The sequence below is a fragment of the Conger conger genome, chromosome 16 (assembly GCF_963514075.1).
Source record: "Conger conger chromosome 16, fConCon1.1, whole genome shotgun sequence".
NCBI lineage: Eukaryota > Metazoa > Chordata > Actinopteri > Anguilliformes > Congridae > Conger > Conger conger.
The window spans coordinates 14,513,675-14,582,040 of NC_083775.1; the positions used below are offsets into that span (position 1 = coordinate 14,513,675).

Genomic DNA, 68,366 nt, shown 5'->3' on the forward strand with positions numbered 1-68,366 from the left:
TGATGAGGACCACTTGGTTTCCAGTAACACCTGGACTGGCTCAATCTGCTGACCAATGGGAGCACAATTTACCCTTCTTGTACCTGGATCCTGGCCAGATAGCACCAAACAACATTAGATACTGAGAACAAGAAATACAAAATACAGATCAAATACAATTATATGAATTCAAAACAATGATGTATTTGCTTTACTGAGCTTGTCTGGTGTATTGGAACATATGAAAAAAAAAGTCCAAACCCTGCCTTCTGGTCCTCTTGGTTTGCTCAATTATACCAGGCAAGATCAATTGAGCACAGAAAAGTATTTGAATCTAAAACAATTACGTATTTGAACCAGGTCTGGCTCACAGACACATACACACCTAGGATAGGGGGTTCTTAAAGTAACAGTGTACCTAATCCATTCACCTGAACTTTCAGCAGAAAAGCAGCAGAAAAATTGGAATTGTGGCAGGTACCCAGAGATGACAAAGGTGAACACACACGACACCAAAAGCACATTAGTAGGACAGTGCCTCTGCCCTGCACAGATCGGGGAATTTACACAGCACGCCTTCAAACCATTCAATGGGTTAAAAGCACAACGCCTGTTTACTTTCCGAGGGGAAATGAATTCGAGTAGCACAAAGACATTTGCATGATTACTTCTGAATCTAATTTTAAGAAAGCAGACCGTGAAGACTCCAACATTGCAATTACGAAAATGTAAAAAAAAAAAAAAATTATAATTATAACAATAATAATAATAATAATAATAATAATAATAACGCACTGAGGCACAAGGAATTTATGGTATTGACAATTATTATCCTTCCAAACCAAAAATGTAAAGCTTAAGAGCAAAGGGGCTATTGACGCTTTATCGGGAATATCGCTTCACAATGCACGTGCAATTGTGATGTTAAATTGCCTGTTTCTCAAATAGAAAGCTATTGCATACGTAAAGTGTGAAGACAAAAGTTCTGGCTCTCGGTGGACCTTAAATGGCTGTCCACTTAGCACGTCCAAACAAAACACCTTGCCAGGAATCTGCTTCAGCTCCGGTTGTCCAAGTCCCTTGTAAAACCAATGCCGTTTCTGGTCTAATTATGCGGAAGCGCCGAAAACGGTGCATCCGAATCAAGACTTGGACGCAATAAGTCACGAGAACGCGCTCTGGCCAATTAAAAACGGAAGCGCGATCTAATGAACCGCACCGACTTACTCCAAAAGAACGCGGTGTTCTGCAGTCTCCTTGAACAGCTGAACAGATTTCAGATGGTTTTTTAATACATTTAGGGTACTTGAAACGGGACGCGTGGAGCATCCCTATCGTACCAAGTTCAACATTTAAAACGTAACGCCACCATATAAAACTATTCTGAAAAGTAAAACTACTTTTTCCACGCTGGAACAAAATGTGTACAACAGTAGCGCATGACTCCCAAAGAAACCAAGCGGCGTGAACGTCAGAATTAAAATCCATCCATTGCAATCATTCCTGTCTCAGCCAATGAAGCCAATGCATTTAAATGAATAAAGACAAATACGTGATCACACCGACACACGTAGGCGGGCACGCACGTACGCACAGCTAATGTGGCTAAGGTTAGGCGCTTTTATTCGATTTTAATACACCTACGGTCATGCATTTTAACCATTTTTTTTTAAATGCAGTCATTATAGTACGATGGTTACTGTGCTTCGAACATTACAATAGGTTCAGGAATATTTGCGTTCATTCTGAGATTTAGGTACGCTCGCGCGCATTGGAAAACAAAGGTCTCAAGAGAACCCCGCACACGGGGAGGCAGGTTTTCCTCTTGAAAGGGAAAATCCTAACTGCAGGAGAACGGATGAGTTCGCCGCTGACACACAGGCGAAAAGAATACCAGAGTGAGCAAGAAGGTCACCCAAGTTTATGCACCACTAAACTGCATCGTCAAATTGCATCTCACGCCAACAATAAAAATTAATCAAAAGATCAACGGAGACACCCTCACAGTCGGCGATACCCGACCATCTACTTTCGATATAATTTTTTAGTTAAATTCTATTACTTTGTAGGCCTGTTTAAATGCAGATATTGTGTTTACACCAAAACATAAGTAAATATATATATTTAAAATACACACATATACATATGCATAGGGCTTCAGCCAAACTTAACTGATAAATACATTTGCGATGCATCTCAATATAGGTTATGTAGTTCTACCTGCTGTTGACATCTCATTTCCTGGTTCAAGGTGTTTACTGTAATGTGCCATATCTAACATAAGTCTTATTAAACAATATAACCTTAGCTTGCTAACTTTTTTACTTAATCAAAAACAATATCGCAGTAGATTTTACTAAGCATGCATTTGCCAGCAAAAGGGTATTTGCCAGAAAACTGGTTTATACTGCAATCCTCTTTTCCGGACCAGATCTAACCAATTAGCAGTCATTAAAATACAATATTAAAACTATACAATTAAATAGCAAACCTGAAATGTAGTAATTAAGAGCGGCTAAGTATCTCTCTTGAGCCGCGTTTATTTGGAGCAGCCAGCAGACAAGCTGGAAGGCGATCGTGGTGGCAGGCTAGCCGTGCCCGCCGTGTGCCAGTCTATCTGCCCGGTAGGAGCGCTCCAATGGCACGGGCCGGGGGGCGACAGCAGAACGCAAAAAATAAAGTATCACTCGGTCTTCGCTTTCGATGCCGCGTCTCCTAACTGCAATTTAAAATCGAACCGATTTTCCTCCTTAAATGTTTGTCAAAATCACAAAAATAAATTATTTAGTGTAGTCCACATCCGCCGCTGAAGCTCCGTCGTGCCACATTGATTGCGATGTCGGATTCTGTTAGCTAGCTGGCTACATCCTCGGGCCTACAGAAACTGGATCTGTCTCAGACTGTACTGGCTAGCTAGCTCAAAAAAAAATTTGGTTCGCCCAATACATTCATACGCATTATCACTCACAGACAACAGCAATCTATATCAACCTAGCTAACGAGCTGTCGATTATTATAGTTCTTATAAACGTACGGAGTATTACGAAATTGTTAATCTGATCGTAAATTGGCTAGCTATATATCCGTTTGAATAATTTTTATTTAAATATTTTGGGATGGGGGCGGGGGTGTCGCTCCCCCTACATACTCCATCTTTAACGTTACAGACATCAACAGGTCATCCCGGGACAAACGCAGCAACTGGGGGCGAGCCAGACGAAACCAGCGCCGAGAGAGAAGAGGGGGGTTACAAGTCGCTAGACAAGACACTAATTTAACCACTTCTCTCCAAAACGTACGGAACACCACTCGGATCTTAAATTACAATTCTACAAATCTACAATTAGCATGAAGCAAATTTCATCCGTGCGACTATAACATCGGTTTCAAACACTGAAGATAAAAAGTTACACAACTGACGATGGTACTGGAGGTGCAGCCAGCTTTCAGCAATGGCTAGGAAGCCATTGAAGTGGTTAAAGTTTTGTTGGTGCCGTTCCTACGGACCCATCCCCCATCGCACACCTTCCCCAAAACAATACCCCCAAATAGCACACCGAACCGACCCGATTTCCGACCAAAGGATGTGCCACACTGGGGCAGCCGATTGTCCAGATCCCCCCACGGTTTTCCTCGGCCCTCTGCGACCCAGATTGACCGGCGCGATGCCGGGTAAAACTCACCCCTCACTGTAAGCTGTTGCAAAGTGTTTCAATGGAGGAGTCGGACGCGTTCTCTCTCTCTCTCTCTTGCTACAGGCAGCCATTCATTGTGAGCACAGGCGAGACGCTGAGCGCAGAGTTATCGAGGGCAAACACTTTCCCAGGGGATGCAGAGCGCAGAGTCACCGATCGCGCAGACAGACACGACCATCTTTCTTCCCCTCTTGTCGCGTCATTCAGTCGCATGCTCTAAGACGTACCCCCAATGTCAGGGGACGTATTGTTCCTTGTCGTGATATGCTATCCCACACCCTACCTTATGGGTGTGACAGACAGATGGATAAACTAATATTGTAGAAAGTAGGCTAGCTACCCCTGAGCGTCTAGACTCCGGCAGGTGAGCCCCCCTTGGGGTGTAGGTACAAGCGCGTGCAGAATATCAAGTACAGTCTGCATTAAAGAACAGGAAATTCTCACAGCCTATATAATGCCGTTTCGGAGCGTATGCGTTTTATACATTACGTGTTGATTGTTGCCGTTTGGAGTTTCAACATTTTTGCTGGACCACCAAATTCATGTCCAGCAGATATTCCTGAAATTACCCAAATTGCTGAAATTCTGAGTGGGTGACACTTCCTGAACACCCTCCAACATGAACAGACTTTCGATTTTGCCTGATGGATCTTTTGCTTAAATGTCTTCTTGTTATTACTTTTACTGTTTTCTGAACAAAGAATACTAAAAGTTGTTTGTTTTAAAATATGGAATGTCCTTGATTGATTTAGAACCACGAACGGTCAATTATGTGCAAGATGGTCTCGTGAGTAAATCATTGTTTCACAATGGCATGTACTCTTCAGTTTCTTTTTCACGCAGTTACTTCTTTCACATTAAGAATAAAATGTTACACCATGCACCCGTGAGAGAGAAGTGAATCTCTTACAAGAGTGGGATTATGCCTGATTAACATGCTCAGCTGAGCATTATTTAATCAGTATTTTGTAATTATAGGGCTGTGTTGCTTTTGAATGTTCTAATGCAGTCAAAATGATACACTCTAGTACACATACAAAATGGGAGTGCAGTTCATTATTTATTGTAGGAGACTCAAAATTGCCCAAGAGACAGAAATCAATGAAAATTAATATTACAGCTATCAGAGAAGTGGTGACTGATAGAGCGCGAGTAGTAAAAAGTAGCCCTTAGGGTAGCTTTCCTAAAGGAAGCTTATCTCCTTCCATCTGCAGAGCTTCATAAAATCAATCTGCTCACATATTGAACTGAATGGCCATTCACTCTCATTCAAGTGTCCTCTTATAGGCTTTTCAATATTTCCTCACAGTTTCTCTGTCACTGTCCAGTTTGTGGCTGATCTAGAGCAGCAGTGTAGCGTAATGGCGAGGGAACTGGTTCTGCGACTCCGAGGTTGTTTGTAGGCTTGATTCCCATGCCGGGTGCTGCCTTTGTACCTGTAAGCAAGGTACTTAATCTGCCTTGCTTCGGTAAATATCCAGTTGTGTTAAAGGATTGTGTGTAAAATGAATGTAAGCAGTGTACCTGACGTAAATGCCTAAAATGTAACTGTAATTGTAAATTATTTCCTGGTCTCCTCCCATCGAAGAGGTTCCTTGACGGACCTGACTTTGCAATCTATCCAGGGTGTGTGCTCAACATTCCCACCACTCAGATCATAATGTAATTTTTAGTCTTCCTTTTCAGAGACACGCTTTTCAATTATTTAATGAAAATGTAACAGAGCATCAAAAAATTATGCCACAGGACTGATCATATGTAGCCCCACGTAGCCTTGTCTGATCTTTAGATGGGTCAGATTAATATTGCCATTTTCCATACAATGACTTTTGTGCCATTAGTATGATTGTTTTGTTGTTGGTAGATCCTTGATTAATTACAGTATTACATTATCACTGAGAGGTCTATTGTACTGTAATTTCTTAATGAATCGTGGATTTGGGAATCAGTATAATAATGATGATGATAATAATAATAATAATAATAATAATAATAATAATAATAATAATAATAACAATAATATCCTGTATAGTTGATTGGAACAATTACGAACCTGTAATAAAAAACAAAGAATACATGGGTTTTTTTTTTTTTTAAAGCTATAGAAGTTAAATGGGTTTCATAAATGCTTTCCCCCATGAATGCAGTAGATAGTATGACTGACCCTTTCCCAAGCGTGTCCTTACATTACCCCAGCGTAATACGGATCTCCAGTCGCGTTTGGAAAAAGGGCCGTGGTCGCTGACTAGCGGGCTTCCGTAGTTGCAGCTGAGGAATATCTAAACAGTGGGAGGAACATTCGAACGAGAGGTAAAATGTACTCAATACTGAGGCAATAACTAACAAGCAAAGGTACATCTTTTTTTATTTGTAATTTGGTTTTAGTGATGGACAATTAGGTAGTACAGATAGCCAGATATGAGATGAGAACGGACTATGCGCATTTGTAAGACCCCGTTGTTTGTAACCAGCTAGGAGTGTGTGGTAACTAGTAGAAAGTTATCCACATTGTGATGTTAGCCAGCAGGCACGTTATCTATAGCAGAACTACGAAATGTAACAATACCTAGGCTACTTTCGTGGCGAAAGCATAGATCTAGCCAGTTTTAGCTTGGGGGCTTCAGAAAAGACAGTTCCCCATAGGATACGCCGAATGTACAGCCAATCGCCACATTTCGAATGTAAGTTAAAACCTAAATTTATTAACGACAGATTCTCGAAGTCTTGCTTCAAAAAGTAGCCAAGGAAGATCGGGCATTCACAATTTCTTTGAAAACCGTCAATAACTTACTGTCACTCACTCAGCGCTTATTTTGTACGGATTTACAAAGTGCAATGACTAGAAAGAGACACGGCGGCATCTTTTGGTCATTTTGAGCAAGTGCAGGCACTGGTTGGATGACGTCACACCTGACATATTAACCTTTATATTGTCTATTTGTTCCATTTGAACTCTGAACCAAATCATTTTATCAGTAATTTGGTTCAGCTAGTAGACGTGCCCGTCGCCCTAATACACGATACACACTATCTAACCATCTGTAATCTGTATAATCTGAAATGTAATTGACCTGTCTCTTCAAGACTTTACCAATGGCTCCTGAATGTCTGTGAGCCCAGATTGGGCAGCTCTATTGCCAAGACATCATAGGTACAAGCATGGCATCTGTGACAGACCAGGCACCCATGGGCTTCCAAGTGTTGCCAGCCTGAGAAATGCAGATCGACAGATGAATTGGTCATTGCATTTATTTCACACTTTTCTAGATGCTCAAAGTGCACTGATGAGGGGGAACCTCTTGCTGCTATTTCGCACCAGAACACTCACCACACAGTGGAATGTTTTTGCCAATTAAAACAGGATGATTAGGTGGCAGGTTAAAAGACCCATGTTGGGAAATTAGCCAGGACACTGGGGAACCCCCTGTGATTCAGGACCTCAGTTTAGTCTCCTACAGCACAGTGTCCCCATCACTGCACTGGGGCGCTGGGGGTAATTTGACCTTCAGTAAGATTGCCCCCTACTGGCCCACGGACACCACTTCCAGCAGTTTTCGCAGGTCTCCCATCTAAGTACTTACCAAGCCCACGCCCACTTCAGCCATTTAACAGGAGCAGGGTGCATGTTGGTGCAGGTGCAGTAATGAACTGGATATACATTATACCAAACAAAAAGGAGTAATGACATGCATAAGAGATGGGGTAAGTAATGTAATGAAGAATGGAGATGTAATCATCATGGATGCATAATTGAGATGTACTGTTGGGGGTGAGCAATGTAATGGAGACCCGATGGGTCGGGATGAGTACAGTAATGCAGATGTAAAGGCTGGGCCAAAGTAATCTAGCCTAACGTCAGGAATTTATGCACCAGCTTGAGGTGACCACTGACAATTGGCTTAGTTTAGCTTGTAAGCATGTAAACATGAAAGCACTCAAGTGTTTTAATACCTGTTTTAATATCTTTTTTAATCAGCAGGGCTATTTAACACCTGTAAAGACAATTTAATAAACCTGCTGTTTAGAAATGACACTGGCAACTGTTTATTTTACAAGAACATTACAGTTGTAAAAGGTCTTTCTGTTTTACATGTGATTTCATCTAAATATGATAGAGGAAAGATGAAAGGAGAATAGTAGACCTATAGGTGTGGAATTTCTACTGCTTAAAAATACTGTTTGGTTTTGACTATTTTACATTATATTTATGATACATTTTATATTGTATATATTATTTTTATATTATTCCATTGCGTATTTGTGCTTTCTGGTTCTTATTTGAATTCAATGTTGAAAATTGTTTCTATTGCTTCATTCTTTGTAATATAGCATTTTAACATTGTGACAACCAACCCCATGTTGGAGTTGGTTGGCACAAGTGCTCAACATGAGCTTCCTCATTAATCACCTACTTTAACAAAACATTTTGGGACATTGCCATACATGTATTTATATAAGTTGCAAGACTTGCATCTTGCCATTTTACCCATCTCTAAAGTCATTGTCTCCGTTCTTCAGCCATGAGCAAATACATTGAAAGACAAACTGAAACTTACCTTAGCACCAGGTATTGAGGAGATAGCGCTCTTCCATTGAGGATCTTCAGGTGCGTTGTCACCCGTTTACTTGCAGAAGGAACTCGTACGCTGATGTGCGCCAGGAATGAAGCGGCTGCACCAAGTAACCGGAGGAGAAAGGTACGGGTTCACGGAACAGCGTAGCGCGAGCCGAAACGGAAAGAAGATTAAAATGAAATAATGGACAAAATGACAATGATGAGAGGGTCCCCGCAGTTCAGCTGCCTCACGCACCACGGTGTCTGAGCGATCCGTTCTCTCCGGACTCTTCTCTCACTCCAGACAGCCTCCTGTTCTCCCATTTCAGTTCACAGGCGAGGTGAGACTCAGAAACTGCCAGAGCTCATTTAATGCACAGGTTTACATTCATACATGCATACATGTGTGCATATATACATTCATACATAAATGCATAAATGCATACATAACCAGCCACATACATGCAAGCATGAACGCCAACATGCATACATACATACACATATACATACATGAATAAATGCATAGATAGGTGTGCATAAATATATGAATAAGTGCCTTCATGAATATAATGGATGAATAAATGCATATATAATGTACATGTATATACAAAAATGAACAAAGCCTGTCCCTCCCTAAATCTGCTTTTTATTTTTTTTATTTTAACTGAAGCAGTTATATGAGGATATAAATGTAAAATAATAATCAAATCATGGTGGAAAAACACCCAAAGACGGTCTCCCAATGCGTGTAACATAGAATTAATTTAGCCCAAATGTACACTTATTTGCAGATATCGATATTCATTTTTAGTTCTTTTGTAAGGGGTCGTGTCGACAGCAGTGAGTGAGGTTTGAAGTCCATTCTCATCAGCAGATTTACCCCCACAGCCCAGCGCTTTACCCCCACAGCCCAGCGCTTTACCCCCACAGCCCAGCGCTTTACCCTCACAGCCCAGCGCTTTACCCCCACAGCCCAGCGCTTTACCCCCACAGCCCAGCGATTTACCCCCACAGCCCAGCGCTTTACCCCCACAGCCCAGCGCTTTACCCCCACAGCCCAGCGATTTACCCCCACAGCCCAGCGCTTTACCCTCACAGCCCAGCGATTTACCCCCACAGCCCAGCGCTTTACCCCCACAGCCCAGCGCTTTACCCCCACAGCCCAGCGCTTTACCCCCACAGCCCAGCGCTCGTGCAGTGACACTGAGCGCTTCAGTCAACGTCACAATAAGTAAGAGCGAAGTCCAGGAGGTCTGGAGTGCAGACATTAGGATTCAGGCTCCCTCTCTCGGGCTCTCCCCTCTCATCCTGTCAGTTCCTGTATCCCTCTTCAACACATACTGCACTGTGCAGTCTGCTACAGTGGTAGGATTTCTGTTCTTTTGGGTCTACTCCAGCATATTGGATTTAAAAGGAAATTAATGTAAGGGATGAAATGAATGAGGTTTAAGTGCAGACTGTCACCTTTAATTTCTGGGTATGATCATCCATATCAGGTGTGTAGGAGGTACTACATCCCTTTTTATACATGGTCCCTCCATTTTAAAGGACCAAAACGTTATCGGACAGTTGGCTTTTCAGCTGTTTCCAATTAGTCCAGTGTATTCAATCTCTTCCTTAGTGCAGGTATACGAAAGATTTGAGTATCTAGTCTTGATTCTAGGCTTTTAATTGCCTTTGGAGTCTTTGTGTTGGTGTTGTCAACATGAGGACCACAATTGTGCCAATGACAGTCAAGGAAGTGATGATGAGACTGTCCGGACTGTCTCATCTCTCAGGCCAAGGAGTAGGCTCACTAAGCTAAACAGTTATGAACATTAAGAAGAAAGAAGAAAGAAGGCACTGGTGAGGTCAGTAATTCAAAGGGGCTGAGAGACCTCTACACTTGTTGACTGAAGAATTGGTAAATGGTTGACATTTATATAGCACTGTACAATTGATGCTTCTCATTCATCCATTCATTCATACACACCAACGACAATTGGCTGCCATGCAGGGCACCAAGCAATGCATCAGGAGCATTTGGGGGTTTGGTGTCTTGCTCAGGGACACTTCGACACAGGTTGGGATCGAACCGGTGACCCTCCGACTGCCAGACCACTGCTCTTACCACCTGAGCCAATGTCGCCCCCATTGAGAATTCTCACTATAGTGAAGATAAATCCCCAAACACCTGCCCAACAGATCAGATCAGATCTTCAGGAGGTAGGCGTAGATGTGTAAGTGACTACTGTCTGCAGAAGACTGCACAAACATGTCTACAGAGGCTACACTTCAAGCTGCAAACCACTACTTGGCTGCAAAAACAGGATATATTGAAAGGTCAAAATATAACCTCATCAAGGTTATATTTTGCTAAATAGTGTCTGAAAGAGCCTGCAAAATTCTGGGGAAAGGTCCTGTGGACAGATGAGACCAAGATTGACTTTGATGGCAGTGATGGCAAGTGCAAAGCGTGAAGGCTAAAAGGAACTGCCCAAGAATCAAAGCACACCGCCCCTCACCTGTAAAATGTGGTGGGGTTGTTATAGTTTGGGCATGTGTGGCTGCCACAGGTGCTGGCTCAATTGCCTTCATTGACAATAAAACTGCTGATCGAAGCAGGTGGGGACCCCTGCTTTCATCTGTCTATCACCCACAACTGTTGATTCAGCATCCTCTGAACATACATACATACAGTACTGTGTAAAAGTCTTAGGCACCTGTATAACATTCTGTACAGACAAGATTCTTTCAAAAATAATTCAATGAAAGGTCCTAAATAAACATACATTTTACATTACTTTTGAGTAATTTGGCAGAATAGTTAAAAACTGAATCAAATCAATATTTTTTGTGACCACCGTTTGACATTAAAACTCCATCACTTCCATCACAGATAGCCAACGCTGTCCTGCAGTTCTATAAGACAATCAGCAAGGAGGTTGTTCCAAGCATGTTGGAGAACTTTCCACAGTTCTTCTGCAGACTTTGGTTGGCTCCTTGCTTCTGATCTCAGACAGCCTTGATCAAGTTTTTATGTAAAAAGTAGTCAATTGCTTAAAGTAATATGATACTTTTTAAAATCACATACACAAATGTCTCTGTAAAATTAAATCTTTTGGAAAATGAATATTTGGAAATCTCAAATGTGTTCTTTTATACTAACAAACGTAAAAAAAAAAAACATGTATAATAAAGTCTATGGTGCCTAAGACTTCTGCTCAGTAGTTTACATACATTAATAAATACATATAAATCTGTGCATAAATACAGTTTCTGATCCTCTAAAATGGGGGCACTATGTATAAAAATGACTGCAATTCCTATATGATTCACCTGATAGATTCATGGTTTCATTTCAAATCCAATCTTCTACAGCACAGAACCAAAAGAACAAACATTGTTTCACTGCAAATGCATGCAGAATATACAGTATGGCAATGCACTGTAGATGAAGAAGTCCATGGCTACATACACACTTGCATATGAATAAATACACCTGTTTAATACCTGGCAGGGCTCCCTTTCCTCCAGAACAGCCTGCATTCTTCATGGCTTGGATTCAACAAAGTGCTGGAAACATTCCTTATGGATTTTGGTCCACACTGTCTCAATAGCATGAGAGATCTTTTGGCCACACAGTCATGCATTGAACCTCCTGTTCCACCTCATCCCAAAGGTACTTTTCTGGATTGAGATCTGGGGACTGTGCAGGCCATTGGAGTAAATTATGTCACTGTCGCGGAACTAGTCTGAAATGAGGTGTGCTTTGTGACGTGGCACATTATCCTGCTGGAAGTTTCCACTTGTGGCCATAAAGGGATGCACATGTCAGCAACAGTGGTTTGATATGCCGTGGCACTCAAATGATGGTCAATTTATATTAAGGGGCCACGTTAAAACGGTGTTTTTGCCCACAGAACTGCTGCTCGCTGGATGTTTTTTACTGCACCGTTCTCTGTAAACTCTGGAGACGGTATAGTGCAATAGTGCATGACAGTCTCTAGCCACCAACAATCCCTGGTAAAAGTCGCTTAGATGCTGCTGGCCCATTCTAATGTTGGTTCGAGCAACAACTAAACTAAACCTCTTCACCATGTCCGCATGCTTTATATTTTGCTGCCACATAATCCACTGTTTGGAGAAGCGGGCTATTTGCGTAAATGAGCAGGTGTACCTTATAAAGTGCTTCTGCCCCAAGGTACTGGTGTCCCAGTATTTTGCTGCAGAGGTTTACACTGCGTGTAGTTCTCAACGCCACTGTTACATTGTATCAAATTGAGGTTTGTGTGTTGGTGACGTCAACTCTCCTGTGAGATTTATTTATCCACGCCTGGTATTAATGCAGAGGGAATCTTGACATGGTCCACCCTCTGTGGCCTAAAATAAAAACTGCGAGTAAAACTCCTAAATTCCCTGATTAAATCCCCACTAGATTCCCTTCACTTTTCCTGGTCCGTTCTGGCCTTACGGTGAACTTATTAACACTTATTAATGAAAAATTGGAAATGATGGATTCAACGTTTCCAACGTTTGTGCCATACGTATACTGCATATATAAAATATGTATACTGGATATGAACGATTACAATTCAAGTCGTCTATTTTACTAATTTCAAAGTACAAGTTAACGTAATGTAACAAACTATTCGCACGTGTGTAACGTAAAACAACGCCTGTACCCGGAAATACCTTTCTTCCTGTTCCAAATGCAGGTGACCACAATTGAAAACGTCCGGAACGGGGAATCAGCCATTTATTTCTGTGCGTGACGAGGTAAGATACTGAAAGTGCCGCTGTTAAACAAACACTGACATCAATTAGCAAACGCCGTGCTGACATCAGGCAATTTAACGAAACTTTACCTGAACGCAAAATAGGTTGTATCCACGGAGATATTGTACCAGAAGATTTTCGGATTTCAGGAGAAACGCATACGCGCCGCTAAAATCTGTTCTTTACACTGACGATGAAGATAAATGTAAGTGGGTTAAATAGTAATGAACTCCTGCAACTTTGCCTCTTATCATTTTCGATGCGACGAAAAGCGCTATCCGATAAGAAAGTGCAGTGACTTGGTCCGTGGTCTGTATGTTTGCTCTAGAATAATTTGTGTCGTTTGACGTTATTTTTCATCCGTTTCAAAGAAGTAGGTTACTGAAAAACTATGCGTTTTTGCTGCTTCAAGTCAGCTAATATTCCGCATTAAATATAATGTTAAATTCTAAATGCTTTAGTAGGTTTTTGTGCTTTGAACCCCGGACCAATGATTGTTAACGTCACATTGCTCGTTATTTTGTGATCCACCCTGTTTTTTCTGTAAAATAAGACGACGCCTTTTGCAAATTATATCCCCATTGACACGGTAACCTCACGACCGTGTACATTTTCAGTGATGGTGACTGACATTTTATACGGTGTAATCAATCAAGGACGTCGCCGCGTTAATTGTGTTTATCTTATGATAAAATATTGCATTGCCCCGTTTCTTGTGCCAACCGTGTCAAATTGGCTGCAAAGTTATTCTTTAAACCAGGGGTCGGCAACCCTGGTCCTGGAGAGCCGCAGGGTGTACTGGCTTTCGTCTCCACCTTAAAATAAGCAACCAATTCAGACCCAAGAAACCAGGTGAGGTGAGTTAACTGTGCAATCAACGGCTTTCATTGATCAATTAATGCCAAGTAACAACGAAAGCCAGCACACCCTGCGGCTCTCCAGGACCAGGGTTGCCGACCCCTGCTTTAAACGGTCATTCTTTACGCCGTTTGCCAATTGCCCACGATCTGAGAAATTACGTGGGTGTTCACCTGTTCGTGATTATGGCGTTTTGTATTTAACAGGTGTGTTGGTCTAATTGCGCAATTACTGGTCACAGCCTGCTGGGACTGGAACGTTTTTGGCCTTTTTGTTCATTTTATCTTATTTTATTTTTTGCGGTACTCGGGCATTTTCAGTACGTAAGTTATAAATAAGGATGTTTTACTATAAGTAGGCTTCCGTTAAGTTATGACAATAACAGGGCTGACTGACCTGTATTCCTGGCATTTTATCTCTCTAATAGTCTAAAGTAAATTAGATTTTCACTCCACCTGTTCCCCTGTTTTTTTGGTTTTGTTTTTTTCCAAAGAGCACCTTACTATTACAAGCCTGTTAACGTATGCATATGAGCACCCACCCTTTAATCCGGTCAATGTAAGATCTTTATTAAATTTCAATTTGAATAAAAATTGATAAGGGGCAATATAGCTTTTTGCATGGCTTAAATAAAGAGGGGAAAAAGGAAAAAAAGATGTTTGCAACAGGGTAATCTTGGCCCCTGTTTAAATGATTGAGGATTCTAGATCAGTCCATGAATGGTTGAAATGGTAAATGGACTGTTTTTATATAGCGCCTTCATCCAAAGTGCTTTACAAGTAATTCCGCTCGTTCTCACACGCCCCAAAAAAGTTGTAAGATGGAGGAGCAGCAGCAGGAGGTCATTACCAGGCTGCAGAGGGCGTTCCGCTCCAGGGTCACGCGCCCGGTGCAGTTTCGCCTGGCTCAACTGGAGGCTCTTCACAGGCTTGTGGCCGAGAGCGAGGATCAGATCGTGGCAGCGCTGCACCAGGACTTGGGCAAGGTAGGTAACTGCCTCACCCTGTGCCACACGTGCCACATAACCCACCTGGGCTGCTCTGAGAAGAAGCTTTCTTTACATACTTATCAGGTTCAGGGTTACGATGCTTAACATTTCTGGGCACCAATGTGGCATATCCAAACACTTCCTGTTTTTTTTTGTTTAAAAATTTTAAGCTCAGTAATGCCCCCCCCCCCCCTCCTTTGTTCTTTAGCCTAAGTTTGAGGCGGTGCTGTCTGATATCGAAATGGTGAATAATGAGATCGTCTTCGCCATAAATAACCTCCAGAGCTGGTTGCAGCCCGAATACGTGGAAAAAAACCTGGTGAGACATCTCTGCATTCTCTATGCACCTTGAGTTTATCCCATAAGCTTTACAATTAACTACAGGTTACAACAGACAGTTTATTTTTCTCTCCCTCTTTCTCACACATACACACACACATACACACACAGACAGACACACACACACACACAAACTGCCCAAACTGCTCTGTCAAGAACATTGCTCATTATCAACTGACTATTCTGGAGACATTCCAACTCTGGTAACTGATGCTAAGGTCCTGGCACATATCTCAATTTGTGTATCTGTTCTTTAGTACAGAATGCATTCCCCTAGACTATTATGTCCCTCTTTCTCAGGCTACAAAGCTGGATGATTGTTTTGTTCGGAGAGAGCCCCTGGGTGTGGTTTTGATTATTGGGGCATGGAATTACCCTATCCAAGTCACCTTGTCGCCCCTGGTTGCGGCAATAGCTGCAGGTAAGCATTTGTGCGGGCGCCATTTTGTGACACCACCTGAATTAATGACCACAAGATTCCAACATGCTGCGCTGTCATTGACCAGGAAACTGTGCAATTCTCAAGCCATCCGAAGTCAGCCAGGCAACAGAGAAGCTTTTGGCCAAGCTCATCCCAAAGTACCTGTCTCAGGTGTGTGTATGTATGTACTCTGCATTCTGTCATTTGGTATGTCCTCAGGTATGCGGCACTGAAACCGGTTTCTGCATCACTTCCTGTATGACCCCTGTAATTAATTTGACCCTCAGGATAGGGCCTCTGAGGTAACAGTGCTTGTTTGCTGTTGCAGGAATGCTACGCTGTGTTGTGCGGGGGAGCTGAGGAAACCAAGAAACTGCTGGAGAATCAATTCGATCACATCTTCTACACAGGTATGAAGAGTTCTTGTGAATCCTCAGTTACAGATTGTTAATTTTGGGTTAACAACCTCATCTCCTCAACCTTCCTGTCCCTTGTTTTATGCATTTTCCTCACCATCCTCTTCTCTCCCTCCTTTACTCTATCCTTCCCTCCCTCCACTCGCCCCCTTCAACGGTTGTCTACCATCCTCCCTCAGGATCCCAGCCAGTAGCTCGTAGTATCCTGCAGGCTGCAGCAGTGCACCTGACCCCGGTCACTCTGGAGCTGGGGGGAAAGTGCCCCTGCCTCATCTACGGGAACCTGGACATCACGGCTGCTGCCAAGCGGCTGGCCTGGTCCAAGTTCTTCAACGTGGGTCAGAGCTGCGTGGCGCCCGACTACGTCCTCTGCACCACCCAGATGCGGGACGACCTGCTCCCCGCCCTGCGGGACGCCCTGGAGGCCTTCTACACCTCGGAGCCCCAGAAGTCCCCCGACATGGGCCGCATCGTGACCGGCCGGCACTGGAAGAGGCTGATCGACATGCTGAAGAAGTCAGCCGGGAAGGTGGTGATCGGGGGCCAGAGCGACGAACAGGAGAGATACATCGGTGAGCATGAAATTACATGCATATACAGTACTGTACAAAAGTTTTAGGCAGGTGTGGGGAAAAAATGCTGTAAAGCAGGGGTCTCCAATCTTATCCTAAAAGGGCCGGCGTGGGTGCAGGTTTTTGTTTTAACCCAGCAGTAACACCTGATTATACTAATGAACTAATCGTGGTCTTTAATGAAGACCTAGATGAGTAGAATCAGCTGTCTTAGTCCTGTGCTAAAACAACAACCTGCACACACACCGGCCCTTTCTGGATAAGATTGGAGACCCCTGCTGTAAAGTAAGGATGTTTTCAAAAATAGAAATAATAAGAAAAAGAATGAATAGTTTATCAATTAACAAAATGCAACGTGAGTGAACAGAAGACAATCTATATTTGGTGTGACCACCCTTTGCCTTCAAACCAGCATCAATTCTTCTTGGTACACTTGCCCAAAGTCAGGGATTTTGTCAGCATATAGTCAGGTATGTGATTAACCAATTCTACCAAACAGGAGCTAATGATCATCAATTTAATGTGTAGGTTTAAACACAAACATTAACTGGAACAGAAACGGTATACAGCCAATGTCATTAAGAACTATCTTCTGCGTCCTGGAAGTGATGGTATGGCCCCCGCAGAGCCTTGATCTCAACATCAAGTCTGTCTGGGATTACATGGAGACAGACGCATTTGAGGCTGCCTAAATCCACAGAAGAACTGTGGCTAGGGTGGGTGATTGCTGTGGAATGGGGAGTCTGTCTAGGGCAGATGTCCTGTACCTTGCCTGGTTGTATTCGACAGCTCCTACGGTGCTGGTGGACGTCCCAGAGGACGATGTGCTTATGGACGGGGAGATCTTCGGACCCATCCTGCCTATCCTCACCATCCAGACCCTGGAAGAGGGGATCGATTTCATGAACCGCAGAGAGAAGCCTCTGGCCCTGTACGTCTTCTCCGACGAGTCAAAGGCAAGCACCCTCCCCTCCTGCACCGGAACGGAGCCATTGGCTCCAGTCACTTTATTTTATGTCATTTAAAAATTAAGAAATGAAACTTAATTTCTTAATTGCCATGTCTCCTTATTTATTCATAAAAGGCAGTGTTGGGTAAAGGCAGGTTGATTGGCCTGCCAGATGTTGAGGGTAAACCCACAGGATTGGCCCTCCTGTTACTGGGGTCGCTGCACCGTTTATGCCCAGAATACGCAGTGGAGTTAAACCACCAATGTGGAGAAAATCCATGCGCAAATCACATTCTGCCCCGAGTGCACCTGGCGGTCGAGCTGCACGTTCACGCCTGTTTTCCGTTCTGGTTCCTCAGTGGTGGCATGACTTCCCCCCCCCCTATTTCGACGCAGACTCAAAACCCACCTTTTCAAACTCTACCTTAGTCCTCCCTCCTGATTTCCCCTACCCCTCCTTTCTGATATCCCTATCCTTGTCTAACCCCCCCCCCCCCCTAAAATAAATAAATAATGCACTTATGACAACTATGTTTAGAACAGCATTTCATGTGTGTTTTGCTAGTTTCTGGATGTGATGCTTTGACTTATGGTAGAACCTATGCACTTGTAAGTCGCTTTGGATTAAAAGCGTCTGCCAAATGACAAAAATGTAAATGTAAAATGAGTGAGGTGTGTGGGGCACAGCACTTGAATTGCATGTCGGTACCGAATTCTGAAATTGCAACAAAAGATGTGTGATCAGGGATAATGTATTGCTTTACACAGTGCAATTGCTGAAATGTTTCTGGAATGCACACCGTTTTCCAAGCTACTTCGGCTAGCCTATTGCATCGTACTTTTTTAATGTCAATATGCACCTGTTCCTTCTGTCAAATAAATGCTAGCTATGGTAGGTATGTTTTCTACAGTAATCACCTTTTTTATTTTTATTTTTTATTTTTTATTTTTAGAAATTGGCCAGAGCAACAAGGGTTAATCTTGATTGGGTGGAATGTTGCATGACCGGACAGTCAGCGAATGAAATGCAGTATGAACAAAACATTTTTATTTGAAACAATACGGGGAACAGCGGGTCACGAGGCTAAAAGGTATGGTGAAGGCCAAAGACAAGGAGAGTTTCCCCTCCCTTAAGTGCGTCCGGCCAGACTTCTAAAAGGAGCACCCTCGAGGTGTAACCAGTCACCCTATAAAGGGAGAGGGAACACTGCAGGGCATCCCCCGGCAGAGCGGGGGACACAGCAGGGCGTAACGGCCACTCCAGCATACCATGTCTTGACTTCCCTTGACCGGGCCTGTGAATGAGGGTGACCGGGCCTGAGAAGGGATTTCCCTCCAGGACCAAGGCTGCGGACCGCCTGGGATAAGATGTGCTCAGAACACGCAAATGGCCAGTCACAGGCCAGTTCGTCTTCAGCCGGCGGACCTGGAAAGGCGTGGCATATTCCAATAGCCGGTGAAATCGCTTACCCTCGAGTGCCCCAAGCCGTTCCTGGCACGCCTGATGCAACTAATGAAGCCCTTGATTAGTTGCATCAGCTGTCTTTGAGGTGGAACACAAGAAATGTGTGGACCCTCAGGTCATGGAAGGAGGTTTGGGAACCACTGCCGTAGTTAGGATTATGCTAACAGTAATCTGAAATGGTCACACAAAAAGCCTACAGTACAAGGGAATGAAAGGGGTGACATTTGCCAGAATATTAGGCTTTTTGTGTGACCATTTCATTATATATATATATATATTTCTTTATTTTATTTTATTTATTTATTTTTCAGGTGGTTCAGACTGTTTTGGAGCACACGAGTAGTGGGGGATTCTGCTCAAATGATGGCATAGTCCACATGGCCCTTCAGGGCCTGCCCTTCGGTGGAGTAGGTGAGCGTGCGTGTGTGCGTCATGTAGGGAACCTCTTTTTGTACATTTGCAAATGAACAGTATCCATGTTTGTCTGCTGACAACTTTAAGGCTCATGGCTTCTGAAATCTGTATGAACCTCCCATCCTGTTCCATCATATCTCTCTCCATCATTCAGTATTACTTCAGTTGGGTTATCCAAGCTGAGCCAAATATCCCAACTGACGTTATCATAACATGTTTTTTATGGAAATGTTATAACTGGCGTTCAGATCTGAGACAAAAAAAAAAAAATCCAAGAAGGACCAAAGTGGACTGATTCCAAAAAAAATAAAATAATAATAATAATAATAAAGTAAAAACGTCCGTTTCCTGTCCAATGGATTCAAGCTTGAGCATAAGATCAGGTCTCTTCTCTGCCCTCTTCTGTCTTTAGTGTGCTCTAACACTTTTTCCTTGGATCATTCCACTTTGGCAGAACAATCTAAGAGACTTCCACAGTTGCTGAGCACCCCTCCTTTTCTTTCTTACCGTTTGCTGTAGTGCATAGATCTAGAGCAGGGATGACCGACCCTGTTCCTGGAGATCCACTGTCCTGAAGGTTTTCGCTTCCATCTGAAGCCGTTGAATGAGGTGTGCCGTGTCAGGGTTCGGAGCGAAAACCTACAGGACGGTAGATCTCCAGGAACAGGGTCGGTGACCACCGATCGAGAGAATGCTCACCGATTTAACCGTACTCCGTGCCTCTCCATGGCGCAGGGACCAGCGGGATGGGCAGCTACCACGGACGCTGGGGCTTCGAGACTTTCAGCCACAGACGGGGGTGCATGATGCGGAGCTGGCTGCTGGAGCCCATCAACGTGCTGCGCTACCCCCCGTACCAGGACCGCAGCCTGGGCTGGCTGCGCTGGGCCACCACCGTCCGGAAGAAAGGGTGGGGGAGCTGCACCGTCATGTGATCACCTCCCGTATCCCAGCATGCACCTCCCCGTAGCCTTCCGCGCTCCCACTATCCGGCTGTAATGAGGTTTCAGGCCACATGCTCTCGCTCACTACGGCAGGAGGATTTCTCATTTAATCCTGAGGGTTAATTGTGCCTGAATATACCGGTTGTTTTTTTTGTTTAGTTTTTTTCCTTTGGGAAGTGGGATTTTTTTTTTTTTTCTCTGATCAATGTAACTGCCAAGTGATTTAACTATTTCCTACCTCTTTGTGTGCAAGGGTCACACAACCAGTTTTTTTAGACCCCTGAATGCTTAGCGTGAAGACTTCCTCAGTCCGTCTGTTCAGTCTGCTGCTACTAAAAGGGCTGTTTCATTGGACGACGCACTCCGCATCTGCCTCTGATTAGCCCTTGCATAGGCTGCACACTGAAGTGTTAAGGGTGAGGAAGATAACTTGCCTGTCAAGCCAGGGGTTTAAATGGTGGAAAACTGTTACACTAGTTTAAAATGCATATCTCTCTTAACCAAACTCCTATGTTTCTGAGTCTCACTGGCACGCCTTGGTGTCTGGACTGCCTTTATGGCTTACAAATCTTTTTACTTGTGGACCACCAAGAAAATACTGAAACGGTTTAAGAGACGAAGGCTCTGAACTTTAATACCGTGTGACAATGCTTTGTAGTGCTGTGTTCGTTACATTGGCCGTGCCAGTCGTAGTTCAGTGTTTGAGCTGCAAATCTCCAGAATGAATGGTGTGTACAGCAGCGCGTCCAGGTCCAGCGAGCTTCACGCCACGCGTCCATACATGGCTGAGTGACACTGCTACCGACGCCAATTCCTACAATAACTCGCGTGTTTGTTACCGCTTTTGCATTTTGTCTTTTGTAAAGAAAATATAATTTTAACTAATAAAAAAAATGTACTATTGATCAATACGTTGGTGTATATCGCTTGCTTTTCTACACACAAATGTGCCTAGAGCCCCAGTAGAATGGCAGATTACTGCTGTGCGGAGTTACTCGTGATCTTGAGTCTCATTCATTTGAACCTCGTTTTCCCTCTGGTTTGGAGTGCCAAATAAAGGTTTGTGCTTTTAGGTCTATAGATGAATCTTGACAGTTTTTGTGTACTTAATTATTATTTTCCGAGTAAGTTTCCAACCAGTCAAATTTGTAATCATTCCAAAAAGCGGTTTGTAGTGTTTCCAGAGATTGTACCCAACAGAGATTGTACCCCCCCACCCCACCACAATTAACATCCACTACATAAAATGAACAGTACTGGTTCTTTCCTTCTTGTGGATGTTGTGCAAGGGCTTCCCACCCAATGATATGAGTAGTCATGGTGATCTATTGCACATGTTCTTCAGTGCAGTGGCCTCCAGTAACCTGCACCATGAGAAATGGTACAAACCAAAAATATGAAACCGTTTTGAAAAATGGGATAATGTACACGTACAACCTCGAACCACAGGCTGCATGACCTTACTTCTTGAGACCTCAAGTACTCATATACCAGCAGAGATGGAGAAACGTCGCACATAACTCGCAGTTTCTTTTAGCTTGAAAGGGTTTGCTGAAACATCAGGCTCGGAACTGGATCATCTCTGAGAAAGGCAAGTTGTTGTGTTAAACATTTTCTTTACATGGTGGATACTCATTTGAAACATTGAAAGCACACATTCATGCAGTCATTTGCTACTTATTTCCCTTTTGTAGTCTGTGTGAGCAACAACATCAGGGATTGCATGATGCAGTCTCCCTGACCCCACTAAGTGCACCATTGGCCAGAGGAGGCGCTCTTATACTGACAGGTGGGGACAACTTACAGCTAAAAGCTTCACAGGATATTTCCCAGACCAATGCATCATCAGTGACACTGTCAGCATTCTATTCTTTTGTTCAGTTTTAAAGCAGGTTCTTTCATAGTTTTTTTTTTTTAACCTCTCAGTTGGCAAACTCAAAGCTTGGCACTCCTATGGACTGGTGTCTTACCAGCAGCTTCCTGGTCTATGTGCATGTCTACCGTTTGTTCTGCACCTGTGATGGCCACTACCCGATCCGGCTGGGAAACGAGCAACTGAATTAAGATGGGGCCATGGTTTCAAACCAGGACCTAACCAACACGCGTGAAAGAAAAATGCCAGAAATCTGATCAGGTGAATCTTTTAATTCCATTTCCCCCATTTAAAGTTAGTCACAAATTGATTACAACTTTGCTGTGGAAATCGATGCACACATGACATATGTGCCCCTTCCTTTCTGTGTGGATCATGGAAGGATGACATATTGCAATATGCAATGCTAGTCATCTGCTAAAAACTGCCTTTGGCTGCTCCTTTACAATCCAAAATGACCAAGTTAGACTTTGAGGGGTACGACAGTTTGCTGGACAGCGTGTAAAAATGCTAACGTAAAAACGAGGGTCGCCGATCCCATTTTGGAACCAACCCTTTGAGCATTGTTGAGCACAAGTATGAAAACGGAATACTAGTGTCAAGTAGATGGTTAAGGTTATGCTCACATCAGACCAATGACAAAAAAAAGGATTTCTCTGAATGACGGAGGCGTTGTTCCCAGACGGTCGTGTCTGCGCCATCGGGAGGCATCTAGGACCGGTTCAGGGTTCGGGCCTGTGGGAAGACGGGGGATTGGCTCTTGGGGATCCCGGTTCAGGGGTCAGGGGGTCAGAGGTGGGAGAGGGGCTGGTGGCCACGGGAGGGTCTTTCTGCACAAGTTCGGGCTCGTCCTGGCCCGCCTGGGGAGGGTGAACCAACACCCGATCGATGATGCCAAAGTCCTGGGCTTCCATGGGGCTCATGTAGCGATCTCGTTCCATTACACCCTCTGGTGAACGGGATAGTGCAGGCAAAAAAACAACTTAATTACAAACTGCCGGACTTGTGCTTCAACACTGATTGATAATGCTTTACAACATGAACAGGCATCAACAAATAGTTGTTAACTAGCAAAACTGTACTGATTAACTTTAGTAGTGCATCACTAATTCATAATAGCCTTGCCAACGAGAACAGATCAAACAGGTGTAGACATTTTTTTTCACAGCTAAAATACCCAACAAATATCAGTGCGCGCAACACACACTATGCAATGCATTTCTAATTCATGCAAGTAGTCCAGTTATCGCCCACCTGATGACAAAATGTCGGAAAGATGACCATGGGCGATGTTTCAAACATAATGTAACCAAGCATTTTAAATTAGGCTGTAATAATAACATAACTTACAACACGTGGGTGAGGAGGAGAGAATATCAGACTTTTAGGCTACTGGCTGTGCCGCAAATGCAGAATAGCCTATACTTACACAGAACTCCCTGAGAGGCTAAAATATATTCAGTACACTGATATTCTCCGTAAACTACATATTGTGTGAAGTCCATAATAATTTTATATTTTCGGAAATGATGGCATTTGTGATGCATTAGCCGCAGCAGAATGGCCAAACAGAAAATAACTCTGTGGGCCATTGCCGTTTTTGCAGGACTGGCTGCAAGAACGAGACAAGCCAGCTGATTGTGACAGTTACAGTAACCTACTGTAAAATTCAACAACATACTGAGGTTTTTCTAAGCTTAAGTTCAAAATGGGAAGGGCCAGCCATACTCTGTTCAGTTGCATGGCACTGAAGTCTGTAAATACAGCGTCAAATTTCTATAAATTGCTTGCCATTATTTTTTGAGCTAACATATTTCCGTTTGCCGATTGTGAGATAGTAAATATTTGTTAATGGTTAACAAATAAATATCCTATGCTTTGCTAATGTACAAATATCCATGCAACTCATACATTAGAAAGATTAAGTCCATTAATGGAAAGATTATTTCATGCCTGATTAATGCATCTGTACATCATTAATTTATGTTGACTACATGCCAATTCATGTAACATTTACATTTCTTATTGTAAAGTGTAGCCCACTACTTTTACATTTGGTTTCCATTTTACCAGCTCTCAGGAACAGTCATGCATTACAAACCACCTCCCTGGTTACATTACAAACAACCTCCCTGCTGAATTACCTATAGTTTCAAGGGGCTGGCCGGTGTGCTTGCTGTAGATGTTGTTTATCTGCCTCTTCAGTTTCAGGATCTCCTCCGCTTGAATAGCGATGTCTGTGGCTTGACCCTGAATGCAATACACAAAGTTTGAACGATTTACCTTTTTTCCCCACAGCTCTTAGCATTGCTAACTGAAGACGCACCTCTTCAAACAGCACCTCTCCCCGTCCCTCCCTACCTCCCTGTGAACCTTAATTGTTGTAATTCTGTGATTTACTTTGTGTATCGGTATTTTTAGTTGTCTAGGTAAGCAGTGTTTGGATAGTTAAGTTTGGTCACTTTTGCTTTGTCGTTTATTTGTTTGTTTAAAATATATATATATATATATATACATATATACAGTGGTGTGAAAAAGTCCGTTTTGGGTTTGGATTTTTTTTCTCCCTTAATAATAAAAACCTTCATTTAAAAACTGCATTTTGTGTTTACTTGTGTTGTCTTTGACTAATATTTAAATTTGTTTGATCTGAAACATTTAAGTGTGACAAACATGCAAAAAAATTAAATTAATAAATCAGGAAGGGGGAAAACACTTCTTCACACCACTGTGTGTGTGTGTGTGTGTGTGTGTGTGTGTGTGTGTGTGTGTGTGTGTGTGTGTGTGTGTGTGTGTGTGTGTGTATATATATATTTATTTATTTCAAATATGCCCTGGTCCTTATCTTTGTTAGCAGGTAGCAGTTGAAATTGTACCTCTCGGGTCTTTCAGCGCACTTATCCCTGGTTATGGGTATGCACTTTGTTGTACGTCGCTCTGGATAAGAGCGTCTGCCCAATGCCATTAATGTAATGTAATGTAAATGTGTCAATAAATACCCTTATTGGCACAAGATGATTCACTAGGAATTCAGAGCCACTATGAGTCACAAATGCATTCATAGCAGACCAGTTATGGGTGATTCTAATCAGTGAATCAGTGCGATTTATGGCAACTTACAACTCAATTTCCTCTCACACCCTCTGTACCCAACGATACAAGCTCTCTCAATCTCAACCCCCCGCCCCCTGGTTTCCTCACCCTGGCCCCCCCGGAGGGCTGGTGGACCATGATCCTGGCGTTGGGCAGGGAGTGCCTCATGCCACTGGTGCCTGCAGCCAGCAGCAGGCTGCCCATGCTGGCCGCCTGGCCCACGCACCAGGTGGAGATGGGATTGAGGATGTACTGCATGGTGTCGTAGATGGCCAAGCCTGCCGTCACCACACCCCCTAGGGCAGCGGGCGAGACAACATTAAGAATGCTCCCACCACAAGGCAGACGTATTGTGCTGATGCACAGAAATTAGCCTACCAATACCATGCTCCCCTCCCCTACGTGCAAAATGTTTATTTGTTATCCACTGCCCCCCATCTTTTTTTTCTTCTTTTTTTTACTTTTTCTTTTTTTAAACTAGATAAATCCAGCTGAAACGTCATTGTCAATGAGGATGTACCAAGATCATTTCATTCCAAAAGATCCAAAATCTTGAGGGTGTTCCACACACTCCTACCCTTGTCTCACCTGGGCTGTTGATGTACATGTGAATCGGTTTATTGTTGCTCTCTGATTGTAGGAAAAGCAGTTGAGCTATAACCAGACTGGCAACAGAGTCATCGATCTGAGAAAAAGAAACAGGAAGCAAAAGAGAGGCAATAGACAAAGACCTTTAAATATCACCTCACCAACCGAAACTCAATCACAGCTGGGTAATACATCGTAAGTAAACCAGAGAGAAACACAGAGAAAAAGCAGCTTCTCCACTTCCTGTTCCACTGCTCTCCACAGGGGTAAAACCAATACTTTACAGACTTTGCAGGGGTCACTAAATTTTACAAAACACAGACACCAACTGCCCACCAATAACTGGGAAAGTGTAGGCCTACATTGCAACAATCCACCCCCAGCTCTCTGGATCCTACACTCCTTCAGCTGCCACTCAAAGGCCTGTGTCACTGATGTATCCTGAATAGGCATGTCTCCGCTGCATAAATCGGCAGGAGGACCACCAGATCTGCATCACACCCAGGGGCACCAGCCGGGAGTTTGGGCCCCATGACAAGACCTCACATTGGACCCCAGGAAATCCTACATTCTAATATTTTTGAGGACCCAGGGCTACCAGATTTTCCAATTATGTGTGCATGCCCAGGACAAGTAATTGATGGGTGAAATTTACCGTTAGCTGTTAGTTTGTAATTAAGTTACTTGTCAGTGGTCCCCTGGTCTGATGTCAGTTCAGCCAGGGCCCTTTAAATCATCCTAACCCCCACTTTGGAATTCTTGTCTATGGTACATTGTTTAAAAACATTTTTGAAGCAATCGCTCCGTTATATGCCATAGATACAAAAACAGACTTACTGGTCCCATTACACAAATGATCCTTTCCCTTAGCAACCTGGAGTATATGTCATACGCTCTCTCCCCCCGGCCCTGGAAACAGAGAAAGAGAAAAAGCTCACGCGAATACACGTTCATACAATACGGAATAGGCTGCTGTGGAATTCTGCGAAACAATTTTGACTATGAAACGGCATATTCTCAGTAACTGCTGTGGTAGTAGAACATGCTCTCAGCCCTAATAAGCAAAACTCACTGGATCGAACAATACCAGCAGTCTCCTGCGCATTTAAATGGATAGGCTTTCTTTCTACTGGAAATGCTGTCAAGCAATCATTCAAATAGACATTTTTAAATATTAATACATCAATATTTCAACATAAAATGTGAATAATAGCCAATTTGTTAAACTGTAAAACATTACAGACCTGAATAGGATCCGTTCAGCACCACTTACCGTCTGTTCTACAACTATGGGGATCAGGGGGCTTCGCCATGGCGCGCTGAGGTGCACGGACCGTGTTCCCTTCAGCACCGATACCCCACACTGTAACACCCGCTGAAAAACACAACGAGAAGGTCAGGAGTAAGCAGCGGTATGAATCGGGGACATGCCGTGGTGGGGAGTATTGTAATTATTCTCCTTAGAATAATAGCACACCAACTGACACGACATCCTATGTTTTCAGTACAAGTCCAATAAGGGTTCAAGTACGAACGTTACATCACGTCAATTGGTGGACCCCACGCCATTGTACATGTATTAGGAAAACCCTACGGCTTTACCCAAGCCGGATAGACGTTTTGACAACTACACTTCTTCGACTGCTACATTTTAAGCAGCGTATAAAAACTATAGATTCACTAGTAAATACATAAAGAACAACAGTGAATTAATTAGAAAGCAACTGTTAGTCGCTTATGACAAACGACTGTCTTGCAAGGTGAAGCATGCTAGTTAAAGGATTCGCCTACGTTACACAAGCATAGCTGTTTAACTAAACTGTTACGAAAAACAAGTACGCACATCACTGTGATAAAGTATTCGAACAGTATGTTCTCCACTTATTTTACCAGTTAGCGATCTATGGGATTTAGAAGATATTTTGAAACTTAAGGCGCCTTGGGTTTTTGTATATGAAAGACAAGGTTGTCAGTAATACTCACTCGTATAAGCATTGCAAATCTATCTGAACGGCGGCAGGATCACCTTTAACCTCATATCACCCGGAATTTATCGTCATGACCTTCCGAAATGCATTCAAAGACAGAGGATGGGTTAACAAGATACACGTGTTGTACTTAAACTCAATAGAGACCGGTGTCCGGAAAATGTTGTGAGATTGTAATCTTTCAAATATTATGCATTAGTGTGTCTGATAAATTCCTCAGTTTTGACGGGCAAATCATATCATGTAAAATGATGACGTTTGAGCCCACCATAAACCGCAGAGGAGCGGACAGAAAATGCTGCGACTTGCTAATCTCATTGGTTGTTCAAAAATCTTCATTGTCATGTGACAAGTTGACGCAAGCCAAATACAATTTTCTTTTCTGTACACTAGATGGGAGGAGTGCGCCAACCGCATATGAATCATGGACTCGGATTCGTAGTAAGTCGATGTGCTTTCATCATCGACTTATTCGTTTTAATTGAATTGATATACTTACTTGTGTATACCATGCGTGTAAGATTTCCCATAATCATATCATAAAGTCGACATTTGACTGAAATGGTTTTTTTTGTCGATGGTAAAAGATTATGCTACATCTAAACAGTGCCCCAAACAAGAATCTATTTAGGAATGCAATGCATAAAACCTCGTGACATTTTCACAGGGTTCCTATAAATAGACAAATAAATGAAATAGAAAGCCACATGATCCGGCTAAATGAAAGGCGCGAGGTGATGGTTAAATTATAACCCAAGACTCACACTTGAGCAGACAGCGGGGTCTCAAACATTAACTGGATGTGTGGTCTTGAATGAAGAATGGGAATATATTACCAAGGTAGCCTATATGCTGTATCCCATAGCTTAATTATCAAGGTGGAATCAGATTGACGCGCAGTATATGGGTTGCTTATATTCACTGTCACGGAATTGGAATTGGGAGTCGATTTCCACCACTTCCGGCAATGTTACAACATTTCCACTGAATCTTGTCTTTAAGCCTTTACTGTAACTTTTGCAACGACAGCCAGAACAAGACTTGACCCATTTTAAGCCAAATACATAATACCACCTGGAGTCCAGTGTAGGTGTAACCAAATATGGCTTTAGAATTTTAAGCAAACACACCCTTAAATATGACTGTATCTACAGAACCAGTTGGCTACAGGCAATTATAATATTGTGCATTAACTGGCATGAATAACTGTTGAAGTTCTACGTTTGCATTGCGTTCTACCCTGATTAAGCAATGTAATAAGGTATTCTCTGATTTTACTTAGCATTGGGGTTTTCTATTTTCAAAGTGCACCTGTTCCTTTGATAGGGATTTGGCCGAGCTGGGGCAAGGAGGCGTCTTCAAATTGCAGCGAATTGCCTAACTCTTCTCAAAATCCTGATTCGTGAATATATTCATATTACCGTCTGCGAGTAATGTGGTGGAAAATGTGACTTATCTGCCAGTATCCAATTAAAAGAAGTTGTTTCGGAAAAGTGAATGCTGCTGTCTTTTCGGGTAGGGAAAGAAAGGGGGAGTGCGTGAGTCACTGCGAGTCCCACGGAAACTTTGGTTATCAGTGCACGGAGTGACACTTTTCCCTTCGCCGACATGTCCAACAACAGCGCGATTAACAGTAACCTAGTAATCGCACAAAAAGCCGTTAAACAGCTGCGCCTTGAAGCAAGTGTCCGCAGAATCAAGGTAAAAAAACTTTAGCTTGGAAAACACTGGAAAATATGTTGGAACAGGGTGTGACTGTTGCGGACTTGCCTGATACGTCCATTTGTAAGCAGCCCATGGCGAACAAGTATAGCCTAATCTTATCTTTACTGTCGTCATAATTTAGCGAAATCTAAAGATTTGAGTAGCCAAAATGGTTTCTTGTGTGTTTCATTTGCTTCCCTGTGTCAACTAGTTTTCACTGGGACTTGTTATGGCATTGTATAATCGCTGCACAGAACTGCGCTTCAGATGGCTTACTTGAATGGCGCACACAATGACATTTGTAGAATGATGTTGTTGTTGTGTAGTTGGCTACTTTCCTCGTATTCGCGATGTGCATTACTCGTTTTAGCTATGTGACTTGGTACGGTATTCGAACACTTGGCAACAAAAGTTAAAGAATTCTGTGGAAACTTTGTTTGGCCTAACATTTTTATCCAAAAGAAGGCTAAATGCTTGGTGAGTACATTTGTACCTGTATGACAGTGACAGTAGCCTAATGTGGCAGTATTTTGGGTGTCATGCGCTATATATGTGTGTGTATAGGATATATATATATATATATATATATATATATATATATATATATATATATATATATATATCCTATACACACACTATATATATATCCTATACACACAAAAATGACGTTACTAGCTATTGCTGTCACTGTATATAATGCTGTCATTGTGTATTATGTTTGCGTGCCGTTGTGGTTGGGGATGTACTTTAATCCCTTTCTCTGTGTATTTTCCTGGTAGGTAGGCTACTGGTCTACTGTAAACCACGGCTGTTTCCGCGCGACAGCAAACAGTAGGGCTCTTTGTTGATTGTGTAGTTTGTAGACTATGTGACAGTGGCCGATTGTAGCCTGGGTATTTCCCCCTAAACTGCGGAGGAAATCCAGATTAAAGAACGTCGAATAGGCTACCCACCAAAGTGTAGCCAGGAGTAATTTCTGGGATGTATGTACTAAACGACCATCATATAGAGCTTTGTGGTTGAAACGAGAAGTAGCGATGGCATAACGTTGGCCTTTGTAATCTGCGTTAACATGAATGAGGAAACATTACGTGGTGCGCTTTGCCTTGATTTGGTTATATTTGCATCCGCATCCACGTTACAGTAAAGCGTGATATTGTTGTTTTTTTCTTGATCAAACAGCGTTGTTTGGAAGTGCGACCGTTCAATGTCGTTAAACTCGCAATGGCTTTGTAGATTTAGCTTTCAAGGACTGGAAACTTGTTATCTTGAGAGCTTATTGTATCCCAGATCTGGCATATACTCTGCTTGTAATCTGTGTATCACTAACATGTGACAAGATCCTTTTTAATTCAATATTTAGTGCTACACTGACGTAGAATGAGTTGGATGCAGCATTATATGTGATCGTCAAATAGATGCATTAAAACTGTTTCAAATATGTAGTATAGTGATTAGGAGTCTGGATTTGTATGGCATATGTTGCAGGTTTGATTCCCAGCTGGGGTACTGTACCACGGAGATTGTAGACAACTTAACCAGGCCTGCTTCAGTGAGAATATATATATATAGATAAGTAGATTGTATATAAAATGATCATTTTGATCCAGGTGTGCCAAGTTGTAGGGATTCCTATGGCACACAGAGACTTTTGGGGCTGAAGATATCCTCTTGGGGAAACATCATTTTACCAGAGTCTGTTAGAAAAGCAGGCATCAGAGAGCAGATAATGACTGTGAAAGTATGGTGCGAAAGTGGCATTTTAAATGTAAATTAAATTTCAGAGTTCAGCAGATACCCTCATCTGGCGCAATTTACACTGATTACTTTCCTTTTTTACATCCAGTCCATGTATATAGTTGGATATTTCATTAGAGCAATTGAAGCTAAGTGCCTTGCTCGAGGTTAAAAGAGTAGCATCCCAGATGGGAATCAGACCCACAACCTTTGAGTTAGAAGCCCAGTTTGCTCATCTTTATGCTACACTGCCACCTAATTAGTATTAAAATTACAATTGGTATGTTTAGACACTAGCCTCCAAGGCACTAAGAGATTAGAAATAACTGGACCAAAACACATTTCATTTTGCCTTTTGCGAATGCTTAAATAAAGTTTCCTTCTGATTCTAATGTCATCAGCTTTCTACTTTTATAACTGGTGAAAGTATAAAAGGCCAGTAGCCCAATATGTGGTTTTGAATTTTTTGTGCATTTCACTTGTTAGTTTTTAGCACTGTAAATATAATTTGAGGCTGCTTCTTACTTCAGTCAAAATTAGATTTTCACGTTTTTATTTAATATTTAATGTAATTTAACCTTTATTTATACAGGGCAAGTTGACCGAGCACACATTTACAGCAACGCCCTGTTAAAGCCCCCATTCCCCCCGGTAGACTAACCTGCATGTCTTTGGGTATCCAAATACCCAAAGGAAGTGAGGAGGCCGAGCACGGAAATAAAAAAAATGACTGTGGACATTTGTGCTGTGTACTCTATAAAACATGCCTACGCAGTGAGACTGAGGAGGCTTGCACATATGTTGCAGATGTGTGTTGAGTAAAGCCATATGTGTTTCCAGATCTCAGCAGGGAGGCTATTTCAATCTGTGGCTTGTCCCTTCTCATCGAACACACACGTTGAAACTGAACACAACTCTACACTGTACTCATACTGAACACAACTCAACACTATACTGAGACTGAACGCAACTCAACTCTGTACTCATACTGAACACAACTCAACACTGTTCTGAGACTGAACGCAACTCAACTCTGTACTCATACTGAACACCACTGAACACTGTACTCATACTGAACACAACTCAACACTACTCATGCTGAACACAACTCAACACTGTACTCATGCTGAACACAACTCAACACTGTACTGAGACTGAAGGGAGGAGCCACATAGATGCGGTCAGCATCTCCACCTCACCGTCTGTGTTTAAATGTGTGTTTTAAAGGTGTCCCAAGCCGCGGCAGATCTGAAGACCTACTGTCTGCAGAACGCACACAAGGACCCGCTGCTAATGGGGGTTCCTTCTAGTGATAATCCCTTCCGGCCGCCAAAATCCTGCTCCCTCTTCTGACATGCAGGTGATGGTATAACTTCTGTGCTGAAGTCTCCCTCTCCCATACGGGTCCATCCGTATGTTCAGCACGAAGACACCAATTTCTGTTTTAATGTGCATAATCGGATTCCTGAACACAACGTTCCATTTTTATGACGAGATCATAAGCAACTGCAGTGTCTTAGAAATGTTTGTATCCTGTAAATCTTTGATCTTTGCAAACATGTTGAACTTTACTCTGCCATATCTTATGAATGCTGTATTAAGCAGTTATGTTGTACTGAAAGAAAGTGCTACCTTATGCATGCTTTTCAAAGGACATTTACAGCCCAGCTAAAAGTGAAGTTTGACGAAACAGTTGTTGAACTCGTCTTTATGTCTTCTCCTTATCCACTCTTGCCGTTAGCTTCATGTTTTCTTTCACAAGTTAGGTTTTCTTTAGGCTGTCCTAGTAGAAATTAGTGCACACACTCAGCCTAATTCTGCTTCTGAAAAAATACATCTCATTGCTTTTTCAGTAGTACGTTTCTTAAATGGCAACTCCATGAAGAGATACACTGCGATGAAAATGTAATCCCTGTTAACAGTAGAATGCATTTCACAGATGTTTCACCTTGTGGCAGTTGTGTAATGAAGCCATGCATCTCTGTGGCACCCAGGCTGCCGCAGAGCCCCTTTCTCCCTGGTTACCACGTGCAGCGCACTGATGCTGGCTCTCTGCTTCTCTTTCGGCAGGTGAAGCTGGTGGAACCCTGGGAGACCCAGGGCTCAAAGCCTTTTCCCTTCCTGTCCCAACTCCTCTTCTGTCCCTGTGGGCCTGTCGCTCTCCTCCCCTTCAAGGTGTTTCCCTAGTGGAACCCGTCTCTCCACAACGTGCCCGAAAGTCCCTGGACTTCGCAGTGATCCCCTCACAAATTAGCACTCCTGACCCCTGACAGAAAAAAAAAAAAAAAAGAAAAAAAATATTATGAAATATATAGTGTCACAATGGATTATAGTATATTCTAAGTAATTGCAAATTCTTTAGGAGAATAAGTCTATCTTTTGCGCACAGTATTTTACAGACCCCTGACACTTGTTTTTGTTTCCTGTGCACTGTACTGTATTTTTCATGGGTCAGCACCATGTACAAACTGACCTGACCAGTAGTCGGCTTTTTCCCTTGGTCAGTGATGAAAACCGGAAGCTGTTACGAGGAAACCTAAAATGTCACCTTGCTCTGTTTGGAGCATAAGACCAGGTTCTTGTCAATGAAATATCAAAGTTGTACGCTTAATACGCAATACCCCATTGTTTCTTTTCTAACATAATCTTTGGCGTAATCCAAAATTGTCGAGATGAATGCAGCTTGTTCTCATGTCAAACAAACTTGAGCACCTCCATGAACGAGTGAATGATTATATCAGAGGGCACAGTAGCCCGGTGTGGACCCTATTATTTTATTTTCTTCAAATCTTTGCTGTTACACATATAAACTTTCAGATGACAAACATTATTTGTATGAAGAACACCATTTTCCATTGCTAATTAAAAATACGCATTTAACGGCAAAATACTCTGAGAAGCAGAAATGACAACCAAATAATGAAGGAGACCATTAAGCTCACGCTAATGAGAATTAGCAAGCTGTACACATCCTCCAAAAAACTTGAGTTAAAACTGATGTGCAATAAGATTTCTTAGACGATATAAACCACATTAAAAAATTTTCTTGCAGCTCATAAAAGTGGCATCTATGATAAATGACACCCAAGCCACTCAGCAGTGAAGATACTATCCTGCTATTTAACTATAAATTATGATTTAATTTAATTTTACTTCTTTCGATTAGACAGGAGAAGTAACAGAGGACATGGATGAGTTCTCACAGCGACAGAACGGTACGAAATCCACCTGAGCTGGAAATGTTCTTTGCTCGATAAGCAATTTGAAGCGCAAAAAAATGAAATAAAAACAATAAGCACGTATTTGTCTGAAGAGCTGCACTTTCTGCCTCCCCGCATTCACTGTGGTGGGACACAGGAAGCTACATTACAGGCGCCCGAGGTTTCAGCTGCACAGCGCATACCGAACGCAGATGGCCACCATGTGGGTACCTCGCTTAGAAGCTAGACATGCTGCATACCGTACAGTACATACCATAATGCGCATGCACGAGACTGTGTGGGCTTCTCACACTGAACGCCATCTCACCCATGAATGACACTGCGGTACTTACCATAGAAATTCAGAGATTATCCACAACATGCTGTAGGAGAACATGCCTGAGAATGCATACTATAAATGGTTGGAGACAACAGTTATCTGTGCCTGTACCTGCTTGTTGGGAATTTAGGTCGTTTGAAAGATTTTAACAGCCTGCTCTTACTTTGTTTTACCGTGAGTATCAGTGCTTTGTCCTGTCCCTCTAATGTCCCATTGCCTCCGGTTCCATAATTACTCAGGTGTCAATGAGTCCAGTTCTACTTTACAGTTTTTTTTTTGTTTTTTTCATTTTTAGTTTTGGTTCGTCATCAATCCTAAGCGCTGTTCAGGCCCTTTGAGGAGTCTCACACCTTCCCTCTTCTGTACACAAGCTTCCATCTACAACAGGATGTTGTCAATGTGTTTGCATACTGTCATGTGCCAATATTTGTATTACTTGAGAAATAATGAAAGGTTTTTGGTAAATATGTACAAGTATATATATTTTTTGTCCATGTACGGAAGATATTTAAGCAAATTCTATCCTTCTTTAATTATATTGGTTATACCTGGAGGTGTGGACAAAAACAGTGTGTAGTTACATGCCAGCAGTTAACCTTAAAGAAAATTATGGGATGTTGAAGGAGGAGAGGAAACCTGAAGCAAAACAGCAGATGGACTATGGCTCTGAAAATACTCTAAATCTTGCTGTCTACTACATTTATGATTTTTAAAATGTCCATGATGTTTTATAATCAGCCCTGTGTGTAAAAAGATTTCACACCCAAATGTTACCTTTATAAATGATGTAACACTGTTATTCTCCTGTGCCTTAACTCAAGTTTTTGTTATTGCCTGTATTGTAGATGTTAACATCTAGACGTTGCAGTTCAGTTGTGGCAATTATTAAAACCATTGTTGTTTCATGACTGAGGTACTGTCTGTGTCCATCATTACCATTGCTCGCACTATATTTGAACGATTTAATAAATATTGATTCTATTATATATTGGCATTACATATTTTATCCAGATATTGCATCATCCATGCCTAAAGGGAAGACTGCTGGCAAGACAAAACAACTTGTCTGTTACATTGCCATTATGGTGACCCAACAATTGGGAAACGTAGGCTATTTAAGCTGTTGAATGTTGGTATCTAGGCAGCGTATCACAAAAACCTCAACAGACTTGAGATAAATGGAAAAATATTAAAATGCACTTGAAATATTAACTCATGTTTAAAAGTGTAATTATACATAATTTTTCTTTGGGCCCCTCTTTGGGCCCCTCTTTGGGCCCCTCTTTGGGCGCATACTCGCTCCTTGGAGAAGGCTTGGCCAATACCCTATTCCACGTTGACAGGGCACACTCCTGAGGTCAGTGTGAGTGCGTGCCTTGCAGTTATATCGATTGGCCACAGCGTGGCAGTATGTAGTTAGCGCTCCGTTTTATGCGTGTGTGTGTGTGCGTGTTTGTGTGTTAATGCGTGAGCGCAAAAGAAAAGAGAGAGCGAGGGCGAACGCGTGTGTCCAGCGCCGTCTCTCCCCTCAACCGAAGATGGCGGTGTCCGTGTTCCCCGGCGTGCGACTCCTTTCTATCGGAGACGCCAATGGAGATATACAGCGACATTCGGAGCAGCAGCCTCTACGGCTGGAGGTGAAAACCACGCAGGATGCGGCCCTGGTTAACCTCACTAACGGTGAGTAGTTGGCGCACTGTTCTAGGTTTTTCTACCCGGCCCGCCTATAGCTCCCGAGTTGGGCGACGATTGCCACTCCGTCCCGCTGCTTCTCAGTGAATGCTATTTTCAAGAGCAGCAGTATTGTGTGCATAGCTTGCTCGCTAACTAGCTACATCTGATAATCTGAGTGAAATTTACAAAAGCGGGCCTACTTCCCTTTAGTAGCTACTCTGATTTAATTTAAAGTTGAGGGCTGACCAGCTCTCATAAAGCACGCTGAGACACACGAGTTCAGGGTCCGGAAATTCCGTTAATCATTTGACCACGTTTTATTTGAGCGTTTGTGTTTTCCTATTGAATGAGAATGTGCATTCAAGAGTTGGGAGGTAGACATGGGTAACTTTAACAGGTTTGCATTCGTCTTGCTACTTGGGTAGCTTTCTTTGTTGGCTTTAAGTTGAGCAGCTAACGTAATGCAGCGTGAAACCACCGGTGAATGTGCTGTTAAAGCCAAGTACTGAGCAATACCCATATTGCAGGAATAGCTAATGGATAAATTGTCTATTCCACGCTAACTTGATGCTAGCTAGCTGATAACTAGCTAACTGGCTTGTAACATTAGCTAGCTACTTCCACAACTCCTGTATCTAACGTCAGCTAGTCTCGCTAACGTTGGAGTGGCTGGGTGTATAACTGGCACACAGTAGCTAACTACAGCACTTAGATTTAAAATACGACCACGTAATATGAGTCATTTGATAAAGTGGATGATTAAGCTTATTTCTGGCCATTGATTTGTTAGTCAGTTAGCTCTTATGGTAGCTGGCTTAACGTCCACAACACGAGTACGAAACCAAGTAGCTAACGTTAGCTAGCTGGTTTCAGCCTTGCGCGCATCTCTGGCGCAGCAGATGTATGCACAGATGGCTGGCTAACTATCTGTCTTGGGACTATGATTAACCAACTAGCGGTAATGAAGTGTTTATTGTCTCAGGGTGATAAACCAGCACTAGTTGCTAGTTTTTAGTATGACCTGACTGGGCGTGTTAAATATGGCTAACTTTGAAACTAGATGAACATGCTGGAGGTGAGAGCTAACTGCTGAAGTTTTGTTCTCCCTGCTTTTGGCGAACAATAGTGTGTCCCCCGCCCCCTCTCTCCTGCGGTCGGCCTCCCGCTCACACTGGATACGGCTTTTGTTGCCCACGAATGGCTCGTTGATGTTTTATTGTAGCCCGTGTTAGCTGGCTAACCGACGAAGAAAGCCTTTTTGGGTTTCTTTGAGTGTGCTAACCTGGACTGTAATGCCATTATTTCTATGTCAGCTGTGCACTAACTAACAGCGGTGATTTTCTCGAGTGGCTTAGAAGTTTTCATGTATACTGTGTCAGGCCCTGCAGTTATAAGCAAAACCTTGAAAATGTTTTCCGATTTAACTTTTAATAAGCTGCCACAACTTTTGTCAGTGTCTGCAAACGTGTGGTCGCTACTGTGTATATTTTGCTCCACAATGTTGTACTAAAATGTTTTGTGCGCGCGTGTGTGTGTGTGTGTGTGTGTGTGTGTGTGTGTGTGTGTGTGTGTGTGTGTGTGTTTGTTTTCTAGGCCACATGATTTCAGTGTGCAGTGTCTAATGATGTCTGTCGCGGTGCGTTAAAGTATGTTCGATTGCTCCCCACAGCTGAGGAGACGTGTGTGTTCAAGTGCTCGGTGTCATCGGAGACAGAGTGCAGCCGCGTGGGAAAGCAGTCCTTCATCATCACCTTGGGCTGCAACAGCGTCCTGCTGCAGTTCTCCTCTCCTACAGGTACTGACGACTTCATCTTCGCCCTGTGTTTACATCAGTCTCTGTCCTACTGCACTTCTGTCTGAAATGTACAGCATCCTTGCTGTGCTGTTCCAGCATCTGTCTTTGCCTGCCTGTTTTGCCGCAGTTTTCCTGTCCTTATGTTGACTGTCATACTGGTTTGTCTTTGCTCCCCAACCCAAGGGCTTCTCCCTCTTATCCATTGCTGACCATCAACTTGCATCTCTCTCTCTCTCTCTCTCTCTCTCTCTCTCTCTCTCTCTCTCTCTCTCTCTCTGTGTGTCTTAACTCACACACTCTCCTTATCCCTGCGTTAATCGCTCACCTGTCGAGTCTGACTCTTGAGCTTAAGCTTGCCGAGCCGTGCCCTGCTCCTGTGGATAAGCCCGCTGCCCGCCTCCCCTCCCAGTCTGCAGTAACTCTGTCCTCACACAGATTTCTCCTCCTTCTACAACACCCTGAAGACCTGCCGGGGTCACAGTGCGGAGAGATCGGCCTTCAGCGAGCGGACAGAGGAGTCCTCTGCTGTGCAGTACTTCCAGGTGACGAACGCTGCTGCGAATCAATTGTATTTCTATGGCACTTTTCACTGAAAACGGTCTGCAAGATGCTTTACAGAGTAGCAGGGGAAGAGCAAAAACCAAATGGCAGTTGGAACAGAACATGCTGTTGTGACCACACATTTGCGGACACTAACATCCCATATGACTCCCCAATGAGGAGAAAAGCCCTCAAAACGGTTGTGAGAAAAAACTCCCCGATGGGAAGACATCTCTGGAGGAACCCAGCAATAGGGGGGGAGGGGGGAGGGGCAGACCTGGTGTAAAGTACTGTAGGGGTAGAATGGATGTAACCAAAACGAGATGAGGGATCAATCTCAGCAAATATAAAGGGTGGGTTGAGGAAGTTGAGGAAATAAACTAGCCAAATTGAAGTGCAAATAAAAGCTATTTGACTTCAAGCACATGTACACATTCTATTTGCAAAAATGAGACCTGCAGTACATGCTAGCACATATACTCACGTCAGACATATTATATACATAAATGAAACGCATTGGACACGCACACGCAAATATCGGTGTTTTGTTTCAACTACACACACCCGTATTTCCCACAGGATTTAATGGAACTGTGGTGCAGAGATTGTACACCCCCGAGGGGGGTCTGGGGGCGTGCCCCCCCCAGGGAAGGACATTTAAATGCATCAATCTGGTGTGCTTGGAGAGGGAGGTTAAAAGTCTAGGTCTGTTCAGAATTTAGTGCTTTTGTAAGCAGTCCAATCATAAAACCCATGTAGTCCTTCCAACATGTAAATTCATTGAGCTGACATTTTCCGAAAAAATGAAGTGAAACTGTTCTCTGGTTTATAGAATCTCCAAATAATACTGACTGACAAATCGAGTCCTGTTTGCTTTTATAACGGTCCAAGAGCAGTACTACTGTCTCCGGAAAGAGACGTTTTGTTCAGTCCCTGACGGACTAAATGTCATCAACTATCATTCCTGCCCGAAGCCAAGCTTCTTTATAAGTGAGACATTTTAAAGGACATTTTGTACATGTGTATTTGTCACTACAATGCTATTTATTTGGAAATTCTATTGGATGTATATACAGTCTAGGTGTTCCTCACTGTATACAGAAAAAGCATATTTTAAATGCCATGATATTTTCTTACAATAAATTTGAACTTGAACTTTTTGTTTGGAATCGCACTCCAGCCGTCAAATGAGACTACTGACTAGGCAGGGGGGCTACTGAAAGCCCACTCACCTCGCACCGTATTTTGGCTTCATTCTGAAGCTGCAGTGGGATGGACTAAACCATGACGGGCTGCCACAGCTAATTAATGGGAATCACTGCGCATAGATCAGTCACAGCACGCCCATCACAGATCACAGGGCCCGATGCAGGTCATTCTCCCCCAGTGATCGCTATCCTCCTGCTGCCCTTCCTCTCTCCAGTTCTACGGCTACCTCTCCCAGCAACAGAACATGATGCAGGACTACGTCCGGACCGGAACCTACCAGCGGGCCATCCTGCAGAACCACCTGGACTTCAAGGACAAGGTGCCCATCCCATGCCCGCAGCGCTTGTGGATCATACCTAATCTGTAATCTGTAATCCCGGTCAGAAGGCGCCGTCTCTCACTGTCCCTGTCTGTCCCTGTCTGTCCCTGTCTGTCCCTGTCTGTCCCTGTCTGTCCCTGGCAGGTGGTGCTGGATGTGGGCTGCGGGTCTGGGATCCTCTCCTTCTTTGCGGCACAAGCAGGGGCACGGAAGGTGTACGCTGTGGAGGCCAGCACCATGGCCCAACATGCAGAGGTAGTGCATATGCACACGTGTAAACACGCACGCACAAATGTATGTGTACGCCACATTGAGTACAGGTACTCCAAGCCCAGGCATACACCTGCGCGTGTACCTGCACGCACATGCACACACACACACACACACACGCACATGCACACACACACACACACACAGAAATAAACCCACGCTGGTGGCACAGGTACACACTGCAGGGGTCTGTGAGCACGGTCGCCGTTCCCCACAGTCAAGACAGGTGAGGACATGCTCTCCCTCTGTGCCCCACAGGTCCTGGTGAACAGCAACGGGCTGACAGACCGCGTGGTGGTGATCCCTGGGAAGGTGGAGGAGGTGTCCCTGCCCGAGCAGGTCGACATCATCATCTCCGAGCCAATGGGCTACATGCTGTTTAACGAGCGCATGCTGGAGAGCTACCTGCATGCCAAGAAGTTCCTGAAGCCCAGCGGTACAGAGCCCTGCCATCCTTACACTGCTGCTGCGCTGATGCTCATGGCTAATAGCACTGATGCTTTAACCTTTTTTTTTATTATTATTGTTTTTATTCCTTAGTGTAAGTTTTGAAATTATTTTGATGAAGCTAGTTGAGCCTGTCACATCGGTTCAGTGTTTCATGGGCCAATGTATGAGGCTACATGCTACTACTTAGTCATTCATCACACACGGTTTCTTTCTCCAGCAAACCGAATAACCTCTGTGGTCCTTTTCTTAACTTACAATTTTTAGTCTTTAGTCAAATATGGGTTAATGGCAGTATGGCTGTGGAGCCGTGCGTTTGAACATGAAAGGTTGCGCGTTGCGTTCCCAGCTGAGACACTGCTGTCGTCCCTTTCAGCAACATGCTTAACCTTAAATATCCAGCTGTATTGATGGATGCTATATTAAAGAAATCTGGAAGCAGCTCTGGATATGACCATCTGTTAACTGTTAAATGCCAAATTTAATTTTAATCGTACGGTCTGGTGTGCTCTGCAGTTCTGAGGCGATTACATCATGCAGCCTTTGGAGGCTGCTGCTAGAACAGCCTTTTTTTTTTTTTTTTTAAATCACTTTTGTGTAGCCGTTTTTCATATTTGTTTTCAAGACTCCTATTTGGTCGGTAGGGGCATTAAGTAAAGTGTTCTTATCAGGGTAAACGGACTCGTTTAATACCCCACCCCACACCCCTCCCTCTATCCAGGTAACCTGTTCCCCACCATTGGGGATGTTCACCTGGCACCCTTCACTGACGAGCAGCTCTACATGGAGCAGTTTACCAAGGCCAACTTCTGGTAAGGAGCTCGAGCAGCACACAAACGGGAAGTAGAGTTGGGGCACTACTGAGAAACCGGAAGTAAAGGCTGGGATTTGACTGGTAAATGGGAAGAGGAAGTAGAGCCTGGTTGTGATTGGGTAATGGGAGTAAGAGCTGGGTTGTGATTGGGTAATGGGAGTAAGAGCTGGGGTGGGACTGGGAATCATTGTGAAATAGTTCAACACGGTTAACTGGCATATTGCGAATCAGTGGAGCCCTCTTAATTTCTCTCCCTTCTCCTGCTCGGGCAGGTATCAGCCCTCCTTCCACGGCGTGGACCTCTCTGCGCTCCGAGGAGCTGCTGTGGACGAGTATTTCCGCCAGCCAGTCGTGGTGAGGAGACCTGCGTGTGGCTGCGTGTGGCTGCGTGTGGCTGCGTGTGGCTGCGTGTGGCTGCGTGTGGCTGCGTGTGGCTGTTCTGGGGAGAACGATGGAACCCCCACAGGGGCTGTAAGCTGCCCCCTGCCCAGGCCTCACGCCAACCCTGCTTTAAATTCCTCCTCTCTTGTCCCCTCTTCTCTCTCGGTCTGTCCTTCTCTTGTTCTCTCGCTCTCGGTCCTTCTCTCTTGCTGTGGAACAGGACACCTTTGATATCCGGATCCTGATGGCCAAGTCAGTGAAGTACACCGTCAACTTCCTGGAGGCCAAAGAAGAGTCCCTGTACAGGTTTGTGTGCCTCTGTCCATGTGCTCAAGTGCCTTCCTAAAGGGCTCTACAGAACATTTTGCCTGTTTTCAGTCAGTACTTGTAACAGGAGAAATGTATGGTCCTTTAACATTTTAGCAACTCAAATGTAAATGGTTTAGATGTGATATCTCAGAAGGTATTCAAACTTCTGCAAAATGCGTCATTGTCGTTTTGGGTTCAGTAGTAATAAACTGGCCATGAAGATGGTTAACTCGTTCAAGACCTGTGTAGCTTGAAATCCCTCCCGCTCCATCTCTTTCAGGATAGAGATCCCGTTCAAGTTCCACATGCTGCAGTCCGGCCTGGTGCACGGTCTGGCCTTTTGGTTCGACGTTGCCTTCATCGGCTCAACGTGAGTCCCGCCGCGCACGGTCTGCCTCATCCGGTCGCTGTGACGATGCTCCGACCCAGTGCTGTAGCTGTGTTGGCCATGTTTGTGGTAGCCTTCTCTAATCCAGCCCTCATTAGGGTTCAAAACAGGGTTTAATTTCCGTTCTAGAGGGGGTTGTGTGTGTGTGTGTGTGTGTGTGTGCGTATTGAACTTGCCAACCTGGAGATAATTGACAATGAACAAATCTACTGGCCTGTGTCGTGGTTTAGCGTGAGGTTGATCAAACTTGCTGGACCGTTGCGCCCTGTGATTTACAGAGGTCTATCAAAACTGCTAGGCCATGGTCCGCTGAGCTCTGAGATGAAGGAAGCCCCCCTCATCGAACAGAAGGCTGTTGCTGTTTTATTGGAGGGCTTTTGGAAACGGTGCTTCAGTCCAACAAGGGCCTGACTGACTCCTGGAGCTTGGCGACCCGACCGTAACGGTGGCTTTAACGGGTGAAATGACTGAGGTCTATTGGGCATCTGAGCTAATGGCAATGCGGGATGCGTTACTGAGCGTGTGGAGAACTGTACGGTCCTCATCGCGTACCTTAGTGAGTAAATGCACTGGTGGCAGTTCGGCCTGTTGGAGCCGAGGGGAGGGGCCTGGCGCCAGACCTGTCTGTCCGGTCTGTCTTCATTTCTGACGGAAATCTGAACCGCTCTGTCCTTCTCTCTTACTTCCTCTGCGCCCTTAAACGTGTAAGTGCTCCTAAATCGTGATCTTAATGGGCCCCAGCCAAACGTGATCTTCTGACACTCGGGTCTTTGTTCAGTTTTCTGACAAAACTGCTGGAATGATATCCAGGATTGCAGTTTAGTGCAGATTAGTGTCGCCTGCATGCGTTTGTCCCGGATGCAGGTACCATGTATGTTATGTGATTTGAGCGCTGGCGTTCCCCTGGGATTATGTATAACTCCACTGTCGTTGCACTCTACTGCCCCCTGCAGGACGACCGTGTGGCTGTCCACAGCGCCCACGGAGCCCCTGACCCACTGGTACCAGGTGCGCTGTTTGCTGCAGTCGCCCCTCTTCGCCAAGGCAGGGGACACGCTGACTGGAACAGCCCTGCTCATCGCTAACAAGAGGTCAGTTTGGGGCTCCTGTCATTTTTCAGTGTCTCTTCTGTAATTGTTGTTGTGTGTGTAAGTGAGAATTCTGTACCAGTCTTTCTGTCTTTCCCTTTCAGGCAGAGCTATGATATCAGCCTTGTTGCTCAAGTTGACCAGACTGGTTCCAAGTCCACTAATCTCCTGGATCTGAAGAACCCATTTTTCAGGTGAGTTGGTACTTCCCGTTCAAATCTGCATGCGTGGAGGATTGGCCTATTCCATTCAGGGAGAAGGGGTGGTGGTGAGCAGCTGTGAGTGTTGTATGTCTGCTTGTGCGTGTTGCAGGTACACGGGGGCCACCCCGGCTCCGCCCCCTGGGTCACACTATACCTCCCCCTCTGAGAGCATGTGGAACACCGGGGGGTCTTACAACATGAATCAGCCTATGGCTGGGTCAGGTACGCTGTGTGGAGCAGAGGGTCCAGCTTAGCAATACAGACTCGCACACCTGCCCGTATATACACCCGCAGACACGCACACACGCTCAAACTCACACTCACACTGGCACAAACTATCATAAATGCGCGTGCACACAATACACTGTATGTGGTGAGACTTCTCTTCTCTTCTCTTCTCTCTCTCTCTCTCGCTCTCTCAGGGATGCCGACGGCTTATGACCTCAGCACAGTCATCGGCGGCGGTTCAGGGGGCTCTGCAGCGTCCCACAACAACCTCATCCCCCTTGGTGAGCACACACAGAGACGGTGTACAGATCAGCCACCACTAGCTGGACTACCTATGAGGAATATTAGGGCTCCAGGGTTATGGTGGCTCCTTCACAAATGGACACGGAGCGAAAGATCGTGTCACTTGTAACCGGTACTCGGGGGCCGAGACTAGCATTTTTCTCTGCAACTTCCACTTTAGATTAGTTTCTGTTTAGCCCATAACCACATTTTGAAAAATGCAGGACCGTGTGGAAAGGAAAATGTCTTTTTTAGATCAATATGAAGTAGCCTTTCCTAGTGACAGTTTGTAGAAGAAATGCAGTAGTTACAGGACCTTTTCTTTCTCTAGTGTGTGTTGCGTGTTTTGTGCGTGCATGTTTTGTGCGTGTGTTGTGTGTGCGTGTGTTGTGCGTGCGTTGTGTGTTTTGTGCGTGCGTGTGGGTTGTGTTTTTTGTGTGTGTGCATGTGCGTGCGGGAGAAACCGTGTGACTGATTGGGGCTCTCTCTTCCCCTTTCCAGCGAACACCGGGATTGTGAATCACACACCATCCAGAGTGGGCTCCATCATGAGCACAGGAATAGTCCAGGGTGAGCCATTGTAGGGAGTGCAGCCTCGGCAAAACTTGGAAGTAGGAAATTGTGGGGAGGGGGGGGGGGGGGGGGGGGATATAACCAGTAAATTGAAATTTGGGGGGGGGGTTCATTCATTAAAGGGATTAACAAAGTAAACTACAGGCGATTCTTCAGCGCAAATTCGGTTTGCAGAACAAGAGGGCTAAATTCTGCACAGAATTTCTGTGCTTCCTGTTAGGAAGTATTTTTTCACACAGTGTGGTCACTGCGTGGAATAGCTTGCCAAAACATGTTGTGGAGGCAGAAACACTGGGGGTTTCTAGGTTTGATACGGTGCTAGATATTATTTCAGTTTTAGGCAAACTAAGCGGTAGGTACACTTCAGTGGTAGGAAAAGGCGAGCTTTGCTGGACTGAATGGCCTGTTCTTGCCATTACATTGTTATATCAGCAATTATATCGTTGTATGGAGAGCCGGATTTAGCTCTGAAACCGTTTTAAGTCGGCTCTCTCTCTCTCTCTCTCTCTCTCTCTCTCTCTCTCTCTCTCTCTCTCTCTCTCCACCTACCTACAGGAGCTTCAGCTGGCCAATCTGGACACGGCGGCAGCAGCAGCACCTACTACCCTGCAAACAGCCAGTTCTCCATGGGGGGGCCCGCCTTCTCCATGGCCTCCCCAATGTCTGTGCCCAGCAACACCATGCACTACGGGAGCTAAGGCCACTCGCCCATCCCCCGTCAGAATGAGCAAACCAAAACCAGAACTGCCATTTTCACCCCTCCTATCCCTTTCTGCCCTGCTCTGACCCAACCCCCAACCCCCAACCCCCAACCCCCAACCCCCAACCCCTAAACCCTAAACCCCATTTCATCTGTCCAGTCCTCAATATTTTCATATTGCTGCAGTCTGTGCACCTCCTGTCCACTAGGTGGCAGCGCTGTTCAGCTAATTATGTTGACGGGCACTTTCTGCCACATGAACGTTTGCGCTTCTTGGACTGGGCTGGTTCACTTACGTCGTTTTTAAACGCTTTACACGCACGCACGCACACACACTAGATGCACCAAAAGGACTTTGACTCGCTGTAGACTTGGATAGAAGAAACTGCTGATTCCTCCTCACCCTGCATACACCCCCTCCTCTGCCATGAACTCTGCCCTTCCCCCTCACTGAAGTTATATCATCTGAGCATATCTTTCCAGCTCCACCTCTGGACTCGCCTTTCACACTGCTCAGCAGGGGTTCTTCTGGGTTTTACCTGTTTCTATCATGTTATTTTTTTTTGTTGTTTTCCATGCCAATTTTGGTTTATAAGCTCCTGCCGCCGTGACCGTAGAGATCCTTGGACTTTCCGAGTTGCAGCGCACCCGGCATGCTTGTGGCTGCCCTCTTGCGAGAACTGTACACGAGCAGCATCAGAGCTGGGTCAGCCCAAGCTGTGTCCAAATGGCCGATGCCGTCCCCCCCCCCACCCCCTCCCTTCCGGGCCTCTACCCTTGCCATAGGAACTGCCTGACCGCCCGACTGCTCAGCCAATGACCTTTGACTGTGGTTACAGTTGGACCCCTGAGCCAATTTCTCTGAAGGTGTGGAAGAAGGGCTGTGAAAGCCAACAGGAAGGGGCGGAGCTTTGACATGATACGCAGGTGGAAACTTCCATCTGTGAGCCGGGGAGCTGTTAGCATCAGCAGCAATTGTTTACACCCCCCCCCCCCCCTCCACCCAACACCCTCCCCACCCCCCTCACCCTGTGTCTCTAGGCATTTGGGATTGTGTGACTGGTGTGTGTTGACCCCGGATTGGAGAGGAGGGCCAGTGAACTCCCATCACCTAAAACCAGCCCCCTCCTCCCTCACCCCATTACATGCATAGAGTCATGAGGCCTGCTCCTCATCTCCTCTCCAAACAGGCTAATGTTGTTGCCCCAGCAACCGACAGACTGTGAAAAGGACCTGTGCGTCGTTCCAGTCACACATGCGGACTCCAAAATGCATTTTATTCGATTGAACAACTATCAAGATGGGGGGGGGGGGGGGGGGAAATGTTTCTCCTAGTTTGTAGAAGTAATCTGTCTTTCTTTTTTCCTTTCACAAGAAAAAAAAAAAAAAAAAAATAGGAGCAAATTAAATGTTGGTGGAGATTCCCCCAAATCCAGGGCCTCATGTTGACACTTGCGCAGGTACCCCACTGCATTATGGGTCCAAAAGATCACAAGTAATCCAGGATCAGTGTATGACTGCAGCTTCTTCTGCTGTAACACGCATGCACTCACCCCACCTTTTGGAAGGAAGCTGCCAAGGTTACTGAAATATCTATTACAGGTCCCCTGGGAAACCTAGATTACAGCAGTAAGAGCAAATATTGAGAGACGGGCTGTTCTCTCGGGCTGTCTCTACAGTGGCATTCGAGCAGGTGTCGCATAGAGAACTGGTCAGATTTAAGCGGTTCAAGATGTTGACTTGCCTATTATATTAATCTTCATCGGGCAGTTCACCAAAAAATGGAAGATGTTTCTACTTACCCTGAGTAGTGTCTGTCCATCCAGATAGTTCTGCTGAAATTTATTTTCTAAATGTTTGCTCTGGTGTTCACCCTGGTAAAGCTGCCCATGTAGACTGTTCATCCTGTGGCTTTCAATGCAGCAAAAATTGACATTAGAAAAGGTCAGCAGTAATGTATCTTTCCAATTCCAATCCTCCGATTAAGCCCAAACATCCACAGGAAAGTTTCCATTGAACTAGTTTGCTTCTACAAAGTACACCTCGAGTGACTGGACACGGTGGAATGTGACGACAACTTGTTTGCGACTTTCTTTATTAGAGCTCAATAAATTTGAACTTCATGGTTGAGATACTAACTGGGTGTAATTTATATAGTGGGAGTCACACCTGTTAATATCCCAACCATGAATTTTCGAAGCTGCCATGCACTTTTTAATAAAGTGCTACCACGTCCCATCATCACCACTGAAGTTTCATACTAGACTGACTGCCTGCAATGCAGTTGGCGTACTTCAGTAGAAGCAAAATGGTTTGATGGAACCTTGCAGAAAATAAATTTTGTTTGTGCTTAACCGCAGGATTATATTTGGAAAGAGACATCAATGTTGAATTTTTAGAATGTTTGGTGCTTTGAAAGCCATGGCACAAAGAACCTGTATGGTCTGCTTTACCAGGGTGAACCAACGTTACAGTAAATATTTAGAAAGCCCAACACATTTCAGCGAAACTAGCTGAATAGACAAGCTACTCACGGGAAGTGAAAACGTACCTTAAAGTGGCAGTTCCCCCCCAAAAATGAAATTGTTACAAACTGCTATAAAAGTATAATGATCTCTCATTCTTCATTGGGGTTATTGCCACTGAACAGGGCTTTGAGTTTTGCCTTGGTTGTGCACTATGTGATTCCCCAGATTCTTGAGTGGAGCATCGAGATCGATGACGATGAGCATTTCCATTGAGAGCTGAAGGTACAAATTGGCTTCAAGTGGCTGAACAGCCACCTGGGTGACCTGCACCAGTCAATCTCTCTGTCTCCCCCCTGACTTCTCCTGTACCTAACTGGTTTGGCCCTGTGTGGTCAGCTCTGCCAGTGTCCAGACCGTAGAGGGCACACTTTAATCAACCCACTAAAGTACCTCCACGCGCAAAGTCATTCAAATCCTTTATTGTTCTCAGAAATGATCAAAACAAACGTTCCAAGTATTAAGACAGAAACGCAGTACAAACTGGAGTAAGAAACCGTGATCAAATTAGCAGGAAGATAGACCCCAAGAACCCAGGCTAAACCCAAGTGTTTCTCGCATTGGGTCAAATGACATTTTGTAATACTTTCAATTCCGTGCCATTTTCTGGAGCAAACGTTCTGTCCACGTGTCGGGCTGTTCATCGTCGCCGAGGGTTGTGAGAGTTTGATGGAGACGTGGCGGCTTGTGGAAGTTTTGTGGCTTCACACTGGGGAGCATCTGGATTCCTCCTAACTGAAAGGTTTGTGGACTCCATCCTTACGGATACGAAACCTAGCCGAGACTCATGACAGTCCAGAAACAAAACAAGGGTTTTCAAAGGTGGGAAGCAACCTACACACAAAACAAAGGGGAGGAAAATAACTATCTGGAGTAAATAAATAATGACAATTATTTTCACATTTAATAGGTCATACTTTTAACAGGCTTTGTGTAAACATTAGGCGAGAAAAGTTACTGAAATTCAATATTCTCCAGGTCTGAAAGAGGAATAGATTTGAGGAGCATTCTGCGTCCCTTAAGTTGCTGCTTCAGTCCCAAATATACAAACATTCCACTGCCCACGTGCTCCTTCACTGTTACCAGAATATAAATCTTGATTTATTGCAATATACATGTGCAGAATTAGCAACGTAATCATCCTCTCTGATGTGAAGCCCCCAAGCCCCATCACCACCACCACCACCACCCCCACTCCTCCCCTGGATCCCTCCCTCGATCAGTCTCGGTCAGTGGGTCTTGGCAGCACTGGTCAGCACGGCCGTGTGGTTGGTGGGAGCAGGGGACGGGGGGTGTGGTGCAGACGCTTGTACGGTCTGGAAGAAGTACATCTGAGAAAAGAGAAAGGTGTTAAAGCCCATCACAGTCGAATGACATGGCTGCCCCCACCCCCCCACCAAAACAAAAAGGGGGGATGGGGGTTGCCATGTCTGAATTCATTGTCAAACGAGGTTGTATCTGCCTGCCCACAGAAGTTAAATTGGGCTGGACTTGGTTAGTGCATGAGTGGCAGACTTCTCCAGTGCCAGTGTTCAGCCAGCAGGAGTCCCTCTTCTCTCTTGTCCAACTAGAAACCAAACCTTCTGAACTCCTGAGGGGCTCAGTTGGTTTCTATCCTCGCCAGAACTGGTCCCAATGGCCTGCCAAGCCGACTATTAAATCCACAGGTTGGTATTCAATCAACATTTGGTCTTAACTTTGTCAAACAAATGCAAGAATTATTTTTTGTTAGTCTGTTTTTAACCTCAAAGAGTTGACAAATGAGTAAAAATGAACAAAGTGTACTGCTTGCATTTGAGTTGAGGGCAAATGTTGATGGAACTGAGCTCACGGTTGCCTTTGTACATCAGTGGCTGGGTGGGCTGAAGCCACCCAGACTGCCTCAGATTACTGCTCTGTGGCACCCCCTAGTTCTCTCACTAGGCATCTACAGGCTTCCAGTTGTGGGTGAGAAGTTAGCTTCGCATCCAGCTGGTGTTGGTTGTTATGTTAGCGTGCTGCGTGGCATTGCCACACAAGCAAGTCTGCTGGAGGTGCATGCAACACCGTCGCAGGCGGTATAAGGGCGATTCAGGTATTCTGATGAGGATTTAGACTCCTAAGAAACAGGTTCCACTTGATTTGGTCCAAGCTATCCCATAACCCCCTTTAGTTTGAGGTTATTACTCAATCTCTCCTCCTCCACCTCAGCTGTGTGGTGGAAATTATGGCACAAAATTGTTTCTGTGCATGCACGTGGGCACTGTAAATTGGTTGTGAGCCACCCTCCTACATCTCTCTGGAAAGCACTTTGAAATCTATGAAACAGGTTCCACTATGAAATGAAACCTGTTACTTTCAGATTAGGTAGTCTCGTGGATCAGTCATTCCAGTGATGCATGTGGATGTATTTTTAGTCATATTTTGCGCAGGGCCAGGGTGTACCTCACCTTACATCCGATGGCGAGCAGTGCGTGCAGCAGGACGATGGTGATCACGGTGGCAAACGCTGTCACCTTGGTGTCGTCTCGGACGGCCGGCCAGAACGTCACAATCAGCAAGGAGCCGGAGATCACCATGGCGACCAGAATCAGGAGCCACTGGAGCCACTGGAAGGGAATGATCCACAGCACCTGGGGGGGGGTGGGGGGTAGGTAGGTAGGTAGGTAGGTAGGTAGGACGGAGGTCACCTGGCTGTGGCCATGGCCAACCTGACCATGAGCTACTATGGCCCCTTGTTGCCAAGCCGGGACTCACCGAAGTGGGGATGTAGATGAACAGCGAGTAGCCGTATACGCACACCGTCTCCAGGAAGGTGTAGCCGCGGGTCTGCCTTTCCGCTCCCTTCCGCCACGTCAGGAAGCCCCACAAGCCCAGGGGCACTAGCCATGCATACAGGAACACCACCACCGCTGCTATCGTTACTGAGAGAGAGAGAGAGGGAGAGAGATACTATTAGGATGTATTGTCTAGGAAATGCAGCGTGGCACTGGTACTGCGAAGAGGGGGGGGCACACGGTGGATATAGTCACTATTGCTACACACAAAGCCCATTCCCACAGCTCTCTGCCCGCCAGCCCTGTACTCCTGGGGACAGAATAAGGGCTGTTTGGGTTTGTCATTCCTTGTTCTCGTCACCAAACGGCTCTACTGGTGTTATAGAAGGCCCTCTCACCCCTGTGGAACTGAGGTCTGTAGTGGTACTTGGGGTCTCCCATCTGACTCAGAAACGTGGAGAGGTTCCCACTGATGGCCACTGAGAACACCAGGGTGGCACAGATCCAGAAGGGCCCTGGAGAGATAGAGGTGACACCGTCATCCAAACAGGGACAGCCACGTGGAGGGGTGGTGCGCTCAAATCCTGCTGCTCCGAGATCTGGAATGTGAGCTTTTACGGTTCCCTGAAACGACTCCTTTTCATGCCAAGCTGCCCTGTGCAAGGGCATCGGCCATGAAAAGGACTAACACAAGGTAACCATTATGATGAAATGTATGCAGAAGAATCTGAAATCACAAAAAATGTGAAGGACATACTGCATATTGTGGAGCCTTTGGCTTTTAATTTATTTTATAGCTTCCTGCCCACAGCCCCGTTAATATATTCAATTTTGGATGCAACGCAAAATGACTTGCTGGTGTAAATTTCCTTACCGTACAAGTCAGGGTTGTTGCGGATGTGGAGTTTGACAAAGTTTCGGCCTGGCAGAGGCATCATAGAGCCTTTGATCCTGTCCAGCACCTGTGTCAGATGGCATACGGTCAACCAATCAGAAACCCTGCATGGCCACACACTGGCAATCTCCATAAGTGATTAGTTCATAATTTGTTATTATACCCAGTAAGTCTGGGTACAGCCTGAACAACACAACAGGCAGGGTTAAACACCTGAGCTGTTATTTCGATGCTACTCTTGGTCTCTAAAAAAGGGTAGCTTTTATTCAGGTGTGTGTGTGTGTGTGAGGCAGCTTCTTGTTGAAGCACACACTATACCTGCATTGTGTCCACATTGAAGAATGACTGGTAGTATTCAAATGTCCAGAAGCCCCCTGGCTGTTTCTCTCTTCCCAACAGCTGAAAGCCAGCATAAACAAGGGTTCATGGTTCATTAACCAAGCATCCACACAACATAAAACGGTTTCTGCTTATGAATAAGCACTATAACATTAATCATCATTTATAGAGCCTCTGGAATGGTTGCTGCTCAAGCTGCTTTGGAGTTGTAAGTGTAATTTTTACTCTTTTTTTTTATTTATTTTTTTACCACAAATCCCAGAATGCCTGTTACCTGCCATTGTAAAACAGAAACAAGCTCTAAATCTAAAATGTCATGGACTGCTCGTTTACCAAGAGGCCAAGAGAAAAATCAGGGAAAGTATGACAGACCTCTGAATTTTCCTCCTGGTCTTCCTCATCCTCGGACAGGTCGAGTTTGACCTCCCCCGTAGCAGGCGCTATGCTGGGGCTGGAGACACTGACTGTTGTGGCTCCACGGTCAGCAGACAGCAAGTCTTTCGCCTCCTCAAACTCTGCAGAGGAGAGGAGGGAGAGCGGCTTAACATTACGGGAAAGGGTGAAGGGGTGCCAAGAGATCTGACGCGATTACAACATGCACAGTTAAGATAAGAGTCGTGTCGAGAACTTGTGTAGAGAAAGTAACAAACTTTCTAAAGGTTTATTCGGTAAGCTTGTGGGCGTGTCACTCGCATGTGGAATGTATGGGAGCTACGAGCTAAGTGAGTCTCCCCACCTTGGAACTTCAGGTCGTCTGGAGACGCCATGGCCAGACCGGACAAACGTTTTCCTTACGCTGGCACTGTATGACAAAAACAAAACAAAAAACACAAGGTAAATGACGATGACATATTAATAAATTCATAGAAAATTAATATAAACAAAACATATAGCCGTAGTTATATGATGGTAATTACCAAACGATTTGAGGTTATAAAACAGTTGATACATGGTTACATTTAAAATGAGTTAACTACACGTCATTCCGGAGAGCTACTTAATATCCTGACTGAAGTTCACTGCAGCCGTATATAGATGCTTTCCCTAGAACATTTACACCAGTTAAGTTACATGTATACACATTATTGTCTCACCTTGTCTCCGTGTGGTTGCTGCTTAAGAGTAATTTATTCACTCGCTAACCTTATTGCGGGAAAAACCCCTCTGTATCCGCAATGAGGTAGTCAGCACTAGGCTGCCCAGGTAGACAGCGAGAAAACAGGCGATCTAGCTACACAGTAACTCAGCCGTTGTAGCTATTCTAGCTACGATCTCAAAATATCTAAGATTCCCTGACTTGTAAAGCTTTTCTAGCTGTAAGTGACATGGGCCGGTTAATTTCTTTTGATAAGATGCCGATGACCGCTAAATTCAACATATCTGTCTTGCTCCACGTCACCTATACCCCCACTCCTCTGTCAGCTATGATAATTCTCCCAGCTGTCATGTGACCGTAGCACAGCCGGGATACTGCTGGCTAACCGTAGCTGTTCTAGTGGAAAGAGTTATCTCATTTATAATGTTACATTTTCCAAAAGTTACTGTCACTTAATAGTAATGTATATTGTCATATATTTGAAACCAATATCATTTTGTCAAATTGGAATACCAATTTAACAGGGAATGACACGTCTAAATGGAACACACGGGCGGGTTTTGTTTCCTTGTCGGAACAATAACATCAAAGTCGCGAAGCCATTTTGGCTCAGAAAGTATCATTTCCGGGTTTAACTGCAATGCAAATAAGCCGCAGCTGCCGTTGGTCGCTAGAGCCAAAATGGTTGTTTTTTTATTCCGATTCTTCCGTTCGTCTTACCGTCAATTTCCTGTTCTGTAAAACGTCGCACAGTAAAAATGGCCGCTTCCTTAGTGCTGAAAAGATGGTGCAGCAATGCGGTTCAAAGCAAGGGCAGCCGGTTGGAGAGGTTGCGAAACAGTCGCGTGGGTGAGATGTAGTTATTAGCGCGTTGGCTTGATATGTATACATGTTTTTGTTTTGTTTTTCTTCATTCCTGCCGTAATAGCGCTTGTTTGCTAACTAGCCTTGTCCGACCTGACTGCATGCTGTCAGTCACATTGCTTGTAATCGCTTGCCAAGAAAGGCTGGATCGCTATTTTCGTTATAATTAGTTGCGATAGTATAAGCAATTGAACTATATGTCAGATATATATCTATGTACGAGTGTAATTTTGAATGAGAACTGGCTAGTTTTAGCTGTTGATAGCGGTACATTTGTAACTGTAATATGAACGGTCTAGGTTCTGAATGTATCATTACTAAAGTTTCTGGTCAGTAATGAAATCTAATCGAAATAAAGTCTTGCCCACTATTTGCCGGCACTTGTAGGCTCTTATTGAAAGTGTATGCATCTATAAATCCGTAAAGCTGTATATCAGTCTGTTTTCATTTCAACACTAGTACTGAGAACATTGATTCTTGATTGTGCACTTAATTTGTCATCTATCTTACTTGTGTAGTGGTTGAGTCTGATCAGCTAAGCAGCTTTTGGTGATTACTGTTTGGTGATGCCCAAAATGGTCAGTGTCTCTCAGTTCAACAAAGAAATGTATAATGACTTGGGACGAAACCTGTATTGTCATAACAGTGGGTTTATTTTGCCTGTAATTTGTTAACACGTCTCCTGTCACCCTGTTTGTTCTCCCCGGTAGGCGCATGGTGCCGCAGTTTGCTCGCTGACTACAAGGAGGCGTGCCGTGAAGTTGTCGTGGGCTCCTGGGAGCGGCCATTTAAAGCCTCTGTCTACCTCTCGCTCCTGGGCGGAGCCTGGGCCTGCTACCTCACCAACCCGGACGACGCCTCCTTCGAGACCTCCCTCCTGGAGTCGGCCAATCGGCTGGGGCTGCTGTCGCCGTGGATACGCAGCGGGACGTCGGACGGGCACGTGCAGGGCCTGGTGCGTCTGCGCAACGAGGGGCGGCTGCGCTACGCCAGCCTGGGCGTGGCCTCGCTGACCTACCGGGCGGACTACGACCCCACAGCCAGCCTGTACGAGGCGCGCTGCTCCTTCCTGTCCGTGCCCTGGGCGGAGCTGTGGGACCGCGTGCTGGACGTGGGCTTCGCCGGCCGCTGGTGGCTCCTGGACGCCCGGATGAAGGACCACGACGTCAACGAAGAGCAGTTCAGGCACCTGCCCCCGGCCATGGCGGCCACCTCGCCGCCCTCCGCCGCCGAGACGGAGAGGAACGAGAAGCTGCACGCCGACTCCTGGAAGCCGCTGGTTATGAGCCAGGAGGACGTGGAGCTGGAGGGGGGAGAGCAGGCCGCTGAGGAGAGCCGGACCACGGGACAAGAGGCACAGACAGATACGCAGACACAGCTGTGATGACGGAGTGGCCACGGACACGCAAAACGCACATGTTCACGCTCACACCTTCACTCAGTGCAGGGCTCAGTCTGCGTTTATCCTTGCCTTTGACTTTGACCAATAACTACAGGTGTTACTTTGTTCAATATGAAAATAAAGTAGAATGGAAAAACACATTGGTTTGTAAGTGTAGTTTAAATGCAAATGGTTATTGCCCCCAGGCCCAGGATTAGATCTGATGACTGACCATGGGGAATTCAGTTATATGGGAGAGATGGCTATTTCTATTTCTAAAGCATACTGACACTTTCATACTGACTGACTTTGAACAGTTTCAGCTGAGATTGATTCTGTGGGTCTGGCATCCACTAGATCTGACCTCTCACAATCTTTGTTCTATGGCTGGATGGATTCCATTTGCTGAACCAAATTAGAAACTGATAAAATGTTTATAATTTGGAAATGTATACAGTGCCAACTACCTAGTGAAGTAAATGGCAGCATGAAGACCCTGAATTGTTTTAATGGTCTTGCTGAATTTCTGATGGTTTATAGAGGTGTTCTGACAGTGTGACCAAACCAAGAAAGGTCAAAAGGTCAAACTGACATTTGTACAAATTAAACTAATTGTGTTTATCAAATGCCGTGTATGACCATGTAATTAAAATATTGGGTGCTATGTTGAACTTTTTGTCCTTTTGTTCATTCATGCCTTTCTACCTGAAAGTAAATTGGTAAAAATATATTGGCCAGTAGTAGCTAAATTAGAAGGATGTTGATTAGCATGTTGTGGCTTGATTCTAAAGAATGTACGTTAAATGTATGTCACAGGTGCTTTAACTATGGGATCCTGAAGCCATTTGGTATTCAGCTTTAGTCCAGTTTTGGCTTATGCCAGATGCAGTCACTCTGGGAGTCTGCTTTTTGGTGTGTTCTCTGCCCGTGTTGGAAGGTTGGAACTCGGATAAAAGGGTGACGTAATTACCACGTTAATGTATGCTTGGAATAATGGATGACCCCAAAATAACCACGGTGTCCAGCTTTGATGATTCGGTCAGCTGTGATGTTTGTCATCGTCTCGCCAACGCAGGGGTGCTCCGGAGGTGCCTGAGATTCTAACTCGGATTGACGACATTTATAGACATTCGGTAGAACCTTTCCTACTTCTGAGCTGTCATTAATGCACCGCAGGTCATTCATGACAGGAAGTTCACTGGCTGTGTTTTCCCCTGCCGGAAGGCCGACAGCATCGCCAATCCTGAGCTCGTTGTCTCCCCTTGCTGGAGGCGTGTGGAAGTGTTGAGTTGAAGGTGAGAGCCAGGAGCCTCATGGCGCTGAGACAGTGGTCAGCATTTCAGACCTCCAGCCGCCTCCCTCCTCCATGTCATCCCCCAGCTGTCTGTGGTCTGTTTCATCAGCAACAATCATGCTCCTCCCCCCCCCCCCCACACCCCCACCCACCCAGGACCAGCCATTCCTGTCTCTCATTCTGCCCCCTGCTCCAGAACCTCCGCTCAATCCTACGCCCAGGAGTCTCTCGCATGTGCATGCGTGTGTCCACGTGCACTTCCCCAGGCAGGTGATATCCGCAAGCCTTCCTTCAGACTGCGGCTCTTCCTTCTATAATCACGTCCACGTTGAATGCCCTCTCGTGTCACTGTGCCCTTTAATTTGTTTTCTAGAAGAGCAAGCGGGAGGGGGGATGTGTAGAGGAGGGGGGCTTCAGATTAATCTCTGCTCATGTCCCTCAGTTATTGATTCTGTGAGCATTAAGGGCTCTGGCTCTGGATGCTGATCGGTATCTCACCCAACGGACAACTGAAAGAATATCCGCTCTGCTTCTGAGAGCGCCGCGTTGCACGCCTGGTGTTGACGGACGGCAGGGAGGTGCAGTTGGCTCTGCAGCACCTGTAGGCCTCCGACAGTGTCGCATAATGGTTAGGGTGTTCGGTCGTGTCCGAAACCGCTTACTTGCCTACTACTGAGTATGCAAGTTGTATACAGCTTCTATTCTCAATGGTTGGCAAGTAAGCTGCTTCTGACATGACTCTGGGCTTGTCGGATTGGTTCCTTGTGCCGTTCACTGCAGTTGTACTGTTGAGCGTGGTACTTAACCTCATTTGCTTTAGTAAATATCCGGCTGTATAAATGTATACATTATGTAAGCAATGTAACATAACATAATGGTGAGAACAGGCCATTGGGCCCAACAATGTTTGCCTTTTCCTACCAATAAAGTGGACCTACTGCATAGTTTGCCTCAAAGTTAAATGGTATCTAGCACCATATCGAGTCTGATCTCGAAGCCTGGTCCGTGTTTCTGCCTCCTCTACATGTCCTGGCAAGCTATTCCATGACTATTCCTGACTATTCTCTGGGTTAAAAATACTTCCCTGAAGAATCACCTGTACTTCACTTTGTTAATCCCTTTAATGAATTTAAAAGCCTCAATCAAATCCCTCCTAAATCTCCTTTTACTCAGCTTGAAGAGATTAAGCATCTTAAGTCTTTCCTCATAAATTTTCTTTTATACATGAAATCAATCTGGTTGTCCTTCTCTGAACTTTTTCCAGTACCTCTATATCTTACTCATAGTGCGGTCCCCAGAACTGCTGACAGTACTGTGTGGTCTGACAAGGGTATTGTATAAGGCGAGTATAACATCCTTAGATTTATACTTAATAGTCTTGGCTTTGTATTCTAGCATCCTGCTGGCCTTTTGTAGCACTCCGGCAATAATATGCTCTGTAACCAAATGTCTACTGGATACCTGAAATTGTTTTTCTTTTTTTCCATGCGTATTGGTGAAGTTTTCCTGATTTTCCAACAGCAATGATAACAACATGTTTTGGAAGCATCGGGTGTACAGTGTAGAATAAGAGGGTTCTCTGCACCTTTAGAGACCTCGTCTCAAAACTGTGAAGACCACAGAACTCTCTGCTTCCACGAAGGCCCCAGCTCTCTTCTGATTCCGGTGTGTCAGGTTAAGATCACAAGACCTTCTCAAGCTGTCAGACAGAAAAACCTTTATCGCTGCAGCTGGGGTCATGACCTCGGCTGAGACAAAGTGCCATTCAGACCCCCTGCTGACCTTTAACCCTGCCCCTATTGGTCCATCGGCGAGACGGTCCATCAACGGATTGGCCTGGATGCCCCCCAGAAGCCCGCCTCCTTTGTCCGGTAAGCCGATCCGCACTGTGGTTCTGAGAGGGAAACCTGAACTGTCCACGATGGGGTCAAAGTTCAAACCAATGATGTAACAGAAATGTATTCCCAAAATTGTCATCAGGAATATCATGTGCCAAATATGTCAATTAAGGATGTGCACCAGCTCCCTTGCTAAATACATTTAAAGATGCTTACACCCCCCCCCCCCCCCCCCCCCCCCATGATAAAGATACTATTTTTCGTCAGATAAAATCACGTTACATATAATGGCTTGAGCATGTCAGTGTAAAGTAACAGCCTTTCTGAGTACTCTGCCAGTCAGACAGGGAGCCTGCAGCAGCAGTGTCTGATGTGTTTCATAGTGCTCTAATGGTCTCCCTCGTGGAGGTCCACAGGGAGTCCTCCTGAGTGCTGAAATGGGAGAGGCTTCAACCCAACCCCCCAACCCACCTCCCTCCCCACACCAGGACTGCATCTTCCACACACAGTGTTTCTGGGAGTTCTTGATCCCAGAGACGCTTCTACCTTTTATCTCTGGTATTTTCTGTTGACTGGATAAAGGGGTGGATGTGTTGCCGGGGGATACGCTCTCACTCATTTTGAACGGTTAGTGCAGCTCCAACGACGCTGTACATTCTATCCTCTCACATCCCTCCTGCAGTGTTTCCTTCATTCCACCCTCTCACTTCCCTCCTGCAGTGTGTTTCCTTCATTCCACCCTCTCACATCCCTCCTGCAGTGTTTCCTTCATTCCACCCTCTCACATCCCTCCTGCAGTGCGTTTCCTCTGTCCCACCCTCTCACATCCCTCCTGCAGTGTGTTTCCTCTGTCCCACGCTCTCACATCCCTCCTGCAGTGTGTTTCCTCTGTCCCACGCTCTCACATCCCTCCTGCAGTGTGTTTCCTCTGTCCCACGCTCTCACATCCCTCCTGCAGTGTGTTTCCTCTGTCCTCACACTCATAGCACCAGCCCACGGGACAGTTCTTCAGGTTTAATAAGAATATCCACTTTCTGTTCCCCGTATTTAGCAAACACCCTTGCGCAGGGTGACCTGCAGTGCCTTGCTGTAAATATTTCATGTTTTTATGCAGCCGAGTTATCTCTGGAGCGGTTATGATGGAGTGTCCCGCTCTGAGGTGAAAGCAGCCACGCCCTGGTCACCATTGCGGCTCTTAAACAGAAGCAGCGTCTGTCTCGCCCTGCGGAAATGCATCAGCCCCACCGCCACTCAGCGCTGGGCAAATCTATGGGCTATTGACAGGCCCGGCGGGTCAACGAGGTCACTGAAGTGCCCAACCGCAGCGGCGGGAAGGGGGTGGGGGAAGATGGAAGAAGGGGGGTGGGGTGCCAGAACTAAAGAGGAGAATACGCAGGGCCAGCAGTAAGGAGGGAGGGGAGGGGGTGTGGCCAGTGGTGAGGAAGGTGAGGAGGGGGTGTGGCCAGTGGTGAGGAAGGTGAGGAGGGGGTGTGGCCAGTGGTGAGGAAGGTGAGGAGGGGGTGTGGCCAGTGGTGAGGAAGGTGAGGAGGGGGTGTGGCCAGTGGTGAGGAAGGTGAGTAGGGGGTGTGGCCAGTAGTGAGGAAGGTGTCAAGGGGGTGTGGCCAGTGGTGAGGAAGGTGAGGAGGGGGTGTGGCCAATGGTGAGGAAGGTGAGGTGGGGTGTGGCCAGATGTTCTCTGTGACCCCTGAGACCACAGTCAGTCTGAACAATCAATGAGAGAGAGAGGGAGGGAGGGAGAGAGAGATAGAGACAGAGAAAGAGAGGGACAGAGAGTGAGAGAGGGAGGGAGAGAGAGATAAAGAGGGAAAGAAAAAGAGAGGGACAGAGAGCAAGAGAGAGAGGGAACCAGGGCAGGGATTATAGAAAGAGAGAAGATTATAACAATGAAAAACTGTACTGCAATCCCACAGCAGAGCCAGCTGTTCTGCTTTTGGAGTTATAATGAACGAGCATGAAGCCTGACCATAACTACATATTCCATCGCATGTCAGCTCTTAGAACTGCTGCTTTGAATGCTTCCAGGTCCACCGAATTATCCAGAATCTCATCTCAGACTATATGTCACGGCAGGTAAATATAAGATGTGAAAAAACACGGCTCCCAAACCCGCGTGGACCCTACCGTGCCCAAACCACAGTGGCAATCAAGAGTCTGCGTGCAGCGCAGTTAATAAACATGTGCACTATAATAAACATCACCATGACGATAATGATCCAGTACACATACTGTTGTGTACTGTGCTCAAAACTCTAAAGTTTTAACGTGAATATAATGCAACACAACTTTTGCCGAATGCCCAGTATGGACCAGAACACCATCACTGCAAGCATTCATAAAGAAAGTGCCGGCGGCCCAGCTATTGTGGGTTTGGTTCCCTTCTCTCTCTTTTGATTGTAAAAGCATTATAGCTCTGAAGTATTCCTCCAACAAAGGAATGCAACATCTGCAAATACAGCTCAGTCTCTGTGGTCAGATCACAGCTGTGGGTGATTGGTCATGTTACACTGAGGGCTCTCCGGGGGGAGGAGGGGGCGTTGTGGAACACAGACTAAAGCTGCAGCCATGAAGGGGTTAAATGTCTGGCACACACAGTGAGGGAAGCGTGTGTGTCTGTGTGTGTGTGTGGGGGGGGGGGGGGGGGCTGGGTTGGGCTGGGGGGGACGGGGACGGTGGCATAGTGAGGGGAAGGGAGGGAGCATGTGTATAAATAAATGTCTGTCTGGAGTGTGAAAAATTCTGAAGGTGGGAGAGAGAGAGAGAGAGAGAGAGAGAGAGAGGTACAGCCAGACAGAGTGTATGCACGTGACCTAGAGGGAGAGAGAGAGAGAGAGAGAACGGGGTGAGGGAGGGAGGGAGTGAGGGAGGAGGAGGGGGAGGGGGTAGAGGTGGAAGGAACGGAGCGTTCACAATTTTCATTCAAACTGACATGGACTGCATGTCCTGGTTTGCACTCTCCTCCTTCCCTCTTTCTCCCCCTCTCCCTCCCTCCCTCCCTTTCTCTCTCTCTCTCTCACACACACACACCAAACAGTCTGCAGTTAAGTTTACAGCAGCGCAGAGGGAGAGACGAGAGGCGACGGAGTGAGGGAAAGAAAAGAAGAGAGAGAGAGAGAGAAAGGGAAGCTGAAGAGGGAGGAAGAATGGAGAGGTGGGAGTTTGAAGGAGAGGGCGCGGGGTCTGCCGAGGGGGGACGGGGAGAGGTGCGAGGCAGGATGGAAGGGGGGAGGAGAGGGAGACGAGTCGGGGGAATGCAAGGAGAGGGAGACGCAGATTAAGATGTATGGAAAAGGGTCTGGAGAGACGGAGGGAGAGAGGGAGAGAGGGAGGGAGGGAGGGAGCGTGTGGCTACGACTCCACGCAGGAAGATCGCGGGGTGAGTACTTTAATTACCACGTAAAAATAATCGCAAATTATCCCCACGTGGATTTCCCTTTGAATGTGAATACGCTCACAGATTCATGGAAACTTGAGTGTTTAACCACGTTGTCAGAATGTAACATTGAGTCATGCTGCCAGGGTATGAGAACATATTACTATGTGGGACTATTATGCCGCAAAGGTGACTATATCTAGTGTTTCTTCTTTTTTTTTCAAACTGTTGTGTTGAGATGCAGTGTATTGCATGCGTCTTATAATCTTAAAAAAAAAAAAAAAAAGGGCTTACTTTGGCTCACACGCACGTGTGTGTGTGTGTGTGTGTGTGTATGAGAGCATCTGTGTGTAAGACAGTGTTCATTTTTAAAATGATATGTCTGTTACAGACAGTTATGCACATCACATAGGTGCCTCAGTGACCCTGTCTAACAGTATTGTGGTGTGGTGTGTAAAGTGAGTCTAACAGAAAATCAGGCAGTAATGAGCTCGCTGCTGGCCGGTCCCGCCTGTGCGTCTGTGTGTGCGGGTTTATTATCGATTCCAATAGCAATTGCATTCAGGTATTGACCTCGTCTGAGGCTAGTGGCGGTGTACCCGCTCACCCAGACGGGGGGGGGGAGGGGGTGGTTTTTGGGGGGAGGGGAAGGGAAACACCGTTAACATCTGCACCGACGCCTTCGTGGATAATCCTCTCTCTCGCGGGGAGACGCGCGTCGCGCAGACGTTTCTGTCGGACCCGCGGGCGCGCATGTCCAAACACGCCGGGGAGCGCACACGTGTCCCAGCTCACGGGTGCTTACAGGAGCCTCGTTAAAAGCGTGTTGAAACCTGCTAAATACACGCGTGCACACGTGTACGTGTGTACACACACGCACGCACACATACATTTTAACTAGCAGCGTGCAGAAGGGACTATGCTCTTCCTGAACCCACTCACTGAAGGGGTCATGGGTTCAAGTTCCATGTGGGGGGGTGGTCACATGGCTGTCTGTCAGTCAACAAAGCCCCCTCCCCAGGTGGTCGCTCCATTAGCACGCACAGCCAAGCGCAGCCACGAGGGGAGTTGTGTTTGTGTGTTTATAGTTGCCTGCATAAACAAATGCACGCTCACACACACACACACACACACACACACACACACACACACACACACACACTGCCTCACTTCACTAGCTCCTCTCTGCCCTTAAATGGATAATGCTTAAAATACTTAATAAGTGATATAAAACACATGCAATGCATAAAGTTAATTGCATGCAGGTTGGAGGTTTTGTGCTGGGCCAATGAGAGTTTAGATAAGGTGCATTACCTCACACACACACACATTTTGGCCGCTGGCGGCGAGCTCGGGATGTGTGTGTGAGCGTCAGCGCGGTCGGATTTCCGCTGGACGGAGCGTTGCGGGAGGAGGGCTGCGGCTCGAAGGCCGCCGGCGCGCTCTGTCCCCTCTCATGCGACGCAGCGCAGTCCTGTCATACGCTGCAGCGCTGCAACCGATCCAGCGCATGGGCGCAACCTGCAGCAACCTGCTTCTGCATTTCAGAGCCCTGCACACCACACGCTTTCTGTGTGTGTGTCTGTGTGTGTGTGTGTGTGTATACTGTGTGTGTCTTTGTGTGTGTGTGTGTGTATGTATGTATGTGTGTGCATGTGTGCATATACTGTGTGTGTATGTCTGTGTATTCTGTGTGTGTATGTGTGTTCGTGTGTCTTTTTGTGTTCGTGTATGTGTGTGTGTGCGTGTGTGTGTAAGATCAAATATGCATGCAAGTGTGTGGGAGTGCTTTAGTACACATTGGCCAAACCTGGCCCAGCGTGGGTATTTGTGTTGTCGAGGTCTTGTTAAAGGACTTCCCTCCTGGGGTGGCTGGGTTCCTCTGCGCAGGCTGACGGACACACGGACAGGAGGCGCGTCCAGACAGCCACTCTTTCATAGGAAATGAGACCTTTGACCTTTGCCATTCAGTCAGTCTGGAACTGCAGAGCCTGGAATCGATCAACATCCCCCAGCTCACATGTATTCCCTTCCTCCTCAACTGCCACTACCCCCCTCTCCTCCCTTTCTCTCTTTTCCCTCTCCCTCCTCCCTCTTCCTTTCTTTTTTCTCTCCCTCTTCCTCCCTCCCCCCTCTTCCTTTCTTTCTCTCTCTGTAGCAGGCAGCGACCCCCACGCTGCCCTGTCCCCTCCCCCCACGGTTGGATGACAGACCCTACAGCAGCTGCATTATTTGGCGCTCTGCTCTCCCGCTCGCGGTGTGCCGCACCTGTGTCTGCATCCCTATGTCTGTGTCTGTGTGTCTCTTTGTCTGTGTGTCCCTGTCCCTGTGTCTGTGTGTCTGCGTGTCCCTGTGTCTGCGAGTGTTTGTGTCTGTGCGTCCCTGTGTCTGTGCGTCCCTGTGTCTGTGCGTCCCTGTGTCTGTGCGTCCCTGTGTCTGTGCATCACTGTGTCTGCAATTCCTTGTGTATATTGCTGCGACTGCAGCAAACAAGAGTCAGAGGAGAGCAGGATGTTTGCGTTTGTGAGCAAGGGAGGAAGCAATCAGTTAAATAAGCCATATACCAAAACCTGCACAAATGCTTGTCTGTTTTTCCATTCTTTGTGTGGTATAAGTGTGTGTTTGTGTATGTGTGTGTGTGTGTGTGAGTGTGCATTTGTGTGACCATTGCAAATCTTTTGAAAACAACTGGAGGATATGACTTTATGTTGTCTGTGTGTGTGGATATTTATTTTATTTTTTGCTTGTGTATGAGGTTATGAGGGTGTGTGTGCTAGTATGTGCATGTAAATGTTTATTTGCTTGAACCTAAACTTGTATCTTGCATGTTACTAATTCTTCTGTGCGATATTGTGTGTGCGTGTGTGTGCCAGAATGTCCAACCTGTCCCCAGGGAGTGTATTGTTCCCACTCGAGACCCAGTGAACATTCAACGCTGTCGGTGAGTTTGTGAGGCAGTGAAACCATCGAACGTTGAGTGTACCCTGCCTCTTGAAGACACGCCCGCCCACAGGCACTGTTGCTGCCACGCCTGGCCGGTCGGTCCCACGCTGTGGGGAGATGACGCGCCTGCATTTCTGCCAGAAGGCAGCAGCTCCAGCGCCTGACAGCAGCAGCACTAACAGAGTAACAAACTCCCCCTCAAGTCTGACAGTTAGCAGTAAAACCCACACTCTTTATGCTAATTTGCTCAAACAGATTCCAAATTTACTTCACAAAGCACACTGTACCACAGAGCTAATCCCAAAAGTGACAGACCTTCCTTCAACGGCACTGCTGAAAGTCAAGAGAATAGGGTTACTTGAGGTTAGGCAAATGTCCCCACAATGTACATTTGCTTGTAGGCATAATTGCAGCTGCCTGAGCCAAGATGGCTGAATGTGTGATCTATTTCCCAGAATTGCTAAAGAAATGCACAGAGCTGTACAAGGTACAAGGGAAGGGTCCCGATTCACATTCATTGCTGTCGGTGGGTTTTCACTCTGCTTTGACTTGCCGGACAATGAATGTTAACTGTGGCTGTGAATCTTAGATTGTCCGCTTCCGAGCAGCATGACCACACAGCTCTTATTCTTGTTTTGGGCACTTGAACCAATTTCACGTAGATGTGGACGTTTTTCCGGAAAGACGTGATATTGCTGTTTATTCTCCATGGTAATTCTTACTGATCAAACTCAAATTCAATGATTGTACTGAATATACTGTGGTGATGTGGTCGTCAGTTGCACTCCCTTGAGAATATTTTAGAAATTGTGTTATTATTTCAGGAAAACAAGTCAATAAAAAGCACTGATAAAAAACAATTTTTTTTGTGTTTTTCCATCTAATTGCTTCTAAATGACTATTCTTTCCAACTATTTACAAGATCTTTTATTGTGACAATTACATTAAGCCATCATTCTCAAAGCATTTAAATGTTGAAATAACTATTTGTGTGTTCTGGTGACCCTTTTCGCTTCTCATCTGGATAAAGATCTAAATGCTCTACTATTATGTGCTTAAATCACAAACCCCACAAAACGGTGTTGGTGAAATTATACTCAGTATCTGCATTCGCATTGTAGGCCAGAGCGCAGCACAGACACTTCTGTCTCTGCTGCCACACAGCTCCTTGAATGCACTCATCTTCAGTCACTAGAGTCCTGAACCAATTTAGGATCAATTTAGTCATCAAATTAGGCTGATCTGATCTAAACGCTGCTCTGTGAAATGCCAAAGGATAAGAAGGATGCGATAGGATGAGGAATAGTGCTCCCTCATCGGTGTGCTGGACATTGCAACTGCCTCTGATCTTTCGTTGGGCTTCTTTTTTGTTGTTACAACTCTTGCTCCAAAAAAAATAAAGAAAAAGTCTTCTGGTATTGACCCTCCTGGTTGTTTCCTGGTCGCTTGGGCGTGTCCAGTTTTGGAGGCGGTGCTGTGATCCCTGCACACACACAAGCATGCAGGCATGCACATACCCACACACATATGCACTTGAACTGGGTCAGAAATCATCAAAGTTGCTCAGTCTCTCTCTCTCTCTCTCTCTCTCTCTCTCTCACAACCTTGTTCAAATGTGTGACCCATGCCGAAACCCCCGTGGTTACATTGGAGGTCTGTTCTTGTACCCTCTTTTAATCCAATGGCTCAGCCCATTACTGATGAAGGTAGATCCCCAGTATGAATGTCTTACGTCAACCTAAAATGTAGATACAACAGCCTGACATATGAGAGAGCAGCCACCGTGGATTCATCACAATGGTACAATCTAACAGACGTCAAAGGATGTTATCTGTGCAGTATGTGAGCGGACTGATCTGCTTGAACTCTCACTGCTTTCTGGTCATTACATTACAGGCAATTAACAGCCACTCTCATCTAGACACTGTCAACTTACACAGATTTGCATTTCTGCATAGTATCCATTGACACAGCTGGATATATACTGAAGCAATTCAGGTGAAGTGCCTTCGCCAACGTGTGCTGTCGAACCGACAGCCTTTAGGTTCGAAAGCCCCTAATCATTACTCTACACTGCTGCCCCTGTGTAAGGGAGGATTTGTCAACAGTGATAAGCGCCTGACAGACTTGCTGAGGCCTGCAACAGTGGTACTGCATCTCATTTGGCATCTGAACTATTACAAATGCTGACCACCAAAGATTACTGCCAGCCCATGCAGAAACATATGTCAGTGTAAAAAACCCCCCGAAAATGAAGAACACCTCTCTTGCTCACCACGGTTACAGAAAACCAGGAAACAATAAACAAAAATGCCATTCTTTCAGAATGACTACACCACATGATGGCTGTTTAAGGAACATAAACAAAGACATAAAACATATTTTTAAAAAGACAGGGCACCACCAGAACACTAAGTTCCACTGTGTCTTTTAAGATGGCAACAAAGGACTGAACTGTTATGACATAGCTGTCTGGAGTACATGTGCTTCTCTTGTGGGTTTTGCACACACACACACACACACACACACACACACACCCACAGAGGCACACATGCTTTGATCATACAATGAAAACAACTAGCTATGCCTTAACATACACACACACACACACACACACACACTGCAGAGGACCTGATCAGAATACACAAGGATCCAAATGCAGAAAGGCACCAAAGGCATGAGAGAGAGACATAGAGAGACAGAGGAATAGAGAGAGAGAGAGAGGAATAGAGGGAGAGAGAAAGAGAGAGAAAGAAGAAAAGAGGGAGAGAGAGACAGGCCGTTTTAGTGGACTGTAACCTCAGTCAGCAGCATTGATTAATAGTCTCTGAGTGCTCCTTAGTCTGCACACGCAGAAGGGACCTGAGCCAGTGCACAGTGTGGTTTTAATAGGCAGCTGTCAGAGGAATCGCCCGTTTGTTTTAAGGGCCAGAACGCTAGAGGTCACC

At 45.3% G+C, this 68,366-nt stretch overlaps 7 protein-coding genes across 22 annotated transcripts in view; 4 read left to right on the forward strand and 3 right to left on the reverse strand.

The window, feature by feature from the left end:
* nacc1a (nucleus accumbens associated 1, BEN and BTB (POZ) domain containing a) overlaps positions 1-3,865 on the reverse strand; it is a 36,248-nt gene extending 32,383 nt beyond the window's left edge. For 2 of the 7 annotated variants that reach the window (XM_061224406.1, XM_061224407.1), the window contains exon 1: positions 3,663-3,865. The gene's annotated coding sequence lies outside the window, so the exon portion shown is untranslated. The other 5 variants (XM_061224412.1, XM_061224405.1, XM_061224410.1 and 2 more) reach the window with 5 other exon arrangements.
* Positions 3,866-12,920: 9,055 nt separating this feature from the next.
* Positions 12,921-21,264, forward strand: aldh3b1 (aldehyde dehydrogenase 3 family, member B1). Of its 6 annotated transcripts, none has more exons than XM_061225097.1 (10): positions 12,921-12,987; positions 14,659-14,830; positions 15,042-15,152; positions 15,473-15,593; positions 15,679-15,764; positions 15,922-16,003; positions 16,189-16,581; positions 17,371-17,537; positions 19,307-19,406; positions 20,145-21,264. In XM_061225097.1, exons 2-10 carry the CDS (start codon positions 14,666-14,668, stop codon positions 20,342-20,344), a joined length of 1,425 nt encoding a protein of 474 aa, XP_061081081.1. In that variant the 5' UTR covers positions 12,921-12,987; positions 14,659-14,665; the 3' UTR covers positions 20,345-21,264. The 6 variants fall into 6 exon arrangements, with proteins under 6 accessions (XP_061081081.1, XP_061081082.1, XP_061081085.1 ...); XM_061225098.1 differs by lacking the exon at positions 12,921-12,987 and adding an exon at positions 12,994-13,192; XM_061225101.1 differs by lacking the exon at positions 12,921-12,987 and adding an exon at positions 13,930-14,051.
* A 1,219-nt stretch (positions 21,265-22,483) lies between these two features.
* Positions 22,484-28,005, reverse strand: clpp (caseinolytic mitochondrial matrix peptidase proteolytic subunit). The gene is made up of 7 exons (XM_061223876.1): positions 27,891-28,005; positions 27,181-27,282; positions 26,745-26,816; positions 25,908-26,004; positions 25,428-25,615; positions 24,371-24,476; positions 22,484-23,175 (listed from the first exon to the last, which is right to left on the reverse strand). Exons 1-7 carry the CDS (start codon positions 27,900-27,902, stop codon positions 22,949-22,951), a joined length of 804 nt encoding a protein of 267 aa, XP_061079860.1. The 5' UTR covers positions 27,903-28,005; the 3' UTR covers positions 22,484-22,948.
* A 1,268-nt stretch (positions 28,006-29,273) lies between these two features.
* Positions 29,274-35,784, forward strand: si:dkey-204f11.64 (uncharacterized protein LOC100537752 homolog). 2 transcript variants are annotated; one of them, XR_009705558.1, is made up of 4 exons: positions 29,274-29,596; positions 32,564-32,696; positions 33,407-33,511; positions 35,172-35,784. XR_009705558.1 is itself a non-coding variant. In XM_061223877.1 (3 exons), the coding sequence occupies exons 1-2, from the start codon at positions 29,504-29,506 to the stop codon at positions 32,687-32,689; spliced, it is 219 nt and encodes a 72-aa protein (XP_061079861.1). In that variant the 5' UTR covers positions 29,276-29,503; the 3' UTR covers positions 32,690-32,696; positions 33,407-35,784. The 2 variants fall into 2 exon arrangements, 1 of the variants encoding a protein (XP_061079861.1); XM_061223877.1 differs by having other exon boundaries at positions 29,276-29,596; positions 33,407-35,784.
* A 520-nt stretch (positions 35,785-36,304) lies between these two features.
* Positions 36,305-47,405, forward strand: carm1 (coactivator-associated arginine methyltransferase 1). Of its 2 annotated transcripts, XM_061223393.1 has the most exons (16): positions 36,305-36,556; positions 38,220-38,345; positions 38,781-38,887; positions 40,309-40,413; positions 40,558-40,668; positions 40,942-41,119; positions 41,852-41,942; positions 42,217-42,298; positions 42,546-42,631; positions 42,915-43,004; positions 43,976-44,113; positions 44,215-44,304; positions 44,423-44,535; positions 44,736-44,822; positions 45,325-45,393; positions 45,952-47,405. In XM_061223393.1, the coding sequence occupies exons 1-16, from the start codon at positions 36,340-36,342 to the stop codon at positions 46,092-46,094; spliced, it is 1,833 nt and encodes a 610-aa protein (XP_061079377.1). In that variant the 5' UTR covers positions 36,305-36,339; the 3' UTR covers positions 46,095-47,405. The 2 variants fall into 2 exon arrangements, with proteins under 2 accessions (XP_061079377.1, XP_061079378.1); XM_061223394.1 differs by lacking the exon at positions 45,325-45,393.
* A 1,622-nt stretch (positions 47,406-49,027) lies between these two features.
* Positions 49,028-54,070, reverse strand: yipf2 (Yip1 domain family, member 2). The gene is made up of 9 exons (XM_061223395.1): positions 53,706-54,070; positions 53,348-53,413; positions 52,984-53,126; positions 52,591-52,671; positions 52,252-52,339; positions 51,776-51,892; positions 51,358-51,524; positions 51,051-51,233; positions 49,028-49,952 (listed from the first exon to the last, which is right to left on the reverse strand). Exons 2-9 carry the CDS (start codon positions 53,376-53,378, stop codon positions 49,851-49,853), a joined length of 912 nt encoding a protein of 303 aa, XP_061079379.1. The 5' UTR covers positions 53,379-53,413; positions 53,706-54,070; the 3' UTR covers positions 49,028-49,850.
* Positions 53,307-56,623, forward strand: timm29 (translocase of inner mitochondrial membrane 29). Of its 3 annotated transcripts, none has more exons than XM_061223399.1 (2): positions 53,307-53,445; positions 55,282-56,623. In XM_061223399.1, exons 1-2 carry the CDS (start codon positions 53,418-53,420, stop codon positions 55,953-55,955), a joined length of 702 nt encoding a protein of 233 aa, XP_061079383.1. In that variant the 5' UTR covers positions 53,307-53,417; the 3' UTR covers positions 55,956-56,623. The 3 variants fall into 3 exon arrangements, with proteins under 3 accessions (XP_061079383.1, XP_061079380.1, XP_061079381.1); XM_061223396.1 differs by lacking the exon at positions 53,307-53,445 and adding an exon at positions 54,422-54,556; XM_061223397.1 differs by lacking the exon at positions 53,307-53,445 and adding an exon at positions 54,422-54,552.
* Positions 56,624-68,366: the final 11,743 nt, after the last annotated feature.

Bases quoted from the DNA above. Each gene is read 5' to 3' on its own strand.
- yipf2 (XM_061223395.1), bottom strand. From the start codon at position 53,378: ATGGCGTCTCCAGACGACCTGAAGTTCCAAG. The intron at 52,672-52,983 runs GTCTGTCATACT...GCTGGCTTTCAG, and splicing joins ACCAGGAGGAAAATTCAGAG to CTGTTGGGAAGAGAGAAACA. The intron at 52,340-52,590 runs GTATAGTGTGTG...CATCTGACACAG, and splicing joins TCAATGTGGACACAATGCAG to GTGCTGGACAGGATCAAAGG.
- aldh3b1 (XM_061225097.1), top strand. From the start codon at position 14,666: ATGGAGGAGCAGCAGCAGGAGGTCATTACCAGGCTGCAGAGGGCGTTC. The intron at 14,831-15,041 runs GTAGGTAACTGC...TTTGTTCTTTAG, and splicing joins TGCACCAGGACTTGGGCAAG to CCTAAGTTTGAGGCGGTGCT. The intron at 16,004-16,188 runs GTATGAAGAGTT...ATCCTCCCTCAG, and splicing joins CGATCACATCTTCTACACAG to GATCCCAGCCAGTAGCTCGT.
- clpp (XM_061223876.1), bottom strand. The intron at 26,817-27,180 runs GTAAGTGGTGCT...CTCTGTTTCCAG, and splicing joins CCATAGTTGTAGAACAGACG to GGCCGGGGGGAGAGAGCGTA. The intron at 26,005-26,744 runs GTAAGTCTGTTT...TCTTTTTCTCAG, and splicing joins TCATTTGTGTAATGGGACCA to ATCGATGACTCTGTTGCCAG.
- si:dkey-204f11.64 (XM_061223877.1), top strand. From the start codon at position 29,504: ATGTCCAACAACAGCGCGATTAACAGTAACCTAGTAATCGCACAAAAA. The intron at 29,597-32,563 runs GTAAAAAAACTT...TGTGTTTTAAAG, and splicing joins CAAGTGTCCGCAGAATCAAG to GTGTCCCAAGCCGCGGCAGA.
- timm29 (XM_061223396.1), top strand. From the start codon at position 54,466: ATGGCCGCTTCCTTAGTGCTGAAAAGATGGTGCAGCAATGCGGTTCAA. The intron at 54,557-55,281 runs GTGAGATGTAGT...TCTCCCCGGTAG, and splicing joins GTTGCGAAACAGTCGCGTGG to GCGCATGGTGCCGCAGTTTG.
- carm1 (XM_061223393.1), top strand. From the start codon at position 36,340: ATGCGTGAGCGCAAAAGAAAAGAGAGAGCGAGGGCGAACGCGTGTGTC. The intron at 44,305-44,422 runs GTGAGTTGGTAC...TGCGTGTTGCAG, and splicing joins CTGAAGAACCCATTTTTCAG to GTACACGGGGGCCACCCCGG. The intron at 45,394-45,951 runs GTGAGCCATTGT...ACCTACCTACAG, and splicing joins GAGCACAGGAATAGTCCAGG to GAGCTTCAGCTGGCCAATCT.